Source organism: Pseudophryne corroboree, chromosome 1 (assembly GCF_028390025.1).
Source record: "Pseudophryne corroboree isolate aPseCor3 chromosome 1, aPseCor3.hap2, whole genome shotgun sequence".
NCBI lineage: Eukaryota > Metazoa > Chordata > Amphibia > Anura > Myobatrachidae > Pseudophryne > Pseudophryne corroboree.
This window is the reverse complement of record NC_086444.1, coordinates 21,826,923-21,897,274: the sequence shown is the minus strand read 5'-3', so window position 1 is coordinate 21,897,274 and position 70,352 is coordinate 21,826,923. Positions and strand designations below refer to the sequence as shown.

The 70,352-nt window shown below is 49.0% G+C and overlaps 1 protein-coding gene across 1 annotated transcript; it reads left to right on the top strand.

Annotated features, from left to right (window-relative positions):
* Positions 1-19,888: 19,888 nt before the first annotated feature.
* Positions 19,889-38,004, top strand: LOC135055007 (protein huluwa-like). Its single transcript, XM_063958955.1, has 3 exons — positions 19,889-21,069; positions 35,779-35,974; positions 36,134-38,004. The coding sequence occupies exons 1-3, from the start codon at positions 20,428-20,430 to the stop codon at positions 36,304-36,306; spliced, it is 1,011 nt and encodes a 336-aa protein (XP_063815025.1). The 5' UTR covers positions 19,889-20,427; the 3' UTR covers positions 36,307-38,004.
* The last annotated feature ends 32,348 nt before the right edge of the window (positions 38,005-70,352 follow it).

Sequence of the window (70,352 nt, the reverse complement as noted above, 5' to 3'; positions counted from 1 at the left end):
CCATCTCTGTGCTAGTAGATAGTGCAGCGATTACTCCGTTTGGTGTTCTACAACGGCAATACCATCTCCCCGTTGGAGAATTGTTTTCACATAATCGTATTGTACATTGGCTATCTTGCTCCTTCCGATCTTCAGGTCCAATACTCTTGCCTTCTCCCACTATACTGGCGAAACTCGCTCTGGGTAATTGCAAAGGTTCCATTCAATTTTGGTTTTCTAGTGCACAGGAGGCTGAGTTGGGGGAAAAATCTAACATACAACTTAAATGTGAGACGGACTTATACCCCTTTTCCACTAACTCAAAAACACGGGTAAATGCACGGGAGCGCGCATTTACCCGTGTTTTTTGCTAGTGGAAATGGTTCCCTCAGGAAAAACCTGGATCAAGTGACCCAGGAATCCTACCCGGGTAGCTACCTGGGTAGGACACAGGAATGATCCAGGTAAGGTGTAGTGTAAACAGAAGCCGCGTCGATGCGACACGGCTCCCGTTTACACTGTATGGAAGGGTGGCGCTGGGAGATCATGTGATCTCCCAGCGCCGCCCCTGCCGCGTCTCCAGCAGTGTCACCAACCCGGCAATATGCCAGGATGGTGACTGCTGATGGGAGAGGGGCCGATGCGGGTGGCAGCTGGGTAGCACCCGTGTCAGGCTCCCGGCTGCGACCCACATCGTAGATGGAAAAGTGGTATTAGGCCGCTCACTTTCATCCCACAAGATGTCTAAATGTAACAATCACATAGAAATTCATTTTAAATGATTGCATGGCCTTTACTTTACCCCTGTCAAACTACACAAAATCTAGCCTACGGTTTCCAATTTATGTTGAAGGAATTGCTCAGAGATAGCTGACACTTTTCATATATTTTGGTCATGCCCGAAAATACGCCAGCTGTGGAGAGAGGTATTTATATTGGCCTCGACTGTTCTCCATACACCTCTTTGGGGAATCGCCCACATTGGCGCTATTACATATTTACCCAAATGATATCGCAAATGGGGTTCGCTATATTTTAGGGCATATTTTCATTTGCTACCAGAGCTGCAATAGCTCAAGATTGGAAGAACCCTTCCCCGCCCTCGCTCCTTAAAATTATTCGGAAAATACATCATTCTTTTCAGATGGAGACTATGGGTCTACCATATTCTTCTAGATCTAATTCCAGCTGGTTAAGTGGTCCCATTGGCATGAGTACTAAAACTTAGGTGAGGTAAATTCCTGCGCACTCTATCTGCTGCCTTTAGTGGGAACCTATCCCGGTGCGTCACCACACACACCTGAAAGCAATTACAATACAAAACAATGGGATAGGAGCCTGCTGGTGGCGCAAATAATAAATGGTTACCGTGATGGGTAGCCGTAATGGTCAAATGTCCATAACAAAATGTTGGAAAGCTTCTTATGGATTGTTCTCATATGGATCCGAGTCCAAGAGGTAATATGTAAAAGAAAAATACACAAATGGAGCACACAGTCAATTTAGGATCCCAGAGTCTATAGATAATGGGGGGGGGGGGTGACTTCTTCCAGGAATCCTTATGGTGTGGTGGCTTTATGAATGTGCTTCTATCTGTAAAGGGTCACCCTGGTGTCTGAGGAAAGGTAGACTCCTCACATGAATGCTTACTTCAAAACACAACCAACAAAACCTATAAAGGTTTCTTTGAAGCCTCTGACAGTGCAGTGTCTTTCACCCAGTACAAGTGGTCGTGGAAAATCCCGTATGGATTATGTTAAAAATGAATGCTCACAATCATGCTTACTTTGAAAGACGCCGTTCTTCCATATAACGGTTTCTTTATCAATTAGTCTTCATTTCATCTTCATTCGCTTTCTGACTTCGTATTAGGCTCGATGTTAAGCATAAAAACGAAGGGGCGTGTGAAGATTCATATAAGTTTATTATAAAACTATTAAAATCGTAAAAACGTGGTAATTTACCACAAATGGATCACAAGTTGATAACCAGTGAAACAGATGCAGCACAGTACAACAGTGGTGTAAGATGTTAAACCCGGGGTGTCTCACCGCTAACTGGCTGGAAGGACTGGTATCAGGAGTGTTCCAAGATCCTCACATACTCACAGTGTTCCAAGATCCTCACATACTCCACCTGTGAGGATCTTGGAACACTGTGAGTATGTGAGGATCTTGGAACACTCCTGATACCAGTCCTTCCAGCCAGTTAGCGGTGAGACACCCCGGGTTTAACATCTTACACCACTGTTGTACTGTGCTGCATCTGTTTCACTGGTTATCAACTTGTGATCCATTTGTGGTAAATTACCACGTTTTTACGATTTTAATAGTTTTATAATAAACTTATATGAATCTTCACACGCCCCTTCGTTTTTATGCTTAACATCGAGCCTAATACGAAGTCAGAAAGCGAATGAAGATGAAATGAAGACTAATTGATAAAGAAACCGTTATATGGAAGAACGGCATCTTTCAAAGTAAGCATGATTGTGAGCATTCATTTTTAACATAATCCATACGGGATTTTCCACGACAACGTGTACTGGGTGAAAGACACTGCACTGTCAGAAGCTTCAAAGAAACCTTTATAGGTTTTTTTGGTTGTGTTTTGAAGTAAGCATACATGTGAGGAGTCTACCTTTCCTCAGACACCAGGGTGACCCTTTACAGATAGAAGCACATTCATAAAGCCACCACACCATAAGGATTCCTGGAAGAAGTCACCCCCCCCCCATTATCTACAGACTCTGGGATCCTAAATTGACTGTGTGCTCCATTTGTGTGTTTTTTTTTTACATATTACCTCTTGGACTCGGATCCATATGAGAACAATCCATAAGAAGCTTTCCAACATTTTGTTATGGACATTTGACCATTACGGCTACCCATCACGGTAACCATTTATTATTTGCGCCACCAGCAGGCTCCTATTCCATTGGCATGAGTATTCGACTTCAATTGACGGGCTAATCTGTTATTTGAATTTAGTTAATTTTTTTAAATGGGGGAATACGTGTGATTTTATGTATTGAGACATATGTTTGTGGCTCTATCCTGCCCTCCAGATATGCTTCTATCATTATTGCATCATATGGTATTTGTATGTTTTCTATTTATATTTCTCTGTGTTTTTGATACTTGGACTTGGTTCCCCCTCCCCCTCCCCCTACCCTTCCCTATGTCCTCCTTCGTTTTTTGTACCCCCCCCCCCTCCTCCCGTCCATGTTAAACTGAACAAAACTTCTAATAAAAATGATCATGATTAAAAAAAAAAACCCTAATAAATCACATGTACATGTGAATTTATTCCATTTTGGAATAAGGCTGTAACATACTGTAAGAAAGTGTGGAAAAAGTGAAGCGCGGTGAATACTTTCCGGATGCACTATATGTCCTAACATAGAGAAAAGAAAAAAAACTAAACCTGGAAATGAATAGTTAACCAAATGTGGCCTAAATATAATTCTTCAGAGTTTATAGTCTAGTCCCTGGGAAGCGTACGGGGGACAGGTGTATAACCCCTATCTGGGCTGGCTATATCAGTCAGTACTCTCGTGTTCAGGCCGCCCCTCTGACGCGCTGGGGACTTCCAGCCCGGGTGTCACTGACTGGGAGGCAGAAATGAGAGCACAGCTCATCTCAGAGCGGTGGGCGGTGGTGGGTAATCTGCACTGTACCTGCTGGGACGGAAGCACAGGGAATAGCTGCGGTACAGGTTCTTGAAGGTTAGAAATAGTAAACATGACTCATTTAATGCAGGGGCTTTACTAATTCAGGAGCGTCTTCCAGGAAACCGTGGGGGATATGTACTAAGCCTTGGAAAGTGATACATAGAACAAAGTACCAACCAGTCAGCTCCTGTCACTTATCAAACATGGGTCTATGTTCTTAGCCATGGAGAGAGATAAAGTACCAGCCTATCGGCTCCTAACTGCCATGTTACTGGCTGGTACTTTACCTCTCTCCAAGACTTAGCACATATACTCCACAGCCTGTAACATTACAGTAAGGAGCTGATTGGCTGGTACTTTATCTCTCTCCACTGTATCACTATCCAATGCTTAGTACATCTGCCCTAATGAGACTCTGGAGACGTCACTTCTCACTCAAGCTTCAGGTAGGTTAATCTGTAGCTGCCAACAGTCCCTAAACTGCAGAGAGTCCTATTTTATAAAAGTATTCGGACCTGAAAATATGCCTAATGTGTGCGCAGTGCGCATTACTGGTGATGCCACAGCGCCGGAACAGAAGAGAACCGGGAGGCGGTGGCACAGCTGAGATCACCCGGCAGACACCAGGTCCATTTATGTACTAGTTCTATTAGATCCAGAATCCATCTAGACGCGCCTAGATTCTCCTGCTCCGAAGCACATAGCCCCTGGATTGCGCTGTGGACACTTGGTGGCGCCATTTATGAATAGTGACTGTGTGTGACATTGTGGAGCCAGTAGGACTGTAGATCAGTTGCTCTTTGGGACATTATTGGAGGTATCTTGCCTCTGCGTAACTCTGCAGCCAAATGCATCAAACATCCATCAGCTCTCCCATTGGGTTACAGGGAAGCTGCTGAAGTGTGTGTGTGTGTGTGTGTGTGTGTGTGTGTGTGTGTGTGTGTGTGTGTGTGTGTGTGTGTGTGTGTGTGTGTGTGTGTGTGTGTGTGTGTGTGTGTGTGTGTGTGCACAATCTGGCTCCCACTGTGGTGAACAGTAAAAAAAAAATGCACCCCTTCATAGACATTCTAAATGGTGATTTCTCTAACATCCTAGTAGATACTGGGGATTTAGTACCATGGGGGATAGATCAAGTCCACTGGAGCCTGGCACTATAAAACCTTCAGTGTGTGTATGTGTGTGCTGGCTCCTCCCCTCTGTGCCCCTCCTACTAGACTCAGTTTAGAAAAGTGTGTTCCCAAGCAGCCGGGTGCATTTCTCTGGAGCTCCAGAGAGTTTCCTTTAATTTTTGGTTTAGTTTATTATTTTCAGGTAGTCCTGGTTGTCAGCCAGGCTACCTGCTTCGTGGGACTTAGAGGGGAGACCGAACCAACCTCCTGAGGGTTAATGGTTCGTAATCCCAGCGGACAGGACACTGAGCTCCTGAGGTGCTCATCACACATCGCTAGTATGTGTGCCCACGCCAGCAGCTAGCCGCCACCCTCTAACAGATGCTGAAGATTGTGGTGCAGTGAGTGTTACACTGGGGTCCCAGTTAGCGAGTCCAGTTTGGCGGCAGGTCATGTGGCAGTCACGGGCCATGAGCTGCGGTGCCCGCCACGGACACAACTGGCTCAGGGCTCACGCCCCGCAGTGCTCACTGCCCCTTAGGGCTTGTCTGTACTGTCATCCATATAAATTTTACACATGGCCAATGTAATAATGTGAGGGACCGCACGCCATTGCAAGGGGTGGGGCTTCCCGGAGCGGGACCAGAGGCAGGAAGGTGCCATTTCCTGCTGCGGATCATCAAGGCTACATGCACACTGCTCCTCCATGGACCCACGCTGTTACAGATTGTGTACTGGTACCAAGGGGTCATGGCAGGGGGGGGCACATCAGCGGCAGCACCGCTGCACGTTTATCAGGTTATACACATTATTTCACACACTGTGCTGCTGTGTTTGTGTGCTGGTCTTCACTCCTCAGTGTCACTCCAGGGGCTCTCTAGGGTCTGTGTGGGGGTCTTTTACAGTGAGCTGCGCTATTTTACCGTATTTAAAGATGTCTGTGGACATGGTTATGTGTGCTGCTTGTAACTCTACCCCCCTCATCAGCGGGGTCTCTCATGTGTGAACAGTGCTCCTTATCTCCACAGGGACACAGTTCACAGGCACCCGACTGGCTGGATAGTTTTAAAAGCATGATTCAGAATGTCAATTCAGAATTAGCTGCAGCAAAAATGGAGAGACAGGTGTTTAAACAGCCTATTGATTGTATGGCAAAAGCAGCAGATACCAGAAAGGCTTCTCAGACCCCCTTGTTGGTTTCACCAGCCTGATGTGGATGATGATGATGATGATGATGATGATGATATGGATGAGGACAGTTCTCTGTCCCTGGGGTGGAGGCCCTCATTTATGCTGTAAGAGAAATTCTTCACATACCGGACCAGGACGCAGAACCAGATGAAGAGTTGTACTTTAACGTTAGACCAAAGACCTCAATCACCTTTCCTGTGTCTAAAGAATTAAATTCTCTGGCTAGGGAGGCATGGTTAAAATTCCTCAGAGGTTTTTAGCTACTTTTCCCCTCCCCGCTGAGGACAGGAAGGTATGGTAAAAAAAAAACATCAGTCGATCCATCTGTATCCAGCCTGTCTAAGAAATTGGTACTGTCAGGAAATTGGTATCCCTAAAAGAGTCGGCTCACCGTAAAATTGAGACCACTCTCAAGACAATTTATACAGCAGCGGGCGTAGCACAGCGCCCCACAATAGTTTGCGGGTGGATTTCCAGGGCAATGGTCAAGTGGTCCGATAATATTATTAATGGATTAGACAATCTGTCCCAGGATGAGGTCATTACGCTGCTGCAACACATACAGGATGCTGCAAATTTTAGGAGCGTGGCTATAAAGGAATTGTGTAAGATAAATGGCCGCACTACTGCTATGACAGTTTCGGCACACAGAGCTCTGTGGTTGCGTCAATGGTCAGCGGATGCTGATTCAAAAAAGGGTGTAGAAAATCTTCCCTTTACAGGTGATGCCTTGTTTGGAGACCTATACCCCTTTTCCACTAGCTCAAAAAACACGGGTAAATGCACGGGGGCGCGCATTTACCCGTGTTTTTGGCAAGTGGAAAAGGGTAAACCCGGATCAAGTGACCCGTGAATCCTACCCGGCTATTTACCTGGGTAGGACACGGGAATGATCCGGGTAGGGTGTAGTGTAAACGGGAGCCGTGTCGATGCGACACGGCTCCCGTTTACACTGTATGGATGGGCGGCGCTGGGAGATCATGTGATCTCCCTGCGCCGCCCCTGCCGTGTAGCTAGAAGCGTCACCAACCCGGCATATGCCGGGTTGTGACTGCTAATGGGAAAGGGACCGAGCACGGGTCGCAGCAGGGGGCAGCTCCCGTGTCAGGCTCCCGGCTGCGACCCGTGCTCGTAGGTGTAAAAGGGGTACAATTGAATAAATGGATTTCCCAGGCAACGGCAGGTAAGTCTGCCGTTGGCTGCACCACACCTGCTAGACGTTCTTACACAGGACTCTCCTTGCAGTCCTTTCGTGTAGCAAGGTTCAGAGGCAGTGGCCGGGGAGTCTCCACCGTCCTGAGAGGATTGCATGGTAAGTCCCGTAAACCTGCAACTACTGCATCCCTGTACCAAACCACCGGTTTCCCTGCCGCTAAGCCTTCCACGTGACAGTTGGCCCCAGCAGCAGGGCGACTTTCAGGTGGGTGCTCCCTTTCAACACTTCCCCCATGTGTGGGCAGAGTCCTGCCAGGATCCTTGGGTGAGGGATCTAATTTCCCAGGGATACCAGCTGGAATTTCAAACACTTCCTCCTCCCAGATTTTTCAAAATCGGGCTTACCAGTTTTGTCCGCCGCAAAAGTTACCTTGCAAGAGGCAATTCAAAATCTTTTGTGGACAGGGGTGGTGGTTCCAGTACCTTCTCCATTACACAAAAGGGGGTTTTACTCCAGTCTTTTTGTCGTTCCAAAACCGGACGGTTCGGTGCGACCCATCTTAAACCTGAAATCTCTAAATCCGTATCTGCGGGTGTTGAAATTCAAGATGGAATCCCTGTGGGCAATGGTGTCCGGTCTAGAGGAGGGGGAATTCTTGGTATCCCTGGATGTCAAGGATGCTTACCTACACATTCCCATGTGGCCCCCTCATCAGGGTTACCTCAGATTCGCCATCTTGGACGACCACTTCCCGTTTCAGGCCTTGCCCTTTGGCCTGTCCACAGCTCCGGGGGTCTTCACCAAAGTCATGGTGGAGATGATACTGCAACTGTGCATGATGGGAGTCAACATAGTCTCCTACTTGGACGATCTCCTGATAAAGGCTATGTCCAGGGAGCGTCTACTGCACAGCATCGATCTGACGACTCGCCTGCTTACGGCTCATGGGTGGATTCTAAACTTTCAGAAATCTCACCTGGAACCGACCCAATGTCTCCAATTACTGGGAATGATACTGAATACAGTGTCTCAAAAGGTATTTCTCTCGATGGACAAGGCCTTGGCCATCCAGGCTTTGGTCCACTCAGTGCTCCGTCCAGGTGTCCATACATCTTTGCATACGTTTGCTGGGCAAGATGGTTGCTGCTTACGAGGCAATCCAATACAGCAAATTTCATGCCCGGCCTTTTCAGCTGGATCTGCTAGACAAATGGTTGGGGTCTCACCTTCACAAGCATCAAGAAGTGACCTTATCTCCGAAGGCCCGGATTTCTCTATTATGGTGGCTACAAGTTCCTCACCTGGTAGAAGGCAGGAATTTCAATATCCAATCATGGATTCTACTGACAACGGATGCCAATCTCCGGGGTTGGGGGGCTGTGACCCAAGGGGCCCAGTTCCAAGGGATATGGTCAAGTCAGGATTCTGCTCTACCGATAAACGTCCTGGAACTCAGGGCGATTTACAATGCCCCTTTGCAAGCTTCCCATCTCCTGAGGGATCGGGCGATCCAGGTTCAATCCGACAATGCCACGGCGGTGGCATACATAAACCGACAAGGGGGAACAAGAGGCAGAGCAGCGATGCGAGAAATGTCTGGCGGAGGCCAACGCAAGGGTTATCTCAGCCATATTCATTCCAGGCGTGGACAACTGGGAAGCAGACTTCCTGAGCAGACACAACCTCCATCCGGAGGAATGGGCCTGCATCCCCAGGTGTTTCAACAGTTAATTCACCGGTGGGGCTGTCCGCAGATAGACCTGATGGCTTCTCGTCTCAAAAAGAAGCTATGCTGTTACTGTTCCGGAATGAGGGATCCGCAGGCTGTAGCAGTGGACGCGCTGACGACGCCTTGGACGTACCAGTTTGTGTACCTGTTTCCTCCTCTACCACTAATCCCAAGGGTTTTAAAAAGACTAAGAAGGGAAAGCGTTCAAGCAATTCTAAATGCCCTGGATTGGCCTCGATGGGCGTGGTACTCGGACCTCATAACCATGGCTCTGGAGGATCCCTGGCCTCTTCCGCTCTAACAGGATCTTCTTCAACAAGGTCCGTTCGTCTATCCAGACTTACAGCCGCTACGTTTGACAGCTTGGAAGTTGAGAGAGAGATTCTAGCAAGAAAAGGTCTTCCCTCCCGGGTTATTTTCGCCATGAAGATAGGAAGATGGTGACGTCAAAACATTATCATTGTATCTGGAAAAAGTATGTTTCCTGGTGTGAAAGTAGAAAGGTGTCTCCTGTGGAAGTTAGAATTGGTAATTTTCTACTTTTCCTGCACGCGGGAGTGGATATGGGCCTGCGTTTAGGCTCCATCAAAGTCCAGATTTCGGTACTCTCTATTTTCTTCCAGAAACAACTTGCCATGTTGCCGGAAGTACTAACTTTCCTCAAAGGAGTGCTTCATATGCAACCGCCCTTCGTGCCTCCCACGGCTCCGTTGGATCTCAGACTGGTTCTCTCCTTACTTCAATTGGACTGGTTTGAACCCTACATAGGGTGGAGTTGAAATTTCTCACATGGAAAATGGTGATGCTTTTAGCATTGGCGTCTGCAAGACGTGTCTCTGAATTCGAATCCTGTAATAGCCAGTATTTTGTTTTTTCTTGAAGACAGCGCAGAACCCAGGACTGTTGTGGTTTCGATGTTGTCTGACACTTCCATTGGGCCAGAGTCCCTGGATGTTGTGAGGGCTCTGAAGATTTATGTCAAAAGGACGGCTCGTCATCTGAAATCTGACACGCTGTTTGTCTTTTATGAGGCCACCAAGATTGGTCATCCGGCTTCCAAGCCATCAAATGCTCGTTAGCTCAGGTTGACCATTCGACAGGCCTATACTTCGGCGGCTCTGCCTTTGCCGCCGTCTATTCAGGCACACTCGACAAGGTCTGTGGGCTCTTCCTGGGTGGCTGCCTAGGGTGTCTCGGCCTTACAGTTGTATCTAGCTGCTACTTGGTCTGGTTCGAACACTTTTGTGAAATTCTATCGGTTCGACACCTTGGCCAAGGATGACCTTCAGTTTAGTCAGGCGGTTTTGCAGGGGCCTCAGCACTCTCCCACCCGTTTGGAAGCTTTGGGACTACCCCATGGTACTAAAGTACAGATCCCTAGTATCCACTAGGACGTTAGAGAAAATAGGAGTTTAGTACCTACCGGTAATTCCTTTTCTTGTAGTCCGTAGTGGATACTGGGAGCCCGCCTCAGTGCTTCGATTCCTGCTTACCTGAGTAAGTTTTTGTTGGCCCACCGTTGCGTTCCCGTTATGTTGTTGGGATAGCTGTGTTATCCTGGTTGGGTTGGTGTTGCTATCCTCTGTTCTGGTTAGCGCCCTCCTTTGGTTATGGTTGTGTGTTGGCTTGTTGCCTCACCGCTGTTGTATTATTCCTTCTCTTGTGTTATGTCCGTCTCCTCGGGCACAGTTTCCTAGACTGAGTCTGGTAGGAGGGGCATAGAGGGGAGGAGCGAGCACACATACAGTACACACACTAAAGGTTTTAAAGTGCCAGGCTCCAGTGGACCCGATCTATACCCCATGGTACTGAAGTACAGATCCCCAGTATCCACTATGGACTACGAGAAAAGGAATTACCGGTAGGTATTAGATGCCTATTTTTTTGGTGCACGCTGGGTGTGACCTCAATAAAATGGGCGTGATCATGCTGGAAGAGACTACCTCACACCCCAGTATTTGACCCTGCATCCCCAGACCTCGGCCACCACAGGAAAGAAAAAATTCCACCATATATGCCATACAACATAATGCCCTTTATAACATTATGCCACACACCATAATGCCCCTTCTAACATTATGCCACACACCATAATGCCCCTTATAACATTATGCCACACACCATAATGCCCCTTCTAACAGTGTGCCACACACCATAATACCCTTTATAACATTATGCCACACACCATAATGCCCCTTCTAACATTATGCCACACACCATAATGCCCCTTCTAACATTATGCCACACACTATAATGTCTCTGTTTTTACCCAGTTTTGTTCTATTACTGTTGTTGTAATTGTAAAGCGCAACGGAATATGCTGCGCTATATAAGAAACTGTTAAATAATAAATAATAATGCCCCTTATAACAGTGTGCCACACGTCATAAGCCCCCTTATAACAGTACGCCACACACCATAATGCAGCTTTTAACATTATTCCACACACCATAATGTCTGTCTGTTTTTACCTACTTTTGTTCTATTACTGTTGTTCCGTAGTTTTGTTCTATTACTGTTGTTGTAATTGTAAAGCGCAACAGAATATGCTGCGCTATATAAAAAACTGTTAAATAATGAATAATAATACCCCTTATAACATTATGCCACACACCATAATGCCCCTTATAACAGTGTGTCAAATACCATAGTGCCCCTTATAACAGTGTGCCACACACCATAATGCCCCTTATAACAGTGTCACACACCATAGTGCCCCTTATAACAGTGTGCCACACACCATAATGCCCCTTATAACAGTGTCACACACCATAGTGCCCCTTATAACAGTGTGCCACGCACCATAATGTCCCTTATAACAGTGTGCCACACACCATAATGCCCCTTATAACATTGTGCCACACACCATAATGTCCTTTATAACAGTACGCCACATACCATAATGCCTCTTATAACAGTGTGCCACACATCATAATCCCCCTTATAACAGTGTGCCACACACCATAATGCCCCTTATAACAGCGTGTCACACATAATAATGCCCCTTATAACAGTACGCCACATACCATAATGCCCCTTATAACAGTGTGTCACACAACATAGTGCCCCTTATAACAGTGTGCCACACACCATAATGCCCCTTATAACAGTACGCCACATACCGTAATGCCCCTTATAACAGTGTGCCACACACCGTAATGCCCCTTATAACAGTGTGCACCACACCGTAATGCCCCTTATAACAGTGTGTCACATGTCATAATGCCCCTTATAACAGTACGCCACATACCATAATGCCCCTTATAACAGTGTGTCACACATCATAATGCCCCTTATAACAGTGTGCACACACCATAATGCCTCTTATAACAGTGTGCCACACACCGTAATGCCCCTTATAACAGTGTGCCACACACCATAATGCCCCTTATAACAGTGTGCCACACACGATAATGCCCCTTATAACAGTGTGCCACACACCATAATGCCCCTTATAACAGTGTGCCACACACCATGTCCCTTATAACAGTGTGTCACACACCATAATGCCCCTTATAACAGTGTGCCACACACCATAATGCCCCTTATAACATTATGCCACACACCATAATGTCCTTTATAACAGTACGCCACATACCATAATGCCTCTTATAACAGTGTGCACACATCATAATCCCCCTTATAACAGTGTGCCACACACCATAATGCCCATTATAGCAGCGTGTCACACATAATAGTGCCCCTTATAACAGTGTGTCACACGTCATAATGCCCCTTATAACAGTACGCCACATACCATAATGCCTCTTATAACAGTACGCCACATACCATAATGTCCCTTATAACAGTGTGCCACACACCGTAATGCCCCTTATAACAGTGTGCACCACACCATAATGCCCCATATAACAGTGTGTCACACGTCATAATGCCCCTTATAACAGTACGCCACATACCATAATGCCCCTTATAACAGTGTATCACACATTATAATGCCCCTTATAACAGTGTGCCACACACCATAATGCCCCTTATAACAGTGTGCCACACACCGTAATACCCCTTATAACAGTGTGACACACACCATAATGCCCCTTATAACAGTGTGCCACACACCGTAATGCCCCTTATAACAGTGAGCCACACACCATAATGCCCCTTATAACAGTGTGCCACACACCATAATGCCCCTTATAACAGTGTGCCACACACCATAATGCCCCTTATAACAGTGTGCCACACACCATAATGCCCCTTATAACAGTGTGCCACACACCATAATGCCCCTTATAACAGTGTGCCACACACCATAATGCCCCTTATAACAGTGTGCCACACACCATAATGTCCCTTATAACAGTGTGTCACACACCATAATGCCCCTTATAACAGTGTGCCACACACCATAATGCCCCTTATAAGTGTGCCACACACCATTATGCCCCTTATAACAGTGTGCCACACACCATAATGCCCCTTATAAGTGTGCCACACACCATAATGCCCTTTATAACAGTACGCCACATACCGTAATGCCCCTTATAACAGTGTGCCACACACCGTAATGCCCCTTATAACAGTGAGCCACACACCATAATGCCCCTTATAACAGTGTGCCACACACCATAATACCCCTTATAACAGTGTGCCACACACCATAATGCCCCTTATAACAGTGTGCCACACACCATAACGCCCCTTATAACAGTGTGCCACACACCATAATGCCCCTTATAACAGTGTGCCACACACCATAATGTCCCTTATAACAGTGTGTCACACACCATAATGCCCCTTATAACAGTGTGCCACACACCATAATGCCCCTTATAAGTGTGCCACACACCATAATGCCCTTTATAACAGTACGCCACATACCGTAATGCCCCTTATAACAGTGTGCCACACACCGTAATGCCCCTTATAACAGTACGCCACATACCGTAATGCCCCTTATAACAGTGTGCCACACACCATAATGTCCCTTATAACAGTGTGTCACACACCATAATGCCGTTTATAACAGTGTGCCACACACCGTAATGCCCCTTATAAGTGTGCCACACACCATAATGCCCTTTATAACAGTACGCCACATACCGTAATGCCCCTTATAACAGTATGCCACACACCATAATGCCCCTTATAACAGTACGCCACATACCGTAATGCCCCTTATAACAGTGTGCCACACACCGTAATACCCCTTATAACAGTGTGCCACACACCGTAATGCCCCTTATAACAGTGTGCCACACACCATAATGCCCCTTATAACAGTGTGCCACATACCATAATGCCCCTTATAACAGTGTGCCACACATCATAGTGCCCCTTATAACATTGTGCCACACACCATAAGCCCCTTATAACAGTGTGCCACACACCATAATGCCCCTTATAACAGTGTGCCACACACCATAATGTCCAACAGTGTGTCACACACCATAATGCCCCTTATAACAGTGTGCCACATACCATAATGCCCCTTATAAGTGTGCCACACACCATAATGCCCTTTATAACAGTATGCCACATACCGTAATGCCCCTTATAACAGTGTGCCACACACCGTAATGCCCCTTATAACAGTACGCCACATACCGTAATGCCCCTTATAACAGTGTGCCACGCATCATAATGTCGCTTATAACAGTGTGTCACACACCATAATGCCGTTTATAACAGTGTGCCACACACCGTAATGCCCCTTATAAGTGTGCCACACACCATAATGCCCTTTATAACAGTACGCCACATACCGTAATGCCCCTTATAACAGTATGCCACACACCATAATGCCCCTTATAACAGTACGCCACATACCGTAATGCCCCTTATAACAGTGTGCCACACACCATAATGCCCCTTATAACAGTACGCCACATACCGTAATGCCCCTTATAACAGTGTGCCACACACCGTAATACCCCTTATAACAGTGTGCCACACACCGTAATGCCCCTTATAACAGTGTGCCACACACCATAATGCCCCTTATAACAGTGTGCCACATACCATAATGCCCCTTATAACAGTGTGCCACACATCATAGTGCCCCTTATAACATTGTGCCACACACCATAAGCCCCTTATAACAGTGTGCCACACACCATAATGCCCCTTATAACAGTGTGCCACACACCATAATGTCCAACAGTGTGTCACACACCATAATGCCCCTTATAACAGTGTGCCACATACCATAATGCCCCTTATAAGTGTGCCACACACCATAATGCCCTTTATAACAGTATGCCACATACCGTAATGCCCCTTATAACAGTGTGCCACACACCGTAATGCCCCTTATAACAGTACGCCACATACCGTAATGCCCCTTATAACAGTGTGCCACGCATCATAATGTCGCTTATAACAGTGTGTCACACACCATAATGCCGTTTATAACAGTGTGCCACACACCGTAATGCCCCTTATAAGTGTGCCACACACCATAATGCCCTTTATAACAGTACGCCACATACCGTAATGCCCCTTATAACAGTATGCCACACACCATAATGCCCCTTATAACAGTACGCCACATACCGTAATGCCCCTTATAACAGTGTGCCACACACCATAATGCCCCTTATAACAGTGTGCACCACACCATAATGCCCCTTATAACAGTGTGTCACATGTCATAATGCCCCTTATAACAGTACGCGACATACCATAATGCCCCTCATAACAGTGTGTCACACATCATAATGCCCCTTATAACAGTGTGCTACACACTGTAATGCCCCTTATAACAGTGTGCCACACACTGTAATGCCCCTTATAACAGTGTGCCACACACCATAATGCCCCTTATAACAGTGTGTCACACATCATAATGCCCCTTATAACAGTGTGTCACACAATAATGCCCGTTATAACAGTGTGTCACACACAATATTGCCCCTTATAACAGTACGCCACATACCATAATGCTCCTCATAACATTAAGTGCCCCTTACAACACTTTATTATGCTCCACACAATCGTGCCCCTGACATCATGTTATGTCCACACAGTAATTCCCCTTATAAATTATGTCCCTACCTACTCGTTGTCAGGAGTTAAATACAGCATGCCACCTCAGCATCGTGTGTGTGTGTGTGTGTGTGTGTGTGTGTGTGTGTGTGTGTGTGTGTGTGTGTGTGTGTGTGTGTGTGTGTGTGTGTGTGTGTGTGTGTCCCGGCACTTCCGGGGAGCTCTGTTCATGCCTACATTTTGTCTCCTAGTAAATGTCCCTTCCAAAATGGCCGTCACCTACTCTAGCACCAATCACAGCTGTCTTCTCCCAGGCGGCCATTTTGGGAGGGACATTTTCACAGTATTATATGCGGCCAGCCAGACTGCACAGAATACTGCGATTGCCCCTCGAAACGGCCCTGCACATATCTAGCGAGAGACTCTACTGGCAATTTCCCTGTATTAACCCTCTGAGGTTATCTGGGGCATGAGGGAGGATCTGGTTTCTACGCTACGTGGCTAGTACTACACACCTGCTGTCCGGGGGTCCATGCGCCCACAGACCTGGGCTAAGCATGTAATCAATGTAAGGGATACGGATCTGTGTATATAGGGTATCAGCAGCAGTGTACGCAGGTACGACAAATCAGACAAGAAAGGGTAGAGCGGAGGCCACAGGCGAAGGCCCGGATTACCCCCCCGTTCCCCATCACTGTTGTAACGCTGGCCGCACCGTCGGCCAGAAATCAGAAGTATTAAATTGCATTTCTAATTTCCTCACAAAATGATGCCCTCTTTCTACCGTTACACATTTAGGGAGACATTGGTGTAAGGGTGGGTACACATTACTGTAGCATGACCGGCATTCGGGGCAATTTCCCTTCACCCCGCACCATGCTAGATTACCGCTACACACTAGCCTTATGTAATGATCGACACATCAAATCTTGCTTTGTCCTTCATTACACTGGGTCACATGTGATATCTTCATGGCCGGTGCAAGGTCTCTCTGCACCCTAGGCAAAGCATCAATCCGGTGCCCCCTAACCTGCAACCCTCCTGCAGGAGGTGCATTATGGCTATGAGGAGCTGCCATGGGGGCACCTCTTGGGAGCCATAGTTACATCCGCCTCCTATGTGCCTTCACATGACTGGATGTTACACGTGTCGTCACAGAGAAAGCGCTGAGGCACTATGTGGTACAGCCTGATAGTGGTGGCTGCACCTGGTTAGACCCGAGGCAGCACAGTGTAAAAAGAGGCGGCCGTATACAGAGACATCTTTTACTTTTTTTGCTAGATGAAATTAATTCAGTGGCGCCCTCCAGGGGCTGGCGTCCCTAGGCAGCCGCCTAAGGCTGTCTAATGGTAGAGCCGGCCATAGATATCTTCCGGTTGGCCATGCAGCACGGAAGATGTCAAATGCGACAGCAGTATAGTGTGTACACACCATACTTGCCTACTCTCCCGGAATGGCCGGGAGGCTCCCGAAAATCGGGTGACCCTCCCGGCCCCCCGGAAGAGCAGGCAAGTCTCCCGGAACCAGGGTTCCCACTGCCCGTCCGCCCACTTAGTGTGTAAAGTGGGCGGTCCGGGCAGTTGATGACGCGATTCTTGCTGAATCGCGTCATCATAGCCACGCCCACTGCAGTGTAATGCCGGGGATCGCGGCATTACAGAGCGGGGGCGTGGCTTAAAGGATGTGATACTATAACTCCGCCCCCATCCCACCCCTGCTCCACCCCCATCCCGCCTCCGGTCCACCTCCTCCCCACGTCACAGCCCTCCCCTGCCCCCCTGCTGAGCCGACCTGGCTGCTCTCTCCCGCAGAGAGCAGCCAGAATGTCGGCAAGTATGGTACACACCCACACAGCACTGGCCACACCCACACATCACTGGCCATGCCCACTCTAAGGGCCCTACACACCCACCCTAAGGGCCGTGCACACCCACACAGCACTGGCCACACCCACCCTAAGGGCCGTGAACACCCACACAGCACTGGTCACACCCACCCCAAGGGTCGTGCACACCCACACAGCACTGGCCACACCCACCCTAAGGGCCGTGCACACCCACACAGCACTGGCCACACCCACCCAAGGGTCGTGCACACCCACACAGCACTGGCCACACCCACCCTAAGGGCCGTGCACACCCACACCCACCCAAAGGGTCGTGCACACCCACACAGCACTGGCCACACCCACCCAAAGGGTCGTGCACACCCACACAGCACTGGCTACACGCACTCTAAGGACCATGCATGCTCATTGCTCACACAGTGCTGGCCACACCCACTCTAAAGGCTGTACACACCCACACAGTAATGGCCACACCTCCTCTGCTTTTCACAATAGACCCTTGATCACTTTCTACCCCAGGCCGGAGTGTCTCCTCATCAGGCCCTGCCTGTATCAGACATCACCGCAGGAGACATTTATACCTGGACATGTCACAGTATAAAACAGCTGCCTGAGGACACGTGTAACCCATAGACGTGGGATACAGTCATTAGGTCGACCACTATTGGTTGACATGCAGTAGGTAGACAGTGTTGCTAGGTAGAGATGGTCTAAAGGTCGACATGAGATAGGTCGACCTGAGATTTTCACAATGGTTGTCATTTTTTCAGCTTTTTCATACTTTACGATCCACGTGGACCACAATTGGGAAGGTAAGCATGGCGAGCGAAGCCATGCGAGGGGACACGGTGCACTAACTGGGCTTCCCGGTCACTCTACGAAGAAAACGACATTCCGCATGTGCCTGCTACTGCCATGTTATATTACAGACTCATCACACGTTTCCACACAGGCCCTGGCAGCGTCCGCCTTCTGCTTTTCCATCATCTGTCCACGCTGTATATGAGATGTCGCCATGCCTGGAGCCCACGCCGTCGCCTTCATCTATTACAGCAGGGATGGGGAACCTTCGGCCCTCCAGCTGCTGTTGAACTACACATCCCAGCATGCCTTGCAACAGTTTTAGCATGGCCAAATAGCAAACTGTAGCAAGGCATGCTGGTATGTGTAGTTCAACAACAGCTGGAGGACCGAAGGTTCCCCATCCCTGTATTACAGGGAAGAGATCATTGGAATATTTTGATGTAAACTGAATCCGTGTAAAATTACAGCTGCAGAATAGAGAGGGCAAAATACCCCCCAGATCTACAAACTGCCCTGACTCCGCCCCCTGAGAGGCTTCCTGACCCAGGGCAATCACCGGTGACTGTTGTCACACTCAGGGGCAGATGTACTAAGCCTTGGCTCAGTACTTACCAGAATGTTATGCCCTGTTCCTGCAAGACGTTCCTCCGGTCTGACAAACCCACCTCTTTATCATGCATGAACGCAGGGGATGCAAACGCAGATATAAACTACCCCAGCCCCCGCCATCTGCTGCCCGGGCAATGCCAATTGGACACAGCAGCTGATGAGTTAAAGGGGGTGTTTCCTACAGTATACAAATTAGCTACTTCTATCTTCATCCCAGGAATCTATAAGGGTCCATAGGCAATCATACGGGGGAGTGGGGGACCAGTTGCCTGGGAATCCCCCCCCTCCTCAGCCCACATCATGATCACAAATAATAATAGTACATAATACAGTTTTGGTACTACTGCATGTTTTGAAGATCTCACCATTATTACATATGAGATAATTAGTACCACCTGTAGCTCTTTTAAAATGTGTCAGCCAGCTATGAACACACCTGTGCACCAGTTAGGAGATCTGGAAAACATGCACTGCTGTAGACCATACTTGCCTACCTGACCCTCTCCATGAGGGAGAAAATGCTCTGTTCCTGGACTTTCCTGGTAATGTATGATTGCCATCACCTGTGGTGAAACACCTTTCTTATCAATTAACTAGCTCACCACAGATGATGGCAATCATACATTGCCAGGAGAGACCAGGAACAGAGCATTTTCTCCCTCATGGAGAGGGTCAGGTAGGCAAGTATGCTGTAGACTACAGGGGGAATTATTAATGCTGCATAACATACACTATCCAGTGCAGAAGGAGACCAATGTGTACATATTGTATGTGTCTAGGGTAGTGTTATGTTCTTCTGCTGCCCCCTCCCCCCCCTTTGCAGGATGATTATAGTTGGTTAGGTGCTAGTTATGCCCTCTTCACGGACTGACCGCACTCACTATAAAACCAAGCATTTGGAAACCCCCCTCTGGGAATTCTGCATTTGCCCCTGGGGTCTGTCACTTCCTAACAAATACACATATAAAATTAAATATATATATTCTGAGATTGGAGAAAAGCACAACAGAGAAAGGTAGTAACTCTGCACCTGGGTAACACCATGCGGCACTGCAGAGGGGCAAATGTAGATTTGGGAGGGGTCCAAGTCCAAATCTAGTTTGCAGTGTAAAAAATAAAGCTGCCCAGCATGTGCTGGCTACATGCAAAAATAGCCAGTATTTACCCTGCATGCAAACATAATACATGTATCTGCTCCCTGTATTGCAGTGAGTTACTCGTTCTCCATGCTTACTACCTGGTCAGATCAGCCCCTCTGCACTATGTGGATGAATTATGACCCAGTTCTGAAATCCATTCTCCAGGTGTTGCAGCTGACCCTGTCCTTCCAACCTCCCCTCCCCCCTTAATCCTATTCCAAATAACCTAGTGTTATTTGCAAATGCAATGGTGTCTGTGGCAACCTCCCTCGCTCCTATAGCCGGGGGGTCACTGTTCCCCCATGTGGCTCCATCAGCAGAGGAGAAGCTGGTTCTCCAGCCGTCTCTTATACTCCTTGTTTTTATTCTCATCCCATGTGTAGTCCTTCTCTTTTTCCTCAATTGCTTCCTACTGTTCCACCGTTTGCCAGCACTCCCCCTGCAGAGGAGGCATAAGCGCAGGGGGCCAGTAAGGGGACGTAAGCACTGTGCTAGGAATGATAAATCTGCTCATATCAGGATAGAGACCAGCTGCCCACGCCCAGAGAATACATCCATGTGCCATGGCCACTGTGCCAGCATCAGCCGAGGCTTGGAGGCCACGCAGGCCCTGGGAGAGAGTGCCCAGATGTATAGGGATAGACTCCACTCCAGGGAATGGGGTCACAAACTGGATGAGACCCCAGGACACCCGTATTCACTGCGCACGCCCCAACTACTGGCAGTGCCATGCTGCTCATCCAGATCCTGCGGCTTGTCCCGGGACAGGGAGATGACATGGAATGAGGTGGTAGATGGCGGAGGAGGAACAAGGTCATACAGCGAGCAAGAGATGGCGCACAACGCGGCTCCACCCAACACTCCAGCGGCCGCAACCATAGCTCCAGGGGTGAGTGCTCTCTCCATAAATGGTGACCATGAAGTTTACAGTCATAAACTATTCCAACACCAATGTCCGTATAATTCAATTATATCAGTGGTGTACAGATAATAGCCAGGGGTCAGGTCATGTTGGGGGTGTAGTGTCCTATGTCTGTACAGGGTGTAATAGATGTATTATGGTCATGGCCAGTGGTCAGGTCATGTTGGGGGTGTAGTGTCCTATGTCTGTATAGGGTGTAATAGATGTATTATGGTCATGGCCAGTGGTCAGGTCATGTTGGGGGAGTAGTGTCCTATGTCTGTATAGGGTGTAATAGATGTATTATGGTCATGGCCAGGGGTCAGGTCATGTTGGGGGTGTAGTGTCCTATGTCTGTATAGGGTGTAATATATGTATTATGGTCATGGCCAGTGGTCAGGTCATGTTGGGGGTGTAGTGTCCTATGTCTGTATATGGTGTAATAGATGTATTATGGTCATGGCCAGTGGTCAGGTCATGTTGGGGGTGTAGTGTCCTATGTCTGTATAGGGTGTAATAGATGTATTATGGTCATGGCCAGTGGTCAGGTCATGTTGGGGGTGTAGTGTCCTATGTCTGTATAGGGTGTAATAGATGTATTATGGTCATGGCCAGGGGTCAGGTCATGTTGGGGGTGTAGTGTCCTATGTCTGTATAGGGTGTAATAGATGTATTATGGTCATGGCCAGTGGTCAGGTCATGTTGGGGGTGTAGTGTCCTATGTCTGTATAGGGTGTAATAGATGTATTATGGTCATGGCCAGTGGTCAGGTCATGTTGGGGGTGTAGTGTCCTCTGTCTGTATAGGGTGTAATAGATGTATTATGGTCATGGCCAGTGGTCAGGTCATGTTGGGGGTGTAGTGTCCTATGTCTGTATATGGTGTAATAGATGTATTATGGTCATGGCCAGTGGTCAGGTCATGTTGGGGGTGTAGTGTCCTATGTCTGTATAGGGTGTAATAGATGTATTATGGTCATGGCCAGTGGTCAGGTCATGTTGGGGGTGTAGTGTCCTATGTCTGTATAGGGTGTAATAGATGTATTATGGTCATGGCCAGGGGTCAGGTCATGTTGGGGGTGTAGTGTCCTATGTCTGTATAGGGTGTAATAGATGTATTATGGTCATGGCCAGTGGTCAGGTCATGTTGGGGGTGTAGTGTCCTATGTCTGTATAGGGTGTAATAGATGTATTATGGTCATGGCCAGTGGTCAGGTCATGTTGGGGGTGTAGTGTCCTCTGTCTGTATAGGGTGTAATAGATGTATTATGGTCATGGCCAGTGGTCAGGTCATGTTGGGGGTGTAGTGTCCTATGTCTGTATAGGGTGTAATAGATGTATTATGGTCATGGCCAGGGGTCAGGTCATGTTGGGGGTGTAGTGTCCTATGTCTGTATAGGGTGTAATATATGTATTATGGTCATGGCCAGTGGTCAGGTCATGTTGGGGGTGTAGTGTCCTATGTCTGTATATGGTGTAATAGATGTATTATGGTCATGGCCAGTGGTCAGGTCATGTTGGGGGTGTAGTGTCCTATGTCTGTATAGGGTGTAATAGATGTATTATGGTCATGGCCAGTGGTCAGGTCATGTTGGGGGTGTAGTGTCCTATGTCTGTATAGGGTGTAATAGATGTATTATGGTCATGGCCAGGGGTCAGGTCATGTTGGGGGTGTAGTGTCCTATGTCTGTATAGGGTGTAATAGATGTATTATGGTCATGGCCAGTGGTCAGGTCATGTTGGGGTGTAGTGTCCTATGTCTGTATAGGGAGTAATAGATGTATTATGGTCAGTGGTCAGGTCATGTTGGGGGTGTAGTGTCCTATGTCTGTATAGGGTGTAATAGATGTATTATGGTCACAGCCAGTGGTCAGGTCATGTTGGGGGTGTAGTGTCCTATGTCTGTATAGGGTGTAATAGATGTATTATGGTCATGGCCAGTGGTCAGGTCATGTTGGGGGTGTAGTGTCCTATGTCTGTATAGGGTGTAATAGATGTATTATGGTCACGGCCAGTGGTCAGGTCATGTTGGGGGTGTAGTGTCCTATGTCTGTATAGGGTGTAATAGATGTATTATGGTCACAGCCAGTGGTCAGGTCATGTTGGGGGTGTAGTGTCCTATGTCTGTATAGGGTGTAATAGATGTATTATGGTCATGGCCAGTGGTCAGGTCATGTTGGGGGTGTAGTGTCCTATGTCTGTATAGGGTGTAATAGATGTATTATGGTCATGGCCAGGGGTCAGGTCATGTTGGGGGTGTAGTGTCCTATGTCTGTATAGGATGTAATAGATGTATTATGGTTACAGCCAGTGGTCAGGTCATGTTGGGGGTGTAGTGTCCTCTGTCTGTATAGGGTGTAATAGATGTATTATGGTCACAGCCAGTGGTCAGGTCATGTTGGGGGTGTAGTGTCCTATGTCTGTATAGGGTGTAATAGATGTATTATGGTCATGGCCAGTGGTCAGGTCATGTTGGGGGTGTAGTGTCCTATGTCTGTATAGGGTGTAATAGATGTATTATGGTCATGGCCAGTGGTCAGGTCATGTTGGGGGTGTAGTGTCCTATGTCTGTATAGGGTGTAATAGATGTATTATGGTCATGGCCAGTGGTCAGGTCATGTTGGGGGTGTAGTGTCCTATGTCTGTATAGGGTGTAATAGATGTATTATGGTCACAGCCAGTGGTCAGGTCATGTTGGGGGTGTAGTGTCCTATGTCTGTATAGGGTGTAATAGATGTATTATGGTCACGGCCAGTGGTCAGGTCATGTTGGGGGTGTAGTGTCCTATGTCTGTATAGGGTGTAATAGATGTATTATGGTCACGGCCAGTGGTCAGGTCATGTTGGGGGTGTAGTGTCCTATGTCTGTATAGGGTGTAATAGATGTATTATGGTCATGGCCAGGGGTCAGGTCATGTTGGGGGTGTAGTGTCCTATGTCTGTATAGGATGTAATAGATGTATTATGGTCATGTCCAGTGGTCAGGTCATGTTGGGGGTGTAGTGTCCTCTGTCTGTATAGGGTGTAATAGATGTATTATGGTCACAGCCAGTGGTCAGGTCATGTTGGGGGTGTAGTGTCCTATGTCTGTATAGGGTGTAATAGATGTATTATGGTCACAGCCAGTGGTCAGGTCATGTTGGGGGTGTAGTGTCCTATGTCTGTATAGGGTGTAATAGATGTATTATGGTCATGGTCAGTGGTCAGGTCATGTTGGGGGTGTAGTGTCCTCTGTCTGTATAGGGTGTAATAGATGTATTATGGTCACAGCCAGTGGTCAGGTCATGTTGGGGGTGTAGTGTCCTATGTCTGTATAGGGTGTAATAGATGTATTATGGTCACAGCCAGTGGTCAGGTCATGTTGGGGGTGTAGTGTCCTATGTCTGTATAGGGTGTAATAGATGTATTATGGTCATGGTCAGTGGTCAGGTCATGTTGGGGGTGTAGTGTCCTATGTCTGTATTGGGTGTAATAGATATATTATGGTCATGGTCAGTGGTCAGGTCATGTTGGGGTGTAGTGTCCTATGTCTGTATAGGGTGTAATAGATGTATTATGGTCATGGTCAGTGGTCAGGTCATGTTGGGGGTGTAGTGTCCTATGTCTATATAGGGTGTAATAGATGTATTATGGTCATGGCCAGTGGTCAGGTCATGTTGGGGATGTAGTGTCCTATGTCTGTATTGGGTGTAATAGATATATTATGGTCATGGTCAGTGGTCAGGTCATGTTGGGGTGTAGTGTCCTATGTCTGTATAGGGTGTAATAGATGTATTATGGTTATGGCCAGTGGTCAGGTCATGTTGGGTGTGTAGTGTCCTATGTCTGTATAGGGTGTAATAGATGTATTATGGTCATGGCCAGTGGTCAGGTCATGTTGGGGTGTAGTGTCCTATGCCTGTATAGGGTGTAATAGATGTATTATGGTCATGGTCAGTGGTCAGGTCATGTTGGGGATGTAGTGTCCTATGTCTATATAGGGTGTAATAGATGTATTATGGTCAGTGGTCAGGTCATGTTGGGGGTGTAGTGTCCTATGTCTATATAGGGTGTAATAGATGTATTATGGTCAGTGGTCAGGTCATGTTGGGGGTGTAGTGTCCTATGTCTGTATAGGGTGTAATAGATGTATTATGGACATGGCCAGTGGTCAGGTCATGTTGGGGTGTAGTGTCCTGTGTCTGTATAGGGTGTAATAGATGTATTATGGCCATGTCCAGTGGTCAGGTCATGTTGGGGGTGTAGTGTCCTATGTCTGTATAGGGAGTAATAGATGTATTATGGTCAGTGGTCAGGTCATGTTGGGGGTGTAGTGTCCTATGTCTATATAGGGTGTAATAGATGTATTATGGCCATGTCCAGTGGTCAGGTCATGTTGGGGTGTAGTGTCCTATGTCTGTATAGGGAGTAATAGATGTATTATGGTCAGTGGTCAGGTCATGTTGGGGGTGTAGTGTCCTATGTCTGTATAGGGTGTAATAGATGTATTATGGTCACGGCCAGGGGTCTGGTCATGTTGGGGGTGTAGTGTCCTATGTCTGTATAGGGTGTAATAGATGTATTATGGTTATGGCCAGGGGTCAGGTCATGTTGGGGGTGTAGTGTCCTATGTCTGTATAGGGTGTAATAGATGTATTATGGTCATGTCCAGTAGTCAGGTCATGTTGGGGGTGTAGTGTCCTATGTCTGTATAGGGTGTAATAGATGTATTATGGTCATGGTCAGTGGTCAGGTCATGTTGGGGGTGTAGTTTCCTATGTCTGTATAGGGTGTAATAGATGTATTATGGTCATGTCCAGTAGTCAGGTCATGTTGGGGGTGTAGTGTCCTATGTCTGTATAGGGTGTAATAGATGTATTATGGTTACGGCCAGTGGTCAGGTCATGTTGGGGGTGTAGTGTCCTATGTCTGTATAGGGTGTAATAGATGTATTATGGTCATGGCCAGTGGTCAGGTCATGTTGGGTGTGTAGTGTCCTATGTCTGTATAGGGTGTAATAGATGTATTATGGTCATGGCCAGGGGTCAGGTCATGTTGGGGGTGTAGTGTCCTATGTCTGTATAGGGTGTAATAGATGTATTATGGTCATGGCCAGTGGTCAGGTCATGTTGGGGGTGTAGTGTGCTATGTCTGTATATGGTATAATAGATGTATTATGGACATGGCCAGTGGTCAGGTCATGTTGGGGGTGTAGTGTCCTATGTCTGTATAGGGTGTAATAGATGTATTATGGTCATGGCCAGTGGTCAGGTCATGTTGGGGGTGTAGTGTGCTATGTCTGTATATGGTATAATAGATGTATTATGGACATGGCCAGTGGTCAGGTCATGTTGGGGTGTAGTGTCCTATGTCTGTATAGGGTGTAATAGATGTATTATGGTCATGTCCAGTGGTCAGGTCATGTTGGGGGTGTAGTGTCCTATGTCTGTATAGGGTGCAATAGATGTATTATGGTCACAGCCAGTGGTCAGGTCATGTTGGGGGTGTAGTGTCCTATGTCTGTATAGGGTGTAATAGATGTATTATGGTCATGTCCAGTGGTCAGGTCATGTTGGGGTGTAGTGTCCTATGTCTGTATAGGGTGTAATAGATGTATTATGGTCATGGCCAGTGGTCAGGTCATGTTGGGGTGTAGTGTCCTATGTCTGTATAGGGTGTAATAGATGTATTATGGGCAGTGGTCAGGTCATGTTGGGGGTGTAGTGTCCTATGTCTGTATAGGGTGTAATAGATGTATTATGGTCACGGCCAGTGGTCAGGTCATGTTGGGGTGTAGTGTCCTATGTCTGTATAGGGTGTAATAGATGTATTATGGTCATGTCCAGTGGTCAGGTCATGTTGGGGGTGTAGTGTCCTATGTCTGTATAGGGTGTAATAGATGTATTATGGTCATGTCTGGTAGTCAGGTCATGTTGGGGTGTAGTGTCCTATGTCTGTATAGGGTGTAATAGATGTATTATGGTCACAGCCAGTGGTCAGGTCATGTTGGGGGTGTAGTGTCCTATGTCTGTATAGGGTGTAATAGATGTATTATGGTCATGTCTGGTAGTCAGGTCATGTTGGGGGTGTAATGTCCTATGTCTGTATAGGGTGTAATAGATGTATTATGGACATGGCCAGTGGTCAGGTCATGTTGGGGGTGTAGTGTCCTATGTCTGTATAGGGTGTAATATATGTATTATGGTCACAGCCAGTGGTCAGGTCATGTTGGGGGTGTAGTGTCCTATGTCTGCATAGGGTGTAATAGATGTATTATGGTCATGGCCAGTGGTCAGGTCATGTTGGGGTGTAGTGTCCTCTGTCTGTATAGGGTGTAATAGATGTATTATGGTCATGGCCAGTGGTCAGGTCATGTTGGGGGTGCAGTGTCCTATGTCTGTATAGGGTGTAATAGATGTATTATGGCCATGTCCAGTGGTCAGGTCATGTTGGGGTGTAGTGTCCTATGTCTGTATAGGGTGTAATATATGTATTATGGTCATGGCCAGTGGTCAGGTCATGTTGGGGTGTAGTGTCCTATGTCTGTATAGGGTGTAATATATGTATTATGGTCATGGCCAGTGGTCAGGTCATGTTGGGGTGTAGTGTCCTATGTCTGTATAGGGTGTAATATATGTATTATGGTCACAGCCAGTGGTCAGGTCATGTTGGGGGTGTAGTGTCCTATGTGTGTATAGGGTGTAATAGATGTATTATGGTCATGGCCAGTGGTCAGATCATGTTGGGGGTGTAGTGTCCTATGTCTGCATAGGGTGTAATAGATGTATTATGGTCATGTCCAGTGGTCAGATCATGTTGGGGGTGTAGTGTCCTATGTCTGCATAGGGTGTAATAGATGTATTATGGTCATGGCCAGTGGTCAGGTCATGTTGGGGGTGTAGTGTCCTATGTCTGTATAGGGTGTAATAGATGTATTATGGTCACGCCCAGTGATCAGGTCATGTTGGGGGTGTAGTGTCCTATGTATAGGGTATAATAGATGTGGGTATATGTATAGGGTGTAATAGATGTATTATGGTCATGTCCAGTGGTCAGGGCATGTTGGGGGTGTAGTGTCCTATGTCTGTATAGGGTGTAATAGATGTATTATGGTCATGTCTGGTAGTCAGGTCATGTTGGGGTGTAGTGTCCTATGTCTGTATAGGGTGTTTATAGATGTATTATGGTCATGGCATGTTGGGGGTGTAGTGTCCTATGTCTGTATAGGGTGTAATAGATGTATTATGGTCATGTCTGGTAGTCAGGTCATGTTGGGGTGTAGTGTCCTATGTCTGTATAGGGTGTTTATAGATGTATTATGGTCATGTCTGGTAGTCAGGTCATGTTGGGGTGTAGTGTCCTATGTCTGTATAGGGTGTTTATAGATGTATTATGGTCATGGCATGTTGGGGTTGTAGTGTCCTATGTCTGTATAGGGTTTAATGGATGTGTCATGGTTACAGGGAAAATACCTCCGGGTATACACATTATGCCACTCGCCACAATGTCCGTGATACATTATGCTACACACCGCAATACCATTACATATCATGCCCCACAATAAAGCTTCTAATTACTTTTAAAGTACCTGCTCGTTGCCAAGGGTTTCATGCTCTTGGTTCCATGCTCGTTGCCAGGGGTTTACTGCACTGGGTGTCATGCTAGTTTCCAAGGGGTAATGCTTATTGCCAGGGGTTTCATGCACTTTGTGTGTAATGCTCGTTGCCAAGGGGTTTTTGTGCTCATTGTCAAACTTGTAAGGCTTCCGCGGCCGCCAGCGCCACTGTCCAGCTATGCGCTCCCCGGTCCCGGCACTTCCCAGCTCTGTCAGATGCTAGAGGTTGAGTATGACCTCTAACATCTGTCTCCTCCATGGGAGGCACATTTAGCAGATTGACATGCAGATGGCTAGTCCGCATGTCAGTCTGCCTGAAGTAGTGCCGCGCCTCCGCAGTGGCTGCATGGATGGTAGTTACGCCACTGGTGGTAGCAGTGTCGGACTCGGGCATAAAGGGCCCGCCAGGGGAATGCAGTGGTAGGGGCCCATGCATCCACCACACAACCTCTGCACCAGGTCGCTCGCCCCTACCCCAGCCATCTGTCTCTCCGGTCTCCATTGACTTGCTCATGCCTATGTGCTCTGTCTCTTCCCTTAGAGTGTAAGCTCCTTGCAGCAGCGTCCTCCTCCCTCTCATTGTCTCAGCCCTCTTCTCTTGCATTTCTATTACAACCCTCACCTACACACTGGAGTGTTCCGGAATTCCCCTCGCTCACAGCCGGTCATCTCTACCAGCAGCTCCTAACCTGCTAGTTGTACAGTCACTATTGCTGATAGGTTCTTACCTTCACCTACAGTATTATTCTCACACTCACCAGGTGTATTGTGTACTGAGGTGTGAGGTGTATTCTGTGCTGCGATGTGAGGTGTATTGTGTACTGAGGTGTATTGTGTACTGAGGTGTGAGGTGTATTGTGTACTGAAGTGTGAGGTGTATTGTGTACTGAGATGTGAGGTGTATTGTGTACTGAGATGTGAGGTGTATTCTGTGCTGCGATGTGAGGTGTATTGTGTGCTGCGGTGTGAGGTGTATTGTGTGCTGCGGTGTGAGGTGTATTGTGTGCTGCGGTGTGAGGTGTATTGTGTGCTGCGGTGTGAGGTGTATTGTGTGCTGCGGTGTGAGTGTAGGGGTTGGGGGTCGCAAGTCCCCCGCTGATCAGTGTAAGGGTTTGGGGGTCACGTCCCCCGCTGACCAGTGTAGGGGTTGGGGGTTGCACGTCCCCCGCTGACCAGTGTAGGGGTCGCATGTCCCCCGCTGACCAGTGCAGGGGGTGGGGTGGTCGCACGTCCCCCGCTGACCAGTGTAGAGGTCGCACGTCCCCCGCTGACCAGTGTAGGAGTTGGGGGTCGCACGACCCCCGCTGACCAGTGTAGGAGTTGGGGGTCGCACGTCCCCCGCTGACCAGTGTAAGGGTTTGGGGGTTGCACGTCCCCCGCTGACCAGTGTAGGGGTCGCACGTCCCCCGCTGACCAGTGTAGGAGTTGGGGGTCGCACGACCCCCGCTGACCAGTGTAGGGGTTGGGGGTCGCACGTCCCCCGCTGACCAGTGTAGGAGTTGGGGGTCGCACGTCCCCCGCTGACCAGTGTAGGGGTTGGGGGTTGCACGTCCCCCGCTGACCAGTGTAGGGGTCTCATGTCCCCCGCTGACCAGTGCAGGGGGTGGGGTGGTCGCACGTCCCCCGCTGACCAGTGTAGAGGTCGCACGTCCCCCGCTGACCAGTGTAGGAGTTGGGGGTCGCACGACCCCCGCTGACAAGTGTAGGAGTTGGGGGTCGCACGTCCCCCGCTGACCAGTGTAAGGGTTTGGGGTCGCACGTCCCCCGCTGACCAGTGTAGGGATCGCACTTCCCCCGCTGACCAGTGTAGGGATCGCACGTCTCCCGCTGATCAGTGTAGGGGTTGGGGGTCGCACGTCCCCCGCTGACCAGTGTAGGGATCGCACGTCCCCCGCTGACCAGTGTAAGGGTTTGGGGGTCGCACGTCCCCCGCTGACCAGTGTAGGGGTTGGGGGTCGCACGTCCCCCGCTGACCAGTGTAGGGGTTGGGGGTCGCACGTCCCCCGCTGACCAGTGTAGGGATCGCACGTCCCCCGCTGACCAGTGTAAGGGTTTGGGGGTCGCACGTCCCCCGCTGACCAGTGTAGGGGTTGGGGGTCGCACGTCCCCCGCTGACCAGTGTAGGGATCGCACGTCTCCCGCTGACCAGTGTAAGGGTTTGGGGGTCGCACGTCCCCCGCTGACCAGTGTAGGGGTTGGGGGTCGCACGTCCCCCGCTGACCAGTGTAGGGATCGCACGTCTCCCGCTGACCAGTGTAAGGGTTTGGGGGTCGCACGTCCCCCGCTGACCAGTGTAAGGGTTTGGGGGTCGCATGTCCCCCGCTGACCAGTGTAAGGGTTTGGGGGTCGCACGTCCCCCGCTGACCAGTGTAAGGGTTTGGGGGTCGCACGTCCCCCGCTGACCAGTGCAGGGGGTGGGGTGGTCGCACGTCCCCCGCTGACCAGTGTAGGGGTTGCACGTCCCCCGCTGACCAGTGTAGGAGTTGGGGGTCGCACGTCCCCCTCTGACCAGTGTAGGAGTTGGGGGTCGCATGTTTCTCGTTGACCAGTGCAGGGGGTGGGGGGGTCGCATGTCCCCCACTGACCAGTGTAGGGGTCGCATATCCCCCGCTGACCAGTGTAGTGGTTGCACGTCCCCCTCTGACCAGTGTAGGAGTTGGGGGTCGCACGTCCCCCTCTGACCAGTGTAGGCGTTGGGGGTGGCACGTCCCCCTCTGACCAGTGTAGGGGTTGGGGGTGGCACGTCCCCCTCTGACCAGTGTAGGGGTTGGGGGTGGCACGTCCCCCTCTGACCAGTGTAAGGGTTGGGGGTGGCACGTCCCCCTCTGACCAGTGTAGGGGTTGGGGGTGGCACGTCCCCCTCTGACCAGTGTAGGGGTTGGGGGTGGCACGTCCCCCTCTGACCAGTGTAGGGGTTGGGGGTGGCACGTCCCCCTCTGACCAGTGTAGGGGTTGGGGGTGGCACGTCCCCCTCTGACCAGTGTAGGGGTTGGGGGTGGCACGTCCCCCTCTGATCAGTGTAGGGATCGCACGTCCCCCGCTGACCAGTGTAGGGGTTGGGGGTGGCACGTCCCCCTCTGACCAGTGTAGGGGTTGGGGGTGGCACGTCCCCCTCTGACCAGTGTAGGGGTTGGGGGTGGCACGTCCCCCTCTGACCAGTGTAGGGGTTGGGGGTGGCACGTCCCCCTCTGACCAGTGTAGGGGTTGGGGGTGGCACGTCCCCCTCTGACCAGTGTAGGGGTTGGGGGTGGCACGTCCCCCTCTGACCAGTGTAGGGGTTGGGGGTGGCACGTCCCCCTCTGACCAGTGTAGGGGTTGCATGTACCCTGCTGACCAGTGTAGGGGTTGGGGGTCGCATGTCCCCCTGCTGACCAGTGTGGGGGTCGCATGTCCCCCTGCTGACCAGTTTGGGGGTCGCATGTCCCCCGCTGACCAGTGTAGGGTTTGGGGGTCGCATGTCCCCCGCTGACCAGTGTAGGGTTTGGGGGTCACATGTCCCCCGCTGACCGGTGCAGGGGTTGGGGGTCACAGTCTGTTACAGGTAAGCAGGTGACCTTCTGCCTGCAGTCTCTTGCATTCCTTACTGTAGGTCCCAGTTAATGTACTGCCCTCCACCTGTTACCAGTCTGCTGAGTGATGTGACTGCTTCAATTGTTGGTAAACAACTCACAGTATGTGCAGAATTTGTGGCCAATTATAGCGTACGGCTAGGCGGGGGCCTGGCAGCTGCTGTGTGTCTAGTTGGGGGGGGGGGACCGTTGTCTCTAAATACAGTGGATGCTGGTGCAAACTTTGCAGAAATGTGCTGCATGCACGGGGAGCCCGTCTCTCACCTGCACATGGCAAATGTACACCCCCCAATTTCAGCTCTTCATGCCGAAAAGGTTTAATTAATATATATATATATTTTACTTCAAGAAATTAAGGCAAATTTCAATACATTTTCTAGACTTCTGATCAGCTGAGATAATGGTGATAATAGAGCACGTATTGTGTCGGCATTCATACTGCCTCGGCATTTGTTCAGTAGTCTTCCACATGGAAAGGCGTGGGTGAGCGAACCTTACCAAAGCCGCATCCCCTGCGAAATCGCCCGTTTCTACCAGCAGTAGGGATTGTCACCCTTTAGTCCCTCACTACTGGAAAGACAGGAATACAAATATGTAAAATAAAAGGTAATAAATACACTCAGCCTGTAATATAATAAGCGGCGTGGATGTTACCTGCCACCTGCAGTTATCACTGATAGGAAAATGCCCCGGTACCTTTTAGATGCGGCTGAGCACTCTTACCGGGAAGCGGTTACCACACCACCCCTCTTACCGTACGGTCACAGGTTTGTCAGGTTTGGTCGGAACTGTATAGTACAAAACAATACAGCGCTATTAAAGGTAAACCGCTAATTAAAATATGATGGATATTACCAATGAAAATGTAAATATTCAAGATATCTAATGGTTAGGTCTAAAACCAAGTTGGGGAAGTCTGGAGGGCAGGCCGGGACGAGGCGCGAGGGGATCTGGAGGGCAGGCCGGGACGAGGCGCGAGGGGATCTGGAGGGCAGGCCGGGACGAGGCGCGAGGGGATCTGGAGGGCAGGCCGGGACGAGGCGCGAGGGGATCTGGAGGGCAGGCCGGGACGAGGCGCGAGGGGATCTGGAGGGCAGGCCGGGACGAGGCGCGAGGGGATCTGGAGGGCAGGCCGGGACGAGGCGCGAGGGGATCTGGAGGGCAGGCCGGGACGAGGCGCGAGGGGATCTGGAGGGCAGGCCGGGACGAGGCGCGAGGGGATCTGGAGGGCAGGCCGGGACGAGGGGATCTGGAGGGCAGGCCGGGACGAGGGGATCTGGAGGGCAGGCCGGGACGAGGCGCGAGGGGATCTGGAGGGCAGGCCGGGACGAGGGGATCTGGAGGGCAGGCCGGGACGAGGGGATCTGGAGGGCAGGCCGGGACGAGGCGCGAGGGGATCTGGAGGGCAGGCCGGGACGAGGCGCGAGGGGATCTGGAGGGCAGGCCGGGACGAGGCGCGAGGGGATCTGGAGGGCAGGCCGGGACGAGGGGATCTGGAGGGCAGGCCGGGACGAGGGGATCTGGAGGGCAGGCCGGGACGAGGCGCGAGGGGATCTGGAGGGCAGGCCGGGACGAGGGGATCTGGAGGGCAGGCCGGGACGAGGGGATCTGGAGGGCAGGCCGGGACGAGGGGATCTGGAGGGCAGGCCGGGACGAGGGGATCTGGAGGGCAGGCCGGGACGAGGCGATCTGGAGGGCAGGCCGGGACGAGGCGATCTGGAGGGCAGGCCGGGACGAGGGGATCTGGAGGGCAGGCCGGGACGAGGCGCGAGGGGATCTGGAGGGCAGGCCGGGACGAGGCGCGAGGGGATCTGGAGGGCAGGCCGGGACGAGGCGCGAGGGGATCTGGAGGGCAGGCCGGGACGAGGCGCGAGGGGATCTGGAGGGCAGGCCGGGACGAGGCGCGAGGGGATCTGGAGGGCAGGCCGGGACGAGGCGCGAGGGGATCTGGAGGGCAGGCCGGGACGAGGCGCGAGGGGATCTGGAGGGCAGGCCGGGACGAGGCGCGAGGGGATCTGGAGGGCAGGCCGGGACGAGGCGCGAGGGGATCTGGAGGGCAGGCCGGGACGAGGCGCGAGGGGATCTGGAGGGCAGGCCGGGACGAGGCGCGAGGGGATCTGGAGGGCAGGCCGGGACGAGGCGCGAGGGGATCTGGAGGGCAGGCCGGGACAAGGGGAGAGGGGATCTGGAGGGCAGGCCGGGAGAAGGCGAGAGAGAATGAAGGTGAGAGGGGATCTGGAGGGTAGGCCGGGAGAGAAGGCGAGAGGGGATCTGGAGGGCAGGCCGGGAGAAGGCGAGAGGGGATCTGGAGGGCAGGCCGGGAGAAGGCGAGAGAGAATGAAGGCGAGAGGGGATCTGGAGAACAGGCCGGGACAAGGGGAGAGGGGATCTGGAGGGCAGGCCGGGAGAAGGCGAGAGGGGATCTGGAGGGCAGGCCGGGAGAAGGCGAGAGGGGATCTGGAGGGCAGGCCGGGAGAAGGCGAGAGGGGATCTGGAGGGCAGGCCGGGAGAAGGCGAGAGGGGATCTGGAGGGCAGGCCGGGAGAAGGCGAGAGGGGATCTGGAGGGCAGGCCGGGAGAAGGCGAGAGGGGATCTGAAGGGCAGGCCGGGAGAAGGCGAGAGGGGATCTGGAGGGCAGGCCGGGAGAAGGCGAGAGAGAATGAAGGTGAGAGGGGATCTGGAGGGCAGGCCGGGAGAAGGCGAGAGGGGATCTGGAGGGCAGGCCGGGAGAAGGCGAGAGGGGATCTGGAGGGCAGGCCGGGAGAAGGCGAGAGGGGATCTGGAGGGCAGGCCGGGAGAAGGCGAGAGGGGATCTGGAGGGCAGGCCGGGAGAAGGCGAGAGGGGATCTGGAGGGCAGGCCGGGAGAAGGCGAGAGGGGATCTGGAGGGCAGGCCGGGAGAAGGCGAGAGGGGATCTGGAGGGCAGGCCGGGAGAAGGCGAGAGGGGATCTGGAGGGCAGGCCGGGAGAAGGCGAGAGGGGATCTGGAGGGCAGGCCGGGAGAAGGCGAGAGAGAATGAAGGCGAGAGGGGATCTGGAGGGCAGGCCGGGAGAGAAGGTGAGAGAGAATGAAGGCGAGAGGGGATCTGGAGGGCAGGCCGGGAGAGAAGGTGAGAGGGGTTCTGGAGGGCAGGCCAGGAGAAGGTGAGAGGGGTTCTGGAGGGCAGGCCAGGAGAAGGTGAGAGGGGTTCTGGAGGGCAGGCCAGGAGAAGATGAGAGCGGATCTGGAGGGCAGGCCAGGAGAAGGCGAGAGAGAATGAAGATGAGGGGATCTGGAGGGCAGGTTGGGAGAAGGCGAGTGGGGATCTTGAGGGCAGGCTGGGAGAGAAGGCGAGAGGGGATCTGGAGGGCAGGCCGGGCGAAGGTGCATCTGGGCAGGAAATGGGTGACAGTGGGTCTGACTACCAGGACAGAAGCAGGGAAGTGGGGAGAGAAGCTATGTAAACCATATCGATCTCCATGCTGTACTGTATCAAGCATTTGCATGACCCACCCCATCAGTACCAGTTCTACCTCTACTGACCCACGTTTTTGCAGACAACAACCCCGAAGGTGAAGTTTTGCCGTCAGACCAGTACGCAGAGGAAACCAGTTGGTGGAGCTGTGCCCTTCTCCCCATTGGGCTCTTTGCTGTTTGACCACGCCAGTAGCATCCCTCAGCAGAACACATCCAATTCCGCCATCAGCAGCTTCCCTGGTCCAGGACTGGACAGTGACTTTGGAGTCAGTGCAGGTCAGTACATTACGGCAATAGGAGGATAGGTGGGAGCAGATGGAGGTGTGATGGTTCATGTAGGTTCTGATGATGAGCTGGTGGCAGCGAGAAGTAGTGACCATTGCTGGACCGGTATTGGTCATCGTTTGTAACCTGTTCTGTAACTCTTCCCTGCAGGTATCTCTCTGCATATCCTATCCTCGGACAGCGACTCCTGCTCCCAGTCCTGGGTCTCTGGGATGGAATGGGATTACTATGACCCCTGTTATATGAGGAAGAACCGACTCCGCAGGGAGAATAGGCAGAACCACAATCTCCCGGTCATCTGCAGCAGACAGTACTGGGTGTAACTGGAAGTAATCCATCCTGAGAACTCTCATATAGTCCATCAACACTCATCGATCCGTCCCCCTCCCCTTCACCTGACTTCCCAAACTATCCTCCCATTAATCCACTTACCCAACCAATGATCCTCACTTACACTCCAATACCGTGACCTCACTCACGTGGCCGCCCATGAACACATGCACAGAATCCTGACCCATGCCCCCATATTATTTTCTCACATAGTAGCACCGCTCTTTCTTACCTATGAATACATGCACAGTATCCTGACCCGTGCCCCCATATTATTTTCTCACTTAGTAGCACCGCCCTTTGTTACCTATGAATACATTCACAGAATCCTGACCCGTGCCCCCATATTCTTTTCTCACTTGGTAGCACCGCCCTTTGTTACCTATGAATACATTCACAGAATCCTGACCCATGCCCCCATATTATTTTCTCACATAGTAGCACCGCTCTTTCTTACCTATGAATACATGCACAGAATCCTGACCCATGCCCCCATATTATTTTCTCACATAGTAGCACCGCTCTTTCTTACCTATGAATACATGCACAGTATCCTGACCCGTGCCCCCATATTATTTTCTCACTTAGTAGCACCGCCCTTTGTTACCTATGAATACATTCACAGAATCCTGACCCGTGCCCCCATATTCTTTTCTCACTTAGTAGCACCGCCCTTTGTGACCTATGAATACATTCACAGAATCCTGACCCGTGCCCCCATATTCTTTTCTCACTTGGTAGCACCGCCCTTTGTTACCTATGAATGAATATATGCAAAGAATACTGACCTGTGCCCCTATAATCTATCCTCCCTCACTTGGGTTACCCCACTCTTATTGATTTAGATGCCCCTTCACGTCCACTCCCATATTCTGCCGTCACTCACTAGTGCACCCACTTACCTATCCTGCGATTATGTACACAGGACCCTGGTCAATGGCCAGTACTTTACCCTCCGTCCAATGCTTTCCATCTGTCTTGCCCTTAAAGGTGTACAGGTAATTCTGACCCCAAACCTTCTACTTAGTTTGCACTCGATATCCCCCTCCCCTATATACACACAGCGGATCCCCTAACCTCACCCCTGTATATTGCCCTGAGATGCACTTGTTAGATCACCCTCACTGTCCCACATATAACTGCTGCTCACCCAATACCATAGTGCACAGGTACTGATATACCCATTTACCCACTGACGTCCTTCTCCCCCATTGTAACCCCCCCCCCCCATTCTGCCGTCAGCTGTACCCTACAGCGCAACCCCACAGCCCAGCCTGCGGCCTCCGTGGTCTTAGGATGTTATGTTTTTTAATACGCGTTTTATTACATGTACTATATACTGAACATTTTATTTTTCGGATATTTTTTATATTTGAATAGCGATGACTTTCTTCCAGCAATTTAGAGAATCTGGGGCATCTATTACAGAATTACAGTGTGCGGTAATATTGCCTGTACGTACGGCTGTTTGTTCTTTTTATATGTTTATATATGTATGTTTACGTTCCATTTTACATGTTGTATGTAAGCACTCCACACCTGTCATTATCCAGCAAAGACTGGGCAGGCTGGAAGTTGTAGTTCCACAACGGCTGGAGCGCTACATTATCCCTACCTCGAAAGAGAAAATGATCTATTTATATATTTTTAATATGCTGTCCAAGAATAAATCTATTTACCTTTGTAATTTATTTCACTAAACAGATGGTGCTGTTATTTAGGTCAGTGGATATTGCTGTCGGGAGCGGGTTATCCTGTGATTCCACAAAACACTAAGGGGCTCACTTATTACATATTTGCAGCTTATTCCCCGAAAACACTCGTAAGGGGGGATATACGCAAGTATTTATTATCACCCACGTGTATGACGTAGGGACCTCTGCTGTGATCCCTCCATTCCCACCGGCGGGGTAGAATGATACATCCTGCGGTATAATCGCATCCTGAAATCCAATTCTGGGTGTTCATCTCGCGTTTAGATCGGATTGACTAGTGATAAATGGGCTCCAGAGTTTAATAGAAAAACTACATATGGATTTGGCGCTTGGTGTGTGCATGTATAGAGTAAGGATTTGTTGCACAGGACAGGGATGGGTATATAGTTGTGTGTGTGTGTGTGTGTGTGTGTGTGTGTGTATATATATACGTTACGGTAAGAACTTACCGTTGATAATGATATTTCTCCTAAATCCAAAGGATAACAATGGGATATGATGAAGCGACAGCAGATTTGCACCAATCGGTCAAAGCTTTCCGGCCTCCCAGCATGCAACAGGCCCGTCCATATATCCCCGCCTCCTGGCTCAGGCAAATCAGTTGTATTCCAAAGCTCAAGGCAGGAGCATCATAGATAGCCCTAATCAGGTGAGAAGAACACACATGCACACCCTTCCGTACAAGAAGGAAGAGGTTAGGGAGTAACAGGATCCTCAATTCAGGTGCGTCAGGGTGGGATCCCTGTTGATCCTGTGGACTTAGGAGAAATACTGTTATTAATGGTAAGTTCTTACCATAACGTATATTTCTCCGGGAGGATCCACAGGTTATCCACAAGATAACAATGGAATTTCCCAAAGCAATTTAGTGGTGGGGACGCTCCTGATTGGACAGGAGAATCCTTCACCCGAATTCAGCGTCATGAGAGTCAAAGGTATCCAAGGCATAATGTCTAATGAATGTGTTAATGGAAGACCATGTGGCTGCCTTACATATCTGTTCTGCTGAAGCACCATTTTGTGCTGCCCATGATGGACCTACCTTACGAGTAGAGTGAGCAGAGACATTAGCCAGAACAGGGAGATCAGCTCGAGAATATGCTTCTGAAATAGTCATCTGAAGCCATCTTGCCAGTGTCTGCTTATCAGCAGGCCATCCTCTCTTGTGAAACCCGTAGAGCATGAAGAGAGTATCTGACTTTCTGATGGTACTGGTACGGTCCACGTAGATCCTTAATGCACAGACCACGTCCAGCGATGCATCTCCTGCAGAAAGGCCCGATACCTGAAAAGCCGGAACTACAATTTCTTCATAAAGGTGGATTTAGATACCACCTTTGGAAAATACCCAGATCTAGTTCTGAGAACTGCTTTATCTGGTTAAAAAATCAGAAATGGGGAACAACATGATAAAGCCTCTAAATCTGATACTCTTCTAGCTGACGCCATAGCCAGTAGAAAGAGAACTTTAGCTGTCAACCATTTAAGATTCACTTTATTAAGTGGTTCAAATAGGGCAACTTGAAGGGCTTTCAGGACTAGATTTAAGTCCCAAGGCACTGTAGGAGGAACAAAAGGAGGCCTGGAAAAAAGTACGCACATCATGTAAATTGGCAATTTTCTTTTGGAACCATACAGTCAGTGCTGACACTTGCACCCTCAAGGAAGCCGCCTTCAAACCTTTATCCATTCCTGCCTAAAGGAATGCTAAGACCCTGGAAACTCTGAAAGACCTAGGGTCCATTTTCCGTACACTGCACCAATGAATATAGGCTTGCCATATTCAGTAATAAATGCGAGCTGAGGAAGGTTTCCTTGCTCTGAGCATAGTTTGAATTACCTGTTGTTAGAATCCTATTGACTTCAGGATAGAGGTTTCAAGAGCCACGCTGTCAAAGTCAGTCTGAGATCCAGATGTCTGTGATAACAAGGACCCTACATCAGTACATCTGAACGTTGAGGGAGCAGAAGTGGAGCATCCATCGACATTCTCTGCAGATCTGTGTAGCAATGCCTTCTGGGCCAAGCCGGAGCTATTAGTATCACGGCACCTTTCCCTTTCTTTATCTTTCTCGCCACCCTGGGTAATTGGGTGATTGGAGGAAACACATGAAAGTCCCATCTCACTGACAGGGCATCCACAAAGATTGCTCTGTAATCCTTTGTTCTTGACCAATATGTGAGCACTTTGTTCAGACGGGACACCATGAGATCTATCTTTGGCAACCCCCACTTGTCTAGTAGAGTCCGGATGTAGAGCCCATTCGCTTGCCTGAATGGTGTGTCGAAAGAGAAAGTCCGCTTCCCAGTTTAGGACTCCCAGAACGAACACAGCGGACAAGGCTGGATGATGAAGTTCTGCCCAATTTAGTATGTGACTTACCTCCTTCATCGCTTTTCGGCTTCGAGTTCCTCCCTGATGGTTGAGGTATGCTATTGCCGTTGCATTGTCCAAGCGGATATGGACCGGTTTTCCCCGAAGAATGTCCTTTACCTGAATCAGTGCCATGTATATGGCCCGAAGTTCCAATATATTTATTGGCAGGCAACCTTCTTCCTTGGTCCATTGCCCCTGGAAACGCAACCTTCTGACACTGCTCCCCAGCCCTGGAGACTGGCATCTGTCAGAATTTCCCACTCTGATATCCAAAAGGTTCTCCCCTTGTCCAGATGGGACGTCTGTAGACACCAGGCTAATGACCTTCTTACTTCTATCGTAAGAACCATAGTCTGTGTTTTTATCGTCTGATGCAACCCATTCCATTTGGCAAGAATCAGACGCTGCAGAGGCCTCAAATGGAATTGTGCATACTCCACCATGTCGAATGTTGACGACACCAAACCCATCACACGCATTGCTGTGGGAATGGATACCTTTTGACTGTGTAGCAAGTCCTGAATCCTTGACTGAACCTTGGATATCTTGTTCAGAGGTAAAATTACTCTCTGAAGACTTGAATCTAGTACAGTCCTCAAGTGAGTCATCCGCTGTGACGGAACCAGAGATGATTTTGCCCAATTTATGAGCCACCCGTGCTTCTGCAGACACGTTATTGTCTCTTGCAGATGACATAGGAGCAATTCCTGGGACTGTGCCAGGATTAAAAGATCGTTGAGGTATGGAAAAATTCTTATCCCCTGCTGGCGAAGATAAGCTGACATTACCACCATAATCTTGGTAAATACTCTGGGGGCTGTGGTTAACCCAAAAGGTAGGGCCTGGAACTGAAAATGCTGTTGGAGGATAGCGAACCTGAGATGGCACTGATGGGACAGTGTTATAGGAACATGTAGGGTAAGCATCCTGTATATCCAGGGATACCATATAATAACAACAGTAAATGTACAGTTTACAGACTCGTATGCAAAAGGCACTTATCTATTCATACTCAAATAGGTAGATAGACACTTAGGGGTACATTTACTAAGCAGTGATAACAGTGGAGAACGGAGCCAGTGGAGAAATTTCCCCATCAACCAATCAGCAGCTCTGTATCATTTTATAGTATGTAAATTATAGATGTTACTTCAGTGCTGATTGGTTGCCATGGGCAACTTCTCCACTGGCTCACTTCTCTGCTCTTATCACTGCTTAGTAAATGTACCCCTTAGTGCTATATTACCCGTACTCAGTAGAGTGGGATACAGGGAGACTCGCCTCGTTTCCATGACTGATCAATACGTTAGCGAACGCTGAGTGGATCCAGACGCTACTAGTGTACACTGCCACTCCATGAACCTATAGTGAACACAGACACACCAGTCACACAGCCACCTATGCTGCAACTGGGTCCCCTTTGTGCACAGCATCTGAGACGGAAGCAGGAAACAGTTCATGGCAGGAGACTCGGAGGAAACTGGTCATGAACTGGGTGGAGGGGCGACCAGGAGAGCGCCTGACTCACCACTGCTGACATCAACCCTAGGGATTGCGGACTCGTACTATTCCTGGAGCCTCTGATCCCTAAGGCCTAGCGCTGGTGCACCCGAGGTGGCAGCCGATGCCTTACCTTCTCCCCGTGCTCTGGCCACAGCCTGGTAACATCTGCTGGATCTGCTAGTATATCAGACACAGACGCCCGCCGAAACAGCACTGCACTCGTGGGTAAGCGTTGTCGTGACCCGGCGGAGAGTTGTTGGAGCGACTCTTTCTAAGGTACGTATAAGACGCTGTTTAGAAAGATTGCTCATAAAAAATGGTAAGACTATAAAAATAAAATAAAAAAGCTTAGGGCTGCTAAAAACCAGCAGCCCTGTGACCATGGTACGGCTCCTGTCGCACCAAACTAAAAACTGATTTGCCTGAGCCAGGAGGCGGGGATATATGGATGGGCCCATTGCATGCTGGGAGGCCGAAAAGCTTTGACCGATTGGTGCAAATCCGCTGTCGCTTCATCATATCCCAATGTTATCCTGTGGATAACGTGTGGACCCTGCCGGACAAATGATAAGTATATAGTTGTATATGATGGGTATAGCTATATGCACCCTAAAACCAATTCATTTAAGTTTAATAGCAAATCTGTTTTTTCTCTTGCGTCCTAGAGGATACTGGGGTTCCATTTAGTATCATAGGGTATAGACGGGTCCACTAGGAGCCAAGAGCACTTTAAGAATTTGATAGTGTGGGCTGGCTCCTCCAGACTCAGTTTAGAAAATGTGCCCGGAGGAGCCAGTCACGTTTAAGGACACTCCTGAAGAGTTTTCTGCATTTATTTTAGCAGTTTGTTATTTTCAGGCAGGGCTGGATGGCACCAACCTGTCTGCTTCGTGGGATGGGGGTGGGTGGGGGGGATTGGCCCAACCTCCCAAAGGGTTAATGGTCCCGTTCCCCGCTGACAGGATGCTAGCTCCTGAGGGAACTATTCGCAATCCCCACCACGGCGAGCGTACGCAGCACACTGCCACCCTTAACAGAGCCAGAAGAATGAAGAGGGGTGAGAACTTTGCTGGCGTCCCGGTTAGCGGATCGCCGGCCATTATGGCGGCATGAGGGTATGGAGACGCACGGCTTCTAACCAGGGCGGAATGCGTCTCCAGACACAGTACACAGCTGCTAAAAGAAAAGGAGGGGGCTGCGCTTAAAGAGGAAAAGAACAATAATCCACTAAATGTGTACAATTTTATGACAATTTATTAAAAACACTAACTCATTAAAAAACAGCAGTATTCTGTACAGTTATATTGTACCATGTGCATACATGAAAAGAATAAAGTTTACCGAGGGTATTGGTTCAGGACATGTGTCACATAAGCTCTATAGGATCCGTTCCAGATATTGCCCTTAAGTAATGTATGTCCAGTTGTAATCCACTAGAGAGAGTCCCTTTTAGATGGTGTTTAGAGAGTCCTTTACAGATTCCATATGCCGCTAGAGGATTGAAGATGGAATAAATGTCCCGTAAACAGTGGGTACCTCATGCAGTGCGGTGATTGTATGGTGCCTCTCTAGGACTACTCTGGGTAACTGGAAAGTGGTGAGAGCTGGTTCGGATCCAATTGAAGAAAGTCCTGCTCCAAGGGGTGAAAACTGACGCGTTTCGCTGCATATACCTTGCAGCTTTTTCAAAGGTGTACTGTGATGTTTGGGTTTGGGCTTTATATGCCCTAGACAAAATGGTGGCTTAATTGACACCTGGATGCACATTTCCTGTTAATCACACACACATCTCTTTCTGATAATAAAAACTACTAAAATATGTATAGGAGACAGACCTACTTGTATATAAGAACCTTTGGTAATATCAAACTTTTATTTCAAGTCCCAATAAGTATTTGTTGTTCATTAGACTCAGACTCTGAAATATATTGATCCAATCAGAGCTTTTGTTTACTACTCTGTAGTCGTGGAAACCGTTCTCAAGGGAATTTCATAGGTTAGATTGAGGGTCATATGATCAATGCTTGTCATGTGCTTAATATCACATGATCAATGGAGACAACCTTTTATTATGTTTCTAGACTATGTAATTATAATCAGGCCCTTTAGTCTAATATTTGGGGATAGCGGTTGCTGGTAACTTGTTGCAACCTCCTACACTCCTGCTTCCTCATATTTATATGTTTACAGGGGCCCAGCGTTCACTCCTGGAACGTTACCATAGTAACGGTAGCCGGAGGTGACGTGGGTCTTAAGTGGCCAATAGTCTTTCTCGGGCCGTCGCCATAGTGACGTGACTCGGATTGAGCTTGTCCCTCTATGACACGTCATCCCAATGCATCGGACGGGGGGAACATACCACCCTCCGTCCGTCGCCACATCCGTCGCCATGGTAACGCGGCTCAGTTTGGCCGCATTCTCTCCGGCTGGGAACGTGATCGCGTATGAGGAAGTATACGTGTCACTCCCGGCCGGTATCCATGGTAACCATATAACACCATGTATTTTGAATTGCGCACTGGAAGGTACATATACAGCATATTGGCACCATTTCTGGGAGCCTATTCTCATCATATTTAGCTGGTAGAACACACAGACAGCAAACAGATGTTTATAATATATTATTTATAAAAAACTAATTATTCTTTATAAAGTTGTTTTTGTTATGAAGATCTGAATGAGACTAAGTGTCAGTAAGTTCTCTCTGTTGCTGACAGTATAAAAACGAAAAGATAGGAGCTGAGAAGTTCAAGGAATGGAAGGAAGAAACCGCAAAACAAATTATATAGGAATATTGAAAACTGGTAATTAGGAATTAATAACAATTATTGAAGGCTAGTGGTTAGAAATAAATGGGAACTGGAAGGTAGTTGGTGTATACGCTTGGATTGAATATTATTAGAGAAATACTAAATCCAAAATATAATCAATTATTATATTAGATGATCATGTTTAATTCCACTGCCTCATTAAGGCCATCTGGATGGATAGACCCCATCCTGAACATCCAGTAAACCTCCTGTTGGCACAGTTTTTTGGAACGGTCCCCTCCCCTATTTGTCATGGGAATATGTTCAATCCTTACTGTTAACCATCAAAAATTCATTATCGACTCTATTTCATTCATATTACGCCATAATTATTTTCTGTTTCTGGACTCACATTATCTACAAATTTTGGGTACCACCATGGGGACTAGGTTCGTGCCTAGCTACGCCAACCTATACATGGGTCAATTCGAGGACCAACATGTGTGGGGCGACGGGCATGGCGCATCCCTGGTCCTCTATGGCAGGTACAATGATGACCTGTTTATCATTTGGGATGGGGATGCACTTTCAGCACAAGCATTTGTTAATTCTCTTAATCACAATACGTATAATTTAAAATTCACTCACCAGTACCACTCTGACTGTATACATTTTTTGGATCTGAGCTTAAAGGCACGCAATGGACGAATACATACCACTAATCATATTAAGGAGGTAGGATCAAATGCCTATCTCCATTACTCCAGCGCACATTATCCACCTTGGAAAAAAAGTATACCCCGGAGCCAATTGATATGTCTTAGACGTAATTGTTCTGATTTAAAGTCTTTTGAATTACAAGCCAAAAATATGATTAGATTCACTAGAACAACGAGGACACCCTACACCCTTACTATATAAGACATTGGAAGAGGTGAGAGGGATAAATAGAGATACACTATTTTCTAAGGAGAGGGGATCAAATAACAATTCTGAAATAGATAAAGAATACCATTTAGCCTTTATCACTACTTATGATTACTGTCCCAAAATAAAATCTATCATAAAGAAAAATTACAGTATATTAAAACAAGACAACTTATTAAGAGATGTTCTCCCAATTAAACCAGCTTTTATTTTTTGGAAGGGGCGATCCCTAAAGAACTCCCTCGCACCCAGTCATTTAAGGCCTGAGAAGAAAGCTAATATCATTAGAGAACCCTGGCTTCCGCCGATAATGGGATTTTATAAATGTGGAAACACTAGGTGTATCACGTGTACATATATAGAAAAAACACAGTATATAAATACTGACAAGGGGGAAAAACAATACAAAATCAGAAGCCATATTAACTGCAACTCGACATATGTCATATATATACTCCAATGTGGGTGTGGCCTGTATTATGTAGGCCGCACCACTAGAAAACTTCGGATCAGGTTTCTTGAGCATCGTAGAAACATTTTGAATAGGGTTTCTACACACAGCGTTTCCCAACATTTTAATGATTACCACAATGGGGACCCAAAAAGCCTCAAAATAATAGGGATTGAACATATTCCCATGACAAATAGGGGAGGGGACCGTTTCAAAAAAAACTGTGCCAACAGGAGGTTTACTGGATGTTCAGGATGGGGTCTATCCATCCAGATGGCCTTAATGAGGCAGTGGAATTAAACATGATCATCTAATATAATAATTGATTATATTTTGGAGTTAGTATTTCTCTAATAATATTCAATCCAAGCGTATACCAACTACCTTCCAGTTCCCATTTATTTCTAACCTCTAGCCTTCAATAATTGTTATTAATTCCTAATTACCAGTTTTCAATATTCTTGTTTAATTTGTTTTGCTGTTTCTTCCTTCCATTCCTTGAACTTCTTCTCAGCTCCTATCTTTTAGTTTTTATACTGTTCAGCAACAGAGAGAACTTACTGACACTAAAGCCCCATACACACTTGACGATGCACACGTAGTTAACGACTTCCCTTGAACAGCTGAGCAAACGACATGAGCATACACACTACCAAAGACCAAAGACCATTCATCGTTGAAGCATCCAAGCTGAACAGTTTATTAAAATAATGAGCTGGGAACAGGGCTGGTGAACAGTGGCTTGGTCGTTGGTCGTTCACACCATACACATTCAACGATGTCTCTGGTCGGTAACGACCGTAGTGGAAATTGAGCATACATGCTCCACAGATAAGCGAGGGTCGTTAACGTCCCGCGGGGCCACGCATCGGTGGTCATCGGATACATGCACACTTGACGATATAATGAGCGACGTCGTTGATGAGGGCTGAAATGAACGACGTCGCTCATTTTATCGTCAAGTGTGTATGGGCCTTTAGTCTCATTCAGATCTTCATAACAAAACCAACTTTATAAAGAATAATTAGTTTCTTTTATAAATAATATATTATAAACATCTGTTTGTTGTCTGTGTGTTCTACCAGCTAAATATGATGAGATTAGGCTCCCAGAAATGGTGCCAATATGCTGTATATGTACCTTCCAATGGTGTTATATGGTTACTATGGATACCAGCCGGGAGTGACGCATATACTTCCGCATACGCGATCACGTTCCCAGCCGGAGAGAACGCAACCAAACTGAGCCGCGTTACCATGGCGACGGATGTGGCGACGGACGGAGGGTGGTATGTAACCCCCGTCCGACACATTGGGGTGACGTGTCATAGAGGGACAAGCTCAATCCGAGTCACGTCACTATGGCGACGGCCCGAGAAAGACTATTGGCCACTTAAGACCCACGTCACCTCCGGCTACCGTTACTATGGTAACGTTCCGGGAGTGAACGCTGGGCCCCTGTAAACATATAAATATGGGAAGCAGGAGTGTAGGAGGTTGCAACAAGTTACCAGCAATCGCTATCCCCAAATATTAGACTAAAGGGCCTGATTATAATTACATAGTCTAGAAACATAATAAAAGGTTGCCTCCATTGATCATGTGATATTAAGCACATGACAAGCATTGATCATATGACCCTCAATCTAACCTATGAAATTCCCTTGAGAACGGTTTCCAAGACTACAGAGTAGTAAACAAAAGCTCTGATTGGATCAATATATTTCAGAGTAAGAGTCTAATGAACAACAAATACTTATTGGGACTTGAAATAAAAGTTTGATATTACCAAAGGTTCTTATATACAAGTAGGTCTGTCTCCGATACATATTTTAGTAGTTTTTATTATCAGAAAGAGATGTGTGTGTGATTAACAGGAAATGTGCATCCAGGTGTCAATTAAGCCACCATTTTGTCTAGGGTATATAAAGCCCAAACCCAGACACCACAGTACACCTTTGAAAATGCTGCAAGGCATATGCAGCGAAACGCGTCAGTTTTCACCCTTTGGAGCAGGACTTTCTTCAATTGGATCCGAACCAGCCCTCACCACTTTCCAGCTACCCAGAGGAGTCCTAGAGAGGCACCATACAATCACCGCACTGCATGAGGTACCCACTGTTTACGGGACATTTATTCCATCTTCAATCCTCTAGCGGCATATGGAATCTGTAAAGGACTCTCTAAACACCATCTAAAAGGGACTCTCTCTAGTGGATTACAACTGGACATACATTACTTAAGGGCAATATCTGGAACGGATCCTATAGAGCTTATGTGACACATGTCTTGAACCAATACCCTCGGTAAACTTTATTCTTTTCATGTATGCACATGGTACAATATAACTGTACAGAATACTGCTGTATTTTAATAAGTTAGTGTTTTTAATAAATTGTCATAAAATTGTACACATTTAGTGGATTATTGTTCTTTTCCTCTTGAAGCGCAGCCCCCTCCTTTTCTTTTATCAGTGTATACATATTGGGAGTGACTTCCCTCTTAACATTGGCTGCCGCTTAGCTGAGCACCTCGCCTCACAGCGCCCGAATACCCTTGGGTATTACCTATTACCTTCTTTTGCACAGTACACAGCTGCGTCTCGGTACACAGTACCCAAACTGGGAAACAGCCTTAAAGCGGACTTCTCTCCATTTTAAGCACTAGATTACCTCAGCCAGTATATAAAAAGCGGGAAGACCGCGCGCCATTGAGGGGGCGGGGCCTTCGCTATAAGCAGATCTAGCAGCTCACCAGCGCCATTTTCCCTCTGCAGTGGACACAGACGCTGACTGACAGGGATGCGCAGCTCCTCCGGAGTGACTCCAGATTACCTCAGCAGTACCAGGGGTTCATAGCAGGGGGGAGCAATTATTAGTGTTCTATGGCCCATATCACAGTACTTAGTCTGCGACCCAGCTAAGATTGGCATTAGCGATAAGGGCGTGGTGGGGGCTGACTCCAAATAACTCTGTGTCTCCCTGGAAGCGCTTTTTGTGGGTTAATTGTGCATTTAACCTTTTCCTGTGTGTGTGTGCTGTCACATTTACATTATGTCAGGCAAAGAGTGTGTTTCTTGTACTGCAGAGTGTTTCCTCTTCACCAGGGGGCTCACTACTGGGTACTCGGGGAAGTGCACCGTCCCAGAATAGCGGGGCTGAACCGGAGTACCTTAATTCCATTAAAGGAATGATCTCCAATATTTCTACAAAATTGACCCGCAATGAGAAAGAGACGCAATACTTAAGACAGACTGTGGATGAGTTTATGAACAGAGACTCCCCAAAACAGCATCTCAATCCCCTCCCATTTGTCCGCAAAAACGATCTCTGGCCCATATCCTGCAGTATGACTCTGATGCTGATGGGTCAGACATGGAGAAGGGTGAAGTGAATTTGAAGGGGGGGATGCTACTTTGTCACAGGGAATAAAGGCTCTTATAGAGGCTATCAGAGATGTTCTGCAAATTCCTGATAAGGTGTCAGAGGTGTGTGAGGAATCTTATTTTAATGTAAAAAAGAAGTCCTCAGTCACTTTTCCTGTGTCAAAGGAATTGAATACCCTGATTGAAGAACCGCGGGTTACTCCTGATTAGAAATTTCAAATCCTTAAAAGGTTGCTCTCATCTTTTCCATTTCCTCTGGAGGATAGGAAAAAATGGGAAAATCCACCGATAGCGGACGCATCAGTGTCTAGGTTGTCACAAAAAATCGTATTGCCTGTCCTGGTGCAGCCTTGCTAAAGGACATGGCTGATTGTAAAATTAAGACTACACTCAAATCATTGTACACAGCTGATGGGGCAGCCCAGAGACCCACTATTGCATGTGGGGGAATGATGTTTTACTCCTGCAACATATACAGGACTCTTGAGAATTTTATGGTGGAAGCCATAAAAGAGAGAGGTGCCGCTATAGCAGTGTCAGCACACAGGGGCTTGTGGCTACACCAGTGGACTGCTGATGCAGACTCCAGGAAGGGAGTGGAAGGTCTACCATTCACAGAAGAAGCCTTACTTGGAGACAAACTAGACAAATGGATCTCAAAAGCTACTGCGGGTAAGTCTATGCATCTTCCTCCCGCAGCTCCCTCAGCTTATTCAACTTAAAATTTACAGTCTTTTCTGATGGCCAAGTTTAAGGGCAAATCCGGAGGTGCTTCTACAGGCTCCAGAGGCGCAAGAGGTAAACCACGCAAACCAGCAACTGCAGATACTCAGGAACAGAGCTCAGGCTCTGCTTCCTTAAAGCATTCAGCATGACGGTGGACCGCGATGCCTGGAGGGCTGTCAGGTGGGAGCCCGACTACAATTCATCAGTCACATCTGGTCAAGTTCGGGCCGGGATCCCTGGGTCATAGATCTTATTTCCCATGGCTACAGACTGGAGTTCTGAGAGGAGCTCCTACCTCACAGATTCTTCAAATCCGGCTTACCAGCTTCACAAGAGGCAAGTATAACTTTACAGCATGCCATCCTAAAACTGGTACAGACTCAAGTCATTGTTCCAGTTCCACCTCATCTGCACAACAAGGGGTACTATTCCAACTTGTTTGTAGTACCAAAACTGGATGGTTTGGTAAGGCCGATTCTGAACCTCAAGTCCTTGAACCCATACTCAAGAGTGTTCAAGTTCAAGATGGAGTCTCTAAGAGCGGTGACCTCAGGTCTGGAGGATGGGTAATTACTAGTGTCTTTGGATATCAAGGATGTGTACCTTCACATTCCGATCTGGCCACCTCATCAGGCTTATCTACGGTTTTCACTACAGGACTGTCACTACCAGTTCCAGGCCCTGTCATTTGGTCTCTCCATGGCACCGAGGGTGTTCACCAAAGTGATGGCAGAGATGATGTTTCTACTCCGCAAAAAGGGAGTGAATATAATTCCGTACCTGGACGATCTTCTGATAAAAGCGCCGTCCAGGTAGTCTCAACTAGACTTTTCCAGGATCACGGGTGGATTCTGAACCATACAAAATATCACCTAGAGCCAACACGGAGGCTTCCATTCCTGGGAATGATACTGGACACAGATTAGCAGAAAGTGTTTCTTCCGTTGGAAAAGGCATTGGTAATCCAGCCGATGGTTCGGGATGTCCTGAAGCCAACCCGGATATCGGTGCATCTATGCATTCACTTTCTGGGGGAAATGGTGGCTTTTTATGAGGCGCTTCAATATGGAAGGTTTCATGCAAGACCCTTCCAGCTCGATCTGTTGGACAAATGGTCCGGATTGCATCTTCACATGCAACAGAGGATCAGTCGTTCGCCAAAAGCCAGGATCTCCCTTCTGTGGTGGCTACAGACTTCTCACCTCGTCGAGGGTCGGAGGCTCGGAATTCAGAATTGGATTCTGTTAACCACAGACGCAAGCCTCAGAGGTTGGGAAGCAGTCACCCAGGGGGTGCAGTTTCAAGGAAGATGGTCAATTCAGGAAGTCATTCTTCCACTCAACATTCTGGAACTCAGGGCCATGTACAACGCCCTTCTGCAGGCCTCATATCTCCTTTAAGATCAGGCTATTCATGTCCAGTTGAACAATTTGACGGCAGTGATGTACATAAACCGTCAGGGCGGAATGAAAAGCAGAGCAGCTATGTCAGAGGAGTCAAGAATTCTCCTCTGGGCAGAAAAAATGCTGTGGCATTGTCAGCGGTCTTCATTTCGGGAGTAGACAACTGTGAAGCAGACTTCCTCAGCAGACACGACCTGACACCCGGGGGAGTAGGGCCTTCACCCGGAAGTGTTCAGGTGCTTGACAAGTCGATGGGTATATCCACAGATCGACATGATGGCCTCTCGTCTCAACAAGAAGCTCAAGAGTTATTGTTCCAGGTCGAGAGACCCACAGGCAGTGACGGTAGACGCTCTGACGACCCCATATGTCTATCAGATGGTGTAATTGTTTCCTCCACTTCCTCTGATCCCAAGAATTCTAAAAAGAATAAAAAGGGAAAAGGTTCAAGCAATACTCATTGCTCCGGACTGTCCGAGAAGGGCCTGGTACGCGGACCTTCTGGAGATGCTCCTCGAAGATCCGTGGCCTCTACCTCTTCACGAGGATCTTCTACAACAGGGCCCGTTCACCTATCAAGACTTACCATGGCTACGTTTGACGACATGGAAGTTGAATGGCTAATTCTAGCCAGAAGAGGGATCCCTGACAAGGTTATCTCGACTATGATCCAAGCCAGGAAGGGGGTAACGTCTAAACATTACCACCATATTTGGAAGAAATACGTCTCTTGGTGTGAGAGCAGAAAATTTTCTGCGAGGGAATTTCATCTGGGACGTTTCCTGCTTTTTGTGCAGGCAGGCGTGGATGTGAGTCTCCGTCTGGGCTCTTTAAAAGTCCAGATTTCTGCCTTATCCATTTTCTTTCAGAAACAATTGGCTTCTCTCCCTGAGGTCCAGACGTTCTTGAAAGGTGTTCTGCACATCCAACCTCTTTGTGCCTCCCACGGCACCTTGGGATCTCAGTTTGGTGCTGCAGTTCCTCCAATCTGACTGGTTTGATCCGTTACATGAGGTTGACGTAAATAAGAATTTACTTACCGATAATTCTATTTCTCATAGTCCGTAGTGGATGCTGGGGACTCCGTCAGGACCATGGGGAATAGCGGGCTCCGCAGGAGACAGGGCACATCTAAAAAAGCTTTTAGGTCACATGGTGCGTACTGGCTCCTCCCCCTATGACCCTCCTCCAAGCCTCAGTTAGGTACTGTGCCCGGACGAGCGTACACAATAAGGAAGGATCTTGAATCCCGGGTAAGACTCATACCAGCCACACCAATCACACCGTACAACTTGTGATCTGAACCCAGTTAACAGTATGATAACAAAACGAAGTAGCCTCTGAAAAGATGGCTCACAACAATAGTAATAACCCGATTTTTGTAACAATAACTATGTACAAGCATTGCAGACAATCCGCACTTGGGATGGGCGCCCAGCATCCACTACGGACTATGAGAAATAGAATTATCGGTAAGTAAATTCTTATTTTCTCTAACGTCCTAGTGGATGCTGGGGACTCCGTCAGGACCATGGGGATTATACCAAAGCTCCCAAACGGGCGGGAGAGTGCGGATGACTCTGCAGCACCGAATGAGAGAACTCCAGGTCCTCCTTAGCCAGAGTATCAAATTTGTAAAATTTTACAAACGTGTTCTCCCCTGACCACGTAGCTGCTCGGCAGAGTTGTAATGCCGAGACCCCTCGGGCAGCCGCCCAAGATGAGCCCACCTTCCTTGTGGAGTGGGCCTTTACAGATTTAGGCTGTGGCACGCCTGCCACAGAATGTGCAAGTTGGATTGTGCTACAGATCCAACGTGCAATCGTCTGTTTAGACGCAGGAGCACCCATCTTGTTGGGTGCATACAATGTAAACAACGAGTCAGATTTTCTGACTCCAGCTGTCCTTGAAATATATATTTTTAATGCTCTGACAACGTCCAGTAACTTGGAATCCTCCAAGTCGCTAGTAGCCGCAGGCACCACAATAGGCTGGTTCAAGTGAAATGCCGAAACCACCTTAGGGAGAAATTGAGGACGTGTCCTCAATTCTGCCCTGTCCGAATGGAATATCAGATATGGGCTCTTGTATGACAAAGCTGCCAACTCTGAAACTCTCCTGGCTGAAGCCAGGGCCAACAGCATGGTTACCTTCCATGTAAGGTATTTTAAATCTACCGATTTTAAAGGCTCAAACCAATGAGATTTGAGAAAATTTAGAACCACGTTCAAATCCCACGGTGCCACTGGAGGCACTATTGGGGGTTGTATATGTAGTACACCTTTGACAAAAGTTTGTACTTCAGGCACTGACGCCAATTCCTTCTGGAAGAAAATTGATAAGGCCGAAATTTGAACTTTAATGGACCCCAATTTGAGGCCCATAGACAATCCTGCTTGCAGGAAATGTAAGAATCGACCCAATTGAAATTCTTCCGTTGGAGCCTTCTTGGCCTCACACCACGCAACATATTTTCTCCAAATGCGGTGGTAATGTTGTGCGGTCACTTCTTTCCTGGCTTTAATTAAAGTAGGAATAACTTCCTCAGGAATGCCCTTCTCTTTTAGAATCCGGCGTTCAACCGCCATGCCGTCAAACGCAGTCGCGGTAAGTCTTGGAACATACAAGGTCCCTGCTGAAGCAGATCCCTTCTTAGAGGTAGAGGCCACGGATCCTCCGTGAGCATCTCTTGAAGTTCCGGATACCAAGTTCTTCTTGGCCAGTCCGGAGCTACCAGTATTGTTCTTACTCCTCTTTTCCGTATAATTCTCAGTACCTTTGGTATGAGAGGCAGAGGAGGGAACACATACACTGACTGGTACACCCACGGTGTTACCAGAGCGTCCACAGCTATTGCCTGAGGGTCTCTTGACCTGGCGCAATACCTGTCCAATTTTTTGTTGAGGCGAGACGCCATCATGTCCACCTTTGGTTTTTCCCAACGGTTCACAATCATGTGGAAAACTTCTGGATGAAGTCCCCACTCTCCCGGGTGAAGGTCGTGTCTGCTGAGGAAATCTGCTTCCCAGTTGTCCACTCCCGGGATGAACACTGCTGCCCAGCGCAGAATCCTTGCAGCTTCTGCCATTGCACTCCTGCTTCTCGTGCCGCCTTGTCGGTTTACGTGGGCGACTGCCGTGATGTTGTCGGACTGGATCAACACCGGCTGACCCTGAAGCAGCGGTTTTGCCAGACTTAGAGCATTGTAGATCGCTCTTAGCTCCAGTATATTTATGTGAAGAGACGTCTCCAGGTTTGACCACACGCCCTGGAAGTTTCTTCCCTTTGTGACTGCTCCCCAACCTCGTAGGCTGGCATCCGTAGTCACCAGGACCCAGTCCTGTATGCCGAATCTGCGGCCCACTAACAGATGGGCAGTCTGCAACCACCACAGGAGAGACAACCTTGTTCTCGGTGACAGTGTTATCCGCTGATGCATGTGCAGATGCGATCCGGACCATTTGTCCAGCAGATCCCACTGAAATGTCCGTGCATGGAATCTGCCGAATGGAATCGCTTCGTACGAAGCCACCATCTTTCCCAGGACTCTTGTGCATTGATGTACTGACACAGTTCCTGGTTTTAGGAGGTTCCTGACAAGTTCGGATAACTCCCTTGCTTTCTCTTCCGGGAGAAATACCTTTTTCTGAACCGTGTCCAGAATCATGCCCAGGAACAGCAGATGTGTTGTCGGGGTCAATTGAGATTTTGGAAGATTTAGAATCCACCCGTGTTGCTGAAGCACTACTTGTGTTAGCGCCACCCCGACTTCCAGCTGTTCTCTGGACTTTGCCCTTATCAGGAGATCGTCCAAGTAAGGGATAATTAATACGCCTTTCTTCGTAGAAGAACCATCATTTCGGTCATTACCTTGGTAAAGACCCGAGGGGCCGTGGACAAACCAAACGGCAGTGTTTGAAACTGATAATGACAGTCTTGTATCACGAACCTGAGATACCCTTGGTGTGAGGGGTAAATCGGAACATGTAGATAAGCATCTTTTATGTCCAAGGACACCATGAAGTCTCCTTCTTCCAGATTCGCTATCACTGCTCTGAGTGACTCCATCTTGAACTTGAATTTCTGTATGTACAGGTTCAAGGATTTCAGATTTAGAATAGGCCTTACCGAACCGTCCGGTTTCGGTACCACAAATAGTGTGGAATAATACCCCTTTCCCTGTTGTAGGAGGGGTACCTTGACTATCACCTGCTGAGAATACAGCTTGTGAATGGCTTCCAAAACCGACGTCCTTTCTGGGGAGACGTTGGTAAAGCAGACTTTAGGAACCGGCGAGGGGGAGACCTTTCGAACTCCAGCATGTAACCCTGAGATATTATCTGCAGGACCCACGGGTCCACTTGTGAGTGAGCCCATTGATTGCTGAAAATCTTGAGTCGACCCCCCACCGTTCCTGAGTCCGCTTGTAAAGCCCCAGCGTCATGCTGATGGCTTTGTAGAAGCCGGGGCGGGCTTCTGTTCCTGGGCAGGGGCTGCTTGCTGCCCTTTCTTACCCTTTCCTCTGCCTCGCGGCAGATAAGACTGTCCTTTTGGTCGCTTTTTATAGGAGCGAAAGGACTGCGGCTGAAAAGACGGTGTCTTTTTCTGTTGGGAAGGGGTCTGAGGTAAAAAAAGTGGATTTGCCGGCAGTTGCCGTGGCCACCAGGTCCGAAAGACCGACCCCAAACAATTCCTCTCCTTTATATGGCAATACTTCCATATGCCTCTTGGAATCCGCATCACCTGACCACTGTCGCGTCCATAAACTTCTTCTGGCAGATATGGACATCGCGCTTACTCTTGATGCTAGAGTACAAACATCCCTCTGAGCATCTCGCATATAAAGAAAAGCATCCTTTAATTGCTCTAGAGTCAATAAAATACTGTCCCTATCCAGGATATCAATATTTTCAGTCAGAGAATCCAACCACACTACCCCAGCACTGCACATCCAGGCTGAGGCTATTGCCGGTCGCAGTATAACACCAGTATGTGTGTATATACTCTTCAGTGTAGTTTCCAGCCTCCTATCTGCTGGATCCTTGAGGGCGGCCGTATCAGGAGACGGCAACGCCACTTGCTTTGATAAACGTGTGAGCGCCTTATCCACCCTAGGGGGTGTTTCCCAGCGCGCCCTAACCTCTGGTGGGAAAGGGTATAATGCCAATAACTTCTTTGAAATTAGCAATTTTCTATCGGGGGTAACCCACGCTTCATCACACACATCATTCAATTCCTCTGATTCTGGGAAAAATACAGGTAGTTTTTTCACCCCCCACATAATACCCCTTTTTGAGGTACCAGCAGTATCAGAGATCTGCAAAGCCTCCTTCATTGCCGTGATCATATAACGTGTGGCCCTATTGGAAAATACCGTTTGTTTCTTCACCGTCGACACTAGATTCATCTGTGTCGGTACCCGTGTCGACTGACTGAGGTAAAGGACGTTTTACAGCCCCTGACGGTGTCTGAGACGCCTGAACCGGTACTAACTGGTTTGCCGGGCGTCTTATTTCGTCAACTGACTTTTGTAATGTGCTGACATTATCACGTAATTCCATAACTAAAGCCATCCATTCCGGTGTCGACTCCCTAGGGGGTGACATTACCATCATCGGCAATTGCTCTGCCTCCACACCAACATCGTCCTCATACATGTCGACACACACGTACCGACACACAGCAGCCACACAGGGAATGCTCTAATCGAAGACAGGATCCCCTAGCCCTTTGGGGAGACAGAGGGAGAGTTTGCCAGCACACACCAAAAGCGCTATAAATGTATATAAACAACCCTAGAAGGTGTTGTTTACTATATATGCGCTCTTAATATATAAATATCGCCAATATATGCCCCCCTTCTCTTTGTTACCCTGTTTCTGTAGTGCAGTGCAGGGGAGAGTCCTGGGAGCCTTCCTCACCAGCGGAGCTGAGCAGGAAAATGGCGCTGAGTGCTGAGGAGAATAAGCTCCGCCCCTTTTTCGGCGGGCTTTTTCTCCCGGTTTTTAAGAAACTGGCCTGGGTTAAAATACATACATATAGCCTTAATGGCTATATGTGATGTATTTATTTTGCCACTAAAGGTAATTATATTGCTGCCCAGGGCGCCCCCAGCAGCGCCCTGCACCCTCCGTGACTGAGTCAGTGAGCCGTGTGACAACAATGGCGCACAGCTGCAGTGCTGTGCGCTACCTTCATGAAGACTGTGGAGTCTTCTGCCGCCTGTTTTCCGGACCTCCGTTCTGCCGTCTCTTCAGCGTCTGTAAGGGGGATCGGCGGCGCGGCTCCGGGACGAACCCCAGGCTGACCTGTGTTCCGACTCCCTCTGGAGCTAAGTGTCCAGTAGCCTAAGACTCCAATCCATCCTGCATGCAGGTGTGTTGGAAATCTCTCCCCTAAGTCCCTCGATGCAGTGATCCTGTTGCCAGCAGGAATCACTGAGATTGAAACCTAAAAAAAAACTTTTCTAAACAGCTCTTTAGGAGAGCCACCTAGATTGCACCCTCTCGGACGGGCACAAAAACCTAACTGAGGCTTGGAGGAGGGTCATAGGGGGAGGAGCCAGTACGCACCATGTGACCTAAAAGCTTTTTTAGATGTGCCCTGTCTCCTGTGGAGCCCGCTATTCCCCATGGTCCTGACGGAGTCCCCAGCATCCACTAGGACGTTAGAGAAAAATATCTTATGTGGAAGACCGTCGCACTGTTGGACTTGGCTTCGGCGAGGCGTGTGTCAGAGCTGGGGTCGTTGTCTCCCCTATTTCATTTTTCATGAGGACAGAGCAGAACTCAGAACTTGTCAGCAAGTTCTTCCTAAAGTGGTGTCTGCGTTTCACATCAACTAACCAATGGTGGTTCCGGTGATTACCGACACCTCTGCTACTTCAAAGTCTTTGGATGTTGTAAGGACTTTGAAGGTGTATGTAAAGAGAACAGCTCGTCACAGAAAATCAGACTCTCTGTTCCTTCTCTATGATCCCAGTAAAATTGGGTGTCCTGCTTCAAAGCAGTCTATTGCATGCTGGATTACGCTCGCTATCGAGCATGCTTATTCCATGGCAGGAGTGCCGATTCCAAAATCTGCACAGGCCCACTCTACTAGGTCGGTGGGTTCTTCTTGGACGGCTGCCCTTGGTGTCTCGGCTTAACATCTCGGCCGAGCAGCTACTTGGTCTGGTATGAACACTTTTGCTAAGTTCTACAAGTTCGATACTTTGGCCTCTGCAGTTTGGTCAATCAGTTCTGCAGGAACCTCAGCACTCTCCCACCCGGTTTGGGAGCTTTGGTACTAAATGGAACCCCAGTATCCTCTAGGACGTAAGAGTAAATAGGATTTGAATTACCTATATCCTTTTCTCGTAGTTCATAGAGGATACTGGGCGCCTGCCCGGTGCTTCGTTTCTTCCTGCACTGTTACTTGGTTAAGTATTGTTGGTTCAGCTGTTGCTGTTCCTCTTTAAAGCTGGGTTCGCATGGCTTTCCTCTGGTTTGTGTGAGCTGGTGCGGAATCTCACCACTATCCTTTATATCCTTCTCTCAAAGTATGTCCGTCTCCTTGGGCACGGTTTCCTAGACGGAGTCTGGTAGGAGGGGCATAGAGGGAGGAGCCAGCCCACACTAGCAAATTCTTAATGTGTCATGGCTCCTAGTGGACCCATCTATACCCCATGGTACTAAATGGAACCCCAGTATCCTCTACGGTCTACGAGAAAAGGATTTAACGGTAGGTAATTAAAATCCTATTTGTTTTTTTCTCTCTAATTGTATTTACTATGATAAAGTACACCTCTTGCTAACCGATTCTCTCACGGTTAGTGCATCCTGTAATTGCGTCCAGACTCATCTCCTCATTGTATAGTATCTGTCACTATTAATGTCGTCCTCTTGGCTAGAAGTAAAATCTCTGTTAAAAATCAATATTTTTTTTCAATAGTTTTTTTTTTTTTTGTTAAATATAAAGGTTCCAGGGCTTTTTTCCCCCCTTAATTGGAGGTAAATTTACTAAAAATATCACCATCCATTTTGTGTTTAAAAATAAGGTTATTTATCTGTCGGGTTACAGCTTAAATTAAAACCCACGTTGATGTTGGTTGCTTTTTGCGGATCCAAATGGCGTCTTTCCGCTCAGTAGTAAAAAAAACACCTACAAATCTGTCCAAACAGAAGCGTGGTTCAGGTACGTATGGCTTGTGCAGGCTTTGTTAGTGTAAAGAAAGAGTTAAAAGCAATAAAAAAAAAATTGAGTGGGCCCCGGACCTCTTAGCCTGGTTTTGTACTGGAAAATGTTTGGAAAAACTGATGTGGGGGTCTTCCCGGTTTTCTAATATCTAGCACCGGGCTGAACTTAGCGGTGGGGCTTGTGTTATAGCCAGAGGTGTAGCAAGGTGTTATGATGCCTGGAGCAAGGTATGTTTCGGCGCCCCCTCCCTGTACTGAATTGGGGGTGTGGCCAGTTCTAGACCTTGTGACATCCAGGGCGAAAGTTTCCTTTGGCACCCCCCCTTCCCCCACACACAGATCAAGCATAGTGCGCGCAAAAAATAGGAGCGTGGCTTCATAGGGAAGGAGCGTGGCCACAGTTATGCTCCCTGTAGTTATGGACTCAGTAGCTGTGCCCCCTGTAGTTGTGCCCTCTGTAGATTTGCCCCCAGTAGATGTGCCCGGAGCAGTTGTGCCCCCTGTAGCTGTGCCCCCTGTAACTGTGCCCAGAGTAGTTGTGCCCCCTGTAGATTTTCCCCCAGTAGTTGTGCCCCCTGTAGCTGTGCCTGGAGTAATTGTGCCCCCTGTAGCTGTGCTTGGAGTAGCTGTGCCCCCTGGTAGTGCAGAAAACACAAAATAAAATAAACAAAAAAAAATACTCACCTGCCCACTCCTGCTTCCCGACTGCTGCTGGCCGCGTCTCCGCCGTCCGTGCTTGTGACGTCACACACAAGTCACGGACCGGAGGGGAGCAGAGAGGAGGGACAGGAGGGGAGAGGAGGGAGGGGAGGAAGAGATTTGAAGCAGCCCGGGCTTTCAGCTGTCAGTGACTGACAGCTGCGGCTGTGAGCTGCTTGCAGCCAGGCAGAGGTTACGGCGGAGTCTAGCTGCGGCGCCATGTATTGTCTTGGGCGCCTGGAGCTCGAGCTCCACCGGAACCTCCCTCCATATGCCGCTGGTTACAGCAGGTAAACGCACAGCGTGGGGTCCTCCTGCCCAGTGCCGTTTCTAGCGGCGGGCGAGCCGTGCAACCGCACGGGGCGCCCGCCGCGGCACTTTGTTACCCCTTATCGCCTCTCCCGAGCGCTCTTGCTCGGGGGGGCGGAGTTTCATGGAATGACGCGTTGCAAACGCGTCATTCCGCAAAGCCCCGCCCCCGAGCAGGAGCGCTCGGGAGAGGCGAGAAGGAGATAAGCATGAAGGAGGAGGCGGCCGGCGTGAGGGACGTGAGGCGGCGGGACCGAAGAGCGGGAAGACGTAAGTATTCTCTCTCTCATCTGCCTGCGTACTGTGTAATATGGGGGCATCTGCCTGCGTACTGTGTAAAATGGGGACACCTGCGTACTGTGTAAAATGGGGACACCTGCCTGCCGCGCTGTGTAATATGGGGACACTTGCCTGCTGTAATGTGTAAAAAGGGGATTCCCCCCACCCCCTGTGGTGGGTGTGATGATATCAGATTAAGCCATGCCCACTTTAATGAGACCACGCCCATTTTAATCAGGCCACACACCCATGTCGGGAGCGGCGCGCATGCTTTTTTCTTTTTATGGCTATATGGGGGGGGGGGGGGGGGGGGGGCACACATTCTTTTTTTTAGAGCAATAGGGAGGGGGGGGGGGCACATTTTGAAATCTCGCACTGGGAGCCAAATTGTCTAGAAACGGCCCTACTCCTGCCATACTGGAATCCAGGCCCCAATGGGTCAGCACAGACCTGGAATTCCTCAGAATGTTAGGACTCCAATTCTACCCCCGAAAAAAAACTTATAAGTCACCCTCCAGGAGAAACCCCAGGCCTAGGCTGCAAGCCTGGGGCTATTCCTTGTACCCTTGGTGGCAGTGGGTGCAGGGTTAATGGTGTAGAAACAGAGCATAATAGTGTTCTTTACAGGTGGACTGGTCCCATCAAGCCTGCCCGGACATTAAGGGCCTGCCGGCTCCTGTAGTCTGCCTGTAAAGAAAATATTAAATTACTGGCCGTATACTTAATTGCTTTGTACAGAATTCATAAATACAGGTCAGTGCCTGTTGCTATCTCCTGGCAATTCTCTGCTGCCACACTGCCCTCTAGCTGTACCTATTGGTATTTCATACGGTCTAATATTAAAACGTTTGTTTCCCCCAATTTTAGAAAAACTAACAAACTATTTATTAATAACATATTTTTCCGGCAACAGAAAAATCCTTTCACAGACAATTCTTTAACAAAATTATGAGTTTTACAGGTGGGTGTAGAGGAGGTGTGAGGGTGTACCAGGGCGAGTAGTACAGGTGGGAGTAGGGTAGATGTGAGGGTGTACCAGTGGGAGTAGGGGAGGGGTGAGGGTGTAGCGGTGCGAATGGTACAGGTAGGAGTAGGGGAGGTGTAGCGGTGCGAGTGGTACAGGTAGGAGTAGGGGAGGTGTGAGTAGTACAGGTGCGAGTAGGGGAGGTGTGAGGATGTAGCAGTGTGAGTGGTACAGGTGGGAGTAGGGGAGATGCGAGTGGTACAGGTGGGAGTAGGGGAGGTGTGAGGGTGTACAGGTGAGAGTAGGGGAGGTGTGAGGGTGTACCGGTGCGAGTGGTACAGTTGGGAGTAGGGGAGGTGTGAGGGTGTACCGGTGCGAGTGGTACAGGTGGGAATAGGGGAGGTGTGAGGGTGTAGCGGTGCGAGTGGTAGAGGTGGGAGTAGGGGAGGTGTACTGGTGCGAGTGGTACAGATGAGAGTAGGGGAGGTGTGAGGGTGTACCGGTGCGAGCGGTACAGGTGGGAGTAGAGGAGGTGTGAGGGTGTACCAGTGTGAGTGGAACAGGTGGGAGTAGGGTAGGTGTGAGGGTGTACAAGTGGGAGTAGGGGAGGTGTGAGGGTGTACCAGTGTGAGTAGTACAGGTGGGAGTAGGGGAGGTGTGAGGGTGTACCAGTGTGAGTGGTACAGGTGCGGGAGGGGAGGTGTGAGGGTGTACCAGTGGAAGAAGGGGAGGTGTGAGGGTGTACCAGTGGGAGTGGTACAGGTGGGAGTAGGGGAGATGTGAGGGTGTACCAGTGTGAGTAGGGGAGGTGTGAGGGTGTACCAGTGTGAGTAGTACAGGTGGGAGTAGGGTAGGTGTGAGGGTGTACCAGTGAGAGTAGTACAGGTGGAAGTAGGGGAGGTGTGAGGGTGTAAGAAAAAAACTGTGTTCCCTAATGCACACCGAGTGAATAATATTACTATATAATAATAGTCAGATAATACGGAGATCTTAGTTGCGTATATCTGCAGATATAGGGTTAAGCCCCCAGGCCGATCGACAAGGCTTCTCCGTCACTGGGGGTCCCTAATGCTAGGTATGGGCCTGGGGTGCAGGACCCCACAATGTCGGCACAGGTCGGCCACCCCAGGTCAGCACACAGGTGAAAATTAATAGGGGTTAATAAGAAGCACAGAAGTGCTATGTAAGTGGTGTGATTAAAATAATATATACAAAGTGATAGGAAAAATAATAAGTGTTAATAAAGTGTTAGGGTGTGCCGACCTGCAGCAGCCCAGCAACACCGACACAGGGGCCACTGCACCCCACACCCACCCCATAAATAATTACATATATATATCTGGGTTAAATTCCCAGTGTAAGGCCACATGGTAATGGCACCTACAGCATCTGAGAGCCAGCTTACCTGGGGATACCCCTGGCTTCCCCTATGGCACTACTAGAGTCAGCAATCCCTCCTAATGCTGACCCATTTGTGCCTCTCTATATACAATACACAAGGTGGAAAGCTGCTCAATCAGATTGTAATGTCACTCAGGTGCTAAAAGGGGAGGGGTAATTCTGTGTAAGAAAAAAACTGTGTTCCCTAATGCACACCGAGTGAATAATATTACTATATAATAATAGTCAGATAATACGGAGATCTTAGTTGCGTATATCTGCAGATATAGGGTTAAGCCCCCAGGCCGATCGACAAGGCTTCTCCGTCACTGGGGGTCCCTAATGCTAGGTATGGGCCTGGGGTGCAGGACCCCACAATGTCGGCACAGGTCGGCCACCCCAGGTCAGCACACAGGTGAAAATTAATAGGGGTTAATAAGAAGCACAGAAGTGCTATGTAAGTGGTGTGATTAAAATAATATATACAAAGTGATAGGAAAAATAATAAGTGTTAATAAAGTGTTAGGGTGTGCCGACCTGCAGCAGCCCAGCAACACCGACACAGGGGCCACTGCACCCCACACCCACCCCATAAATAATTACATATATATATCTGGGTTAAATTCCCAGTGTAAGGCCACATGGTAATGGCACCTACAGCATCTGAGAGCCAGCTTACCTGGGGATACCCCTGGCTTCCCCTATGGCACTACTAGAGTCAGCAATCCCTCCTAATGCTGACCCATTTGTGCCTCTCTATATACAATACACAAGGTGGAAAGCTGCTCAATCAGATTGTAATGTCACTCAGGTGCTAAAAGGGGAGGGGTAATTCTGTGTAAGAAAAAAACTGTGTTCCCTAATGCACACCGAGTGAATAATATTACTATATAATAATAGTCAGATAATACGGAGATCTTAGTTGCGTATATCTGCAGATATAGGGTTAAGCCCCCAGGCCGATCGACAAGGCTTCTCCGTCACTGGGGGTCCCTAATGCTAGGTATGGGCCTGGGGTGCAGGACCCCACAATGTCGGCACAGGTCGGCCACCCCAGGTCAGCACACAGGTGAAAATTAATAGGGGTTAATAAGAAGCACAGAAGTGCTATGTAAGTGGTGTGATTAAAATAATATATACAAAGTGATAGGAAAAATAATAAGTGTTAATAAAGTGTTAGGGTGTGCCGACCTGCAGCAGCCCAGCAACACCGACACAGGGGCCACTGCACCCCACACCCACCCCATAAATAATTACATATATATATCTGGGTTAAATTCCCAGTGTAAGGCCACATGGTAATGGCACCTACAGCATCTGAGAGCCAGCTTACCTGGGGATACCCCTGGCTTCCCCTATGGCACTACTAGAGTCAGCAATCCCTCCTAATGCTGACCCATTTGTGCCTCTCTATATACAATACACAAGGTGGAAAGCTGCTCAATCAGATTGTAATGTCACTCAGGTGCTAAAAGGGGAGGGGTAATTCTGTGTAAGAAAAAAACTGTGTTCCCTAATGCACACCGAGTGAATAATATTACTATATAATAATAGTCAGATAATACGGAGATCTTAGTTGCGTATATCTGCAGATATAGGGTTAAGCCCCCAGGCCGATCGACAAGGCTTCTCCGTCACTGGGGGTCCCTAATGCTAGGTATGGGCCTGGGGTGCAGGACCCCACAATGTCGGCACAGGTCGGCCACCCCAGGTCAGCACACAGGTGAAAATTAATAGGGGTTATTAAGAAGCACAGAAGTGCTATGTAAGTGGTGTGATTAAAATAATATATACAAAGTGATAGGAAAAATAATAAGTGTTAATAAAGTGTTAGGGTGTGCCGACCTGCAGCAGCCCAGCAACACCGACACCGACCGTAATATTATTCACTCGGTGTGCATTAGGGAACACAGTTTTTTTCTTACACAGAATTACCCCTCCCCTTTTAGCACCTGAGTGACATTACAATCTGATTGAGCAGCTTTCCACCTTGTGTATTGTATATAGAGAGGCACAAATGGGTCAGCATTAGGAGGGATTGCTGACTCTAGTAGTGCCATAGGGGAAGCCAGGGGTATCCCCAGGTAAGCTGGCTCTCAGATGCTGTAGGTGCCATTACCATGTGGCCTTACACTGGGAATTTAACCCAGATATATATATGTAATTATTTATGGGGTGGGTGTGGGGTGCAGTGGCCCCTGTGTCGGTGTTGCTGGGCTGCTGCAGGTCGGCACACCCTAACACTTTATTAACACTTATTATTTTTCCTATCACTTTGTATATATTATTTTAATCACACCACTTACATAGCACTTCTGTGCTTCTTATTAACCCCTATTAATTTTCACCTGTGTGCTGACCTGGGGTGGCCGACCTGTGCCGACATTGTGGGGTCCTGCACCCCAGGCCCATACCTAGCATTAGGGACCCCCAGTGACGGAGAAGCCTTGTCGATCGGCCTGGGGGCTTAACCCTATATCTGCAGATATACGCAACTAAGATCTCCGTATTATCTGACTATTATTATATAGTAATATTATTCACTCGGTGTGCATTAGGGAACACAGTTTTTTTCTTACACAGAATTACCCCTCCCCTTTTAGCACCTGAGTGACATTACAATCTGATTGAGCAGCTTTCCACCTTGTGTATTGTATATAGAGAGGCACAAATGGGTCAGCATTAGGAGGGATTGCTGACTCTAGTAGTGCCATAGGGGAAGCCAGGGGTATCCCCAGGTAAGCTGGCTCTCAGATGCTGTAGGTGCCATTACCATGTGGCCTTACACTGGGAATTTAACCCAGATATATATATGTAATTATTTATGGGGTGGGTGTGGGGTGCAGTGGCCCCTGTGTCAGTGTTGCTGGGCTGCTGCAGGTCGGCACACCCTAACACTTTATTAACACTTATTATTTTTCCTATCACTTTGTATATATTATTTTAATCACACCACTTACATAGCACTTCTGTGCTTCTTATTAACCCCTATTAATTTTCACCTGTGTGCTGACCTGGGGTGGCCGACCTGTGCCGACATTGTGGGGTCCTGCACCCCAGGCCCATACCTAGCATTAGGGACCCCCAGTGACGGAGAAGCCTTGTCGATCGGCCTGGGGGCTTAACCCTATATCTGCAGATATACGCAACTAAGATCTCCGTATTATCTGACTATTATTATATAGTAATATTATTCACTCGGTGTGCATTAGGGAACACAGTTTTTTTCTTACACAGAATTACCCCTCCCCTTTTAGCACCTGAGTGACATTACAATCTGATTGAGCAGCTTTCCACCTTGTGTGAGGTGTGAGGGTGTACCAGTGTGAGTAGTACAGGTGGGAGTAGGGGAGGTGTGAGGGTGTACCAGTGCGAGTGGTACAGGTGGGAGTAGGGTAGGTGTGAGGGTGTACCAGTGTGAGTGGTACAGGTGGGAGTAGAGGAGGTGTGAGGGTGTACCAGTGTGATTAGTACAGGTGGGAGTAGGGGAGGTGTGAGGGTGTACCAGTGTGAGTGGTACAGGTGGGAGTAGGGTAGGTGTGAGGGTGTACCAGTGTGAGTGGTACAGGTGGGAGTAGAGGAGGTGTGAGGGTGTACCAGTGTGATTAGTACAGGTGGGAGTAGGGGAGGTGTGAGGGTGTACCAGTGTGAGTGGTACAGGTGGGAGTAGGGTAGGTGTGAGGGTGTACCAGTGTGAGTGGTACAGGTGGGAGTAGAGGAGGTGTGAGGGTGTACAGGTGAGAGTAGGGGAGGTGTGAGGGTGTACCGGTGCGAGTGGTACAGTTGGGAGTAGGGGAGGTGTGAGGGTGTACCGGTGCGAGTGGTACAGGTGGGAATAGGGGAGGTGTGAGGGTGTAGCGGTGCGAGTGGTAGAGGTGGGAGTAGGGGAGGTGTGAGGGTGTACTGGTGCGAGTGGTACAGATGAGAGTAGGGGAGGTGTGAGCGTGTACCGGTGCGAGCGGTACAGGTGGGAGTAGAGGAGGTGTGAGGGTGTACCAGTGTGAGTGGAACAGGTGGGAGTAGGGTAGGTGTGAGGGTGTACAAGTGGGAGTAGGGGAGGTGTGAGGGTGTACCAGTGTGAGTAGTACAGGTGGGAGTAGGGGAGGTGTGAGGGTGTACCAGTGTGAGTGGTACAGGTGCGGGAGGGGAGGTGTGAGGGTGTACCAGTGGAAGAAGGGGAGGTGTGAGGGTGTACCAGTGGGAGTGGTACAGGTGGGAGTAGGGGAGATGTGAGGGTGTACCAGTGTGAGTAGGGGAGGTGTGAGGGTGTACCAGTGTGAGTAGTACAGGTGGGAGTAGGGTAGGTGTGAGGGTGTACCAGTGAGAGTAGTACAGGTGGAAGTAGGGGAGGTGTGAGGGTGTACCAGTGTGAGTAGTACAGGTGGGAGTAGGGGAGGTGTGAGGGTGTACCAGTGCGAGTGGTACAGGTGGGAGTAGGGTAGGTGTGAGGGTGTACCAGTGTGAGTGGTACAGGTGGGAGTAGAGGAGGTGTGAGGGTGTACCAGTGTGATTAGTACAGGTGGGAGTAGGGGAGGTGTGAGGGTGTACCAGTGTGAGTGGTACAGGTGGGAGTAGGGTAGGTGTGAGGGTGTACCAGTGTGAGTGGTACAGGTGGGAGTAGAGGAGGTGTGAGGGTGTACCAGTGTGATTAGTACAGGTGGGAGTAGGGGAGGTGTGAGGGTGTACCAGTGTGAGTGGTACAGGTGGGAGTAGGGTAGGTGTGAGTGGTACAGGTGGGAGTAGAGGAGGTGTGAGGGTGTACCAGTGTGAGTAGTACAGGTGGGAGTAGGGGAGGTGTGAGGGTGTACCAGTGCGAGCGGTACAGGTGGGAGTAGGGGAGATGTGAGGGTGTACCAGTGTGAGTGGTACAGGTGGGAGTAGGGGAGATGTGAGGGTGTACCAGTGTGAGTAGTACAGGTGGGAGTAGGGGAGATGTGAGGGTGTACCAGTGTGAGTAGTACAGGTGGGAGTAGGGGAGAAGTGAGGGTGTACCAGTGTGAGTAGTACAGGTGGGAGTAGGAGAGGTGTTGGGGTGTACCAGTGTGAGTAGTACAGGTGGGGGTAGGTGTGAGGGTGTACCAGTGTGAGTGGTACAGGTGGGAGTAGGGGAGGTGTGAGGGTGTACCAGTGTGAGTAGTACAGGTGGGAGTAGGGGAGATGTGAGGGTGTACCAGTGTGAGTAGTACAGGTGGGAGTAGGGGAGGTGTGAGGGTGTACCAGTGTGAGTAGTACAGGTGGGAGTAGGGGAGGTGTGAGGATGTACCAGTGTGAGTAGTATAGGAGAGAGTAGGAGAGGTGTGAGGGTGTACCAGTGTGAGTAGTACAGGTGGGAGTAGGGGAGGTGTGAGGATGTACCAGTGTGAGTAGTATAGGAGAGAGTAGGAGAGGTGTGAGGGTGTACCAGTGTGAGTAGTACAGGTGGGAGTAGGGGAGGTGTGAGGGTGTACCAGTGTGAGTAGTACAGGTGGGAGTAGGGTAGGTGTGAGGGTGTACCAGTGTGAGTGGTACAGGTGGGAGTAGGGGAGGTGTGAGGGTATACCAGTGTGAGTAGTACAGGTGGGAGTAGGGGAGGTGTGAGGGTGTACCAGTGTGAGTGGTACAGGTGGGAGTAGGGGAGGTGTGAGGGTGTACCAGTGTGAGTAGTACAGGTGGGAGTAGGAGAGGTGTTGGGGTGTACCAGTGTGAGTAGTACAGGTGGGGGTAGGTGTGAGGGTGTACCAGTGTGAGTGGTACAGGTGGGAGTAGGGGAGGTGTGAGGGTGTACCAGTGTGAGTAGTACAGGTGGGAGTAGGGGAGATGTGAGGGTGTACCAGTGTGAGTAGTACAGGTGGGAGTAGGGGAGGTGTGAGGGTGTACCAGTGTGAGTAGTACAGGTGGGAGTAGGGGAGGTGTGAGGATGTACCAGTGTGAGTAGTATAGGAGAGAGTAGGAGAGGTGTGAGGGTGTACCAGTGTGAGTAGTACAGGTGGGAGTAGGGGAGGTGTGAGGGTGTACCAGTGTGAGTAGTACAGGTGGGAGTAGGGTAGGTGTGAGGGTGTACCAGTGTGAGTGGTACAGGTGGGAGTAGGGGAGGTGTGAGGGTATACCAGTGTGAGTGGTACAGGTGGGAGTAGGGGAGGTGTGAGGGTATACCAGTGTGAGTAGTACAGATGGGAGTAGGGGAGGTGTGAGGGTGTACCAGTGTGAGTGGTACAGGTGGGAGTAGGGGAGGTGTGAGGGTGTACCAGTGTGAGTAGTACAGGTGGGAGTAGGAGAGGTGTTGGGGTGTAACAGTGTGAGTAGTACAGGTGGGGGTAGGGGAGGTGTGAGGATGTACCAGTGTGAGTAGTACAGGTGGGAGTAGGGGAGGTGTGAGGGTGTACCAGTGTGAGTAGTACAGGTGGGAGTAGGGGAGGTGTGAGGGTGTACCAGTGTGAGTGGTACAGGTGGGAGTAGAGGAGGTGTGAGGGTGTACCAGTGTGAGTAGTACAGGTGGGAGTAGGGTAGGTGTGAGGGTGTACCAGTGTGAGTAGTACAGGTGGGAGTAGGGTAGGTGTGAGGGTGTACCAGTGTGAGTAGTACAGGTGGGAGTAGAGGAGGTGTGAGGGTGTACCAGTGTGAGTAGTACAGGTGGGAGTAGGGTAGGTGTGAGGGTGTACCAGTGTGAGTAGTACAGGTGGGAGTAGGGTAGGTGTGAGGCTGTACCAGTGTGAGTAGTACAGGTGGGAGTAGGGTAGGTGTGAGGCTGTACCAGTGTGAGTAGTACAGGTGGGAGTAGGGTAGGTGTGAGGGTGTACCAGTGTGAGTAGTACTGGTGGCAGTAGGGGAGATGTGAGGGTGTACCAGTGTGAGTAGTACAGGTGGGAGTAGGGTAGGTGTGAGGCTGTACCAGTGTGAGTAGTACAGGTGGGAGTAGGGTAGGTGTGAGGCTGTACCAGTGTGAGTAGTACTGGTGGCAGTAGGGGAGATGTGAGGGTGTGTGATACCCCACAGGTATCTGGTATGCATAATCTGCA

Coding starts and splice junctions, on each gene's coding strand:
- LOC135055007 (XM_063958955.1), top strand. CDS start 20,428: ATGGTGTCTGTGGCAACCTCCCTCGCTCCTATAGCCGGGGGGTCACTG. Junction 21,070..35,778: donor CCGCAACCATAGCTCCAGGG/GTGAGTGCTCTC, acceptor ACGTTTTTGCAG/ACAACAACCCCGAAGGTGAA. Junction 35,975..36,133: donor TGACTTTGGAGTCAGTGCAG/GTCAGTACATTA, acceptor TCTTCCCTGCAG/GTATCTCTCTGCATATCCTA.